The sequence below is a fragment of the Ctenocephalides felis genome, unplaced genomic scaffold, assembly GCF_003426905.1.
Source record: "Ctenocephalides felis isolate EL2017-DRISC unplaced genomic scaffold, ASM342690v1 CF-g0.4_SCAFFOLD_03572, whole genome shotgun sequence".
Lineage (NCBI taxonomy): Eukaryota > Metazoa > Arthropoda > Insecta > Siphonaptera > Pulicidae > Ctenocephalides > Ctenocephalides felis.
In genome coordinates, this window is record NW_020539726.1 from 23,376,934 (window position 1) to 23,449,022 (window position 72,089).

Sequence of the window (72,089 nt, forward strand, 5' to 3'; positions counted from 1 at the left end):
ATTATCATCTGCATTATTTTACGACTGTAAAAAGGATCATATTGTTGGTTTTCAAGAACTGGCAAATGGCATTCATTGTTTCATGAATGTGTTTTTTTTATAAATCTATGGTAATAAATAATGAAGTTGTTAAATGTTTTAGCAAATGTAGAAATTGTAAATAAGTGGCTACTTCATGGAGTATATTTTGCTATACAGCTTATTTCTATTTATTATTGGTGATAATACGTTTAACAGATATCGAGAAGTATATAGATCATGAATTGTACAATAATTTACCGGATAACAGCAAAATAGTTTTCAAATGACATACCCATACAGTAATTCATTTTAGTAAGCTGTTGATATGCTTTTCAGATGAAAGTAATTTTGGTTTTATCTTTTAATTAAATTGGCAAATGTGTTTGCATATAACTTTCTTGAACTTTTGCCAGTTACTGTTATGAGAACATAATGATTTCTTTTTCTTTGTGATAATGATGATAATGATATTTTGTTCAACATTTTAAAGCAGATTAACACAATGTGCAGAAAAGGTTTTCAGATAGAGACTATACATAGATTTAATGTAACTTAATCATTATTTGATTGAGCACCAAGATGAATATAAACAGAGTTATTTTACAAGAATATCTTAGGCATAAATTTTATTCCTTATTTTTGAATATGTTCCTCTTTTTTGATTGCAATACAAATTTATGACCTTTTTGAATTGTTGTTGCTGGGATTTTAAGTTACCTTTTGAGCGCATTAAGAGAGTTCTAGTAACTTCTATCTCTTGTTTGGTATTTATTATTCAGATCAATTCTCAATACGTTAGTTATATGGTATAGATAATGTCTAAATTATATTTAAATTTTCTAGAAATCTAGAAAAAGATATATATAATTTAGATAGTTTTTTGACATGAAAGCACACACACACACATAATAGGAGTCTGTGCCCTTGGGCAGGTCTGTGAGCTAGAACTCGATCTTAATCAGGGAAGAATAGTGTGTGATATGAAATTGTCATTTCATTTTGCAGTGCTGCAATTGGGCTATTTTTGAATACAAGAAAGCGAGGCTTGGACACACCACCGTGTCCACACAAGACATTGAACAACCATATGTACATATATATATATATATATTTTGTAGAGTTTCGAACAAGAATCCAAAAATAATACAAAATAAAAAACAAGAAAAGTTTTTAAAAAAAAACAATTTCTTTATTTAATTATTTGTTTATTGTCGACGTTTCGGAACTAGGTACGTTCCATCTTCAGGACATCTGTCAAGAAACATGATCTTGATGAGATTTTAGCAAACAATATGTTTAGGAAAAGAAAATAGATTTTTCTTAAATAATGAATTAAATTGTAAAAAATATAATAATGTACAGAAATATGATAATATGTTCAAAATAAAAATGATAAAAATAAATGAGTGGATTATCAGAACAGGATATTAAAACATAATAGAAAATTTTTTTGAAAGTTATGGAAATTTTTTAAGAAAAGGTTAATGACAAAGTTGAATTAATTACCTGTATGTTTGAATATTTGTTAGCACTTTTTCACTAAACAAGCTTTTTTAACAAAAATGATTTTGTGAGTTAATTTTCCGCCGAATAATTAGATTTTGTAAATCAAAATTACTAAAAAATTTGTCTTTTTTTTTTTTTTTTAAAATTATTATTTGAAAACACAAATAATATTGTTCTCTAGGATGTTGTTCGATTGGCTTTCAAAAATTAACTAAATGAAACTGGTGTGCCCTTTGTAACACGTGTAAACACTTGAACGAGAGATGTGAGATTGTATGTGTGTGTTTTTATATGTCAGGGTGTGAATACTTAAATTGTTGATCTTAAAAGGAAGTCGATATTAATTGTTTGTCAAAAAGTGTAAAAAATTTAAATATGAATCATGTAATAGGTTGTGATCTGATCTAATGTTGACACTGTTAGAAACATTTATGAGGATGAGACAACTCTCCGCGAATAACCTTCTAAAGATGCAACTTTCGTGATATAAAATCTTTGGAGTGAAATTAAATGAATGGGCGTTTTCTATAGAGTGTTGTACTAGGGTACTTTTGAAATTTTTTTTGTTTATGGTGGACCACACTTAGTTCATGTTGTCTCATTCTCTTGTGTACATATTGGGAGGTTTGTCCAATATATTGAAAAGCACAGTCATTACAAGAAACAGAATATACTACATTAGTATTGAGATTGGATGGGGTGGGGGATTTAATGTTCGTAAAGAATTGGTTGAAGGAGTGTAAGGATGAGCCTGATACTAAAATGTTTTCTTCTAACAAAATTTTGGCAAAATAATAATATAAATCTTCAACGTATGGTATGCTGCAGTAAATAAGATTGGTGTTTTTGATGTTAGTACTGGTATTGGGAGAATTAATTTGTGTTTTTAAGAAAGTTCGTCTTTTTTGAATAACTGAATGAATGAGATTTTTTGGGTAACCATTTTCAATTAGAGTTATTTTTACTAGGGATAAATTTTGTGGATGGAAAGTTTGGTGAGACAACAAAATAGCATGGTCTGTAAGGGAAATAATAGTGTTTATCTTATAGTTTCTGGGACAGTATGAGGAATAGTGTAAGTACCTACCCGACCATGTCGTTTTTCTATACCAATTTGTTCGAATAAAGTTATTAGTGTTGTAAACGGATACATCCAAGAAATTAAGTCTGTTGTTATTTTGTAGTTCATGTGTGAAAATTATATTATTGTTAAAATTATTGAAGAGATCTAGTACTGTGTTTATATGATTTTTGTTAATGATAAAAAAAGTGTCATCTACATATCTAATATAAAAGTTAATTTGAAATTTTAAAGTTGAGAAAACGGAAATTTCTAGTGTTTGTAAAACTAAGTCGATGATTCCGGGAGATAAGGGACATCCCATAGCTGCGCCTTTAATTTGAGAATAAAAGTTGTCTTGGCAATGGAAATAGGAGTAATTTAAAATAGTGTTGATAATATGAGTGAAGACTGTTTTCGGAAAGTCAGTAAAGTTACAAATTGTGTGCCAACGTTTATCGATTGAGTTTAGGATTAATTCATGTGGGACACATGTAAAAAGGTTGACCACATCTAAGCTTAGAAATAAGTGATTTTCAGGGATGTTGCGGTTATTAATTAAATTCACAAATTGGTACGAATTCTTAACATAATAGGGAGAATTGATTGTAACATTTTTTAGGACATCAGAAATGAGTTTCGAAATATTGTAAAAAGGAGAGCCAATGTAGGAGACAATCGGTCTGAAAGAGCATTCAGGTTTGTGTATTTTTGGAAGACAGTACATCTTAGGGGAGATAGGGTGTTGTATTTTTAGGTTAAAAGCAAAATTCTCAGAAATTAGTTTTTTGTTTTTCAGATCATTGATTAATTTGAAAGCTATTCTAGAAAAACGTTGTGTGGGATCTTCTGTTAAAATATTATATGTTGTATCATCTTTAAGTAGGTTAAGGACGGAATTGTTGTAAAATTCTTTGTCAAGAATGACTGTGATATTACCCTTATCGGCTGGGCAAACTATAATATTATTAGATTTAATGAAAGCTTTAGTTTCTAAAATGTCTTTGTGGAGTTTCTTTAAATGAAAGTTTTGGAATTTATTATTTACTTTCTTTATATGTTTTACCAGTCTGTCACATAGTTTTGATCTAATGTTATTCTGTTTGTTTGTTTCAATGTTTCTAATGTTGTATTCAATATTACTTAGAATTTTTATGAAATCTGTTTTACTGTATTTCTGAGGAGAGTATGCAAATTTTGGACCTAATGCTAGAATATATTTAACATTTTCTGGAATGTAAATATCAGTTTTATTAACTAACCACTTATCTGTACAAGATTTAGAGATTTTGAAGGGATAGTTGTCATCTCTTTTTTGAATTAAAGTTTTAGTTTTTTTTAATATGTTTTTCTTTAGTAGTATTAAAATGTTTGTTAAATTTATAGTTTTCAAAAGCTAAAAATTGATTTAAGAGGTCTTTGTTCAAAGTATTGGAAAGTGTATTGATTATGTTATCCAGTTGTGATTTCAAGTAATTTATGTAGATAAAAGTATTTTTTATTTCTAGATTCAAAACAGACATTTTCAGGTAATTAATTTGTCGTTCAATTTTATAGATGTTGAAAGTGTTGTATAAGAATTGTTTGTTTATAATATTAGAAATAAAATTCGGTATAATCCATTCATTTTTACATCGAATTAGAAATATTTTTTTGTTAATAACATTAGCATATTTAGAGTTAAGTTTTGAATATTTTTTCATTAAACATATTTGTTTGTAATCTACAGTTCTTGATAAGTTTTGAAAGAAATTTCGTTCCATAATGTTCTTGGAATATATTGAATGGTAGAGTCTTGGATTTGTGTATATTTTGTAGAGTTTCGAACAAGAATCCAAAAATAATACAAAATAAAAAACAAGAAAAGTTTTTAAAAAAAACAATTTCTTTATTTAATTATTTGTTTATTGTCGACGTTTCGGAACTAGGTACGTTCCATCTTCAGGACATCTGTCAAGAAACATGATCTTGATGAGATTTTAGCAAACAATATGTTTAGGAAAAGAAAATAGATTTTTCTTAAATAATGAATTAAATTGTAAAAAATATAATAATGTACAGAAATATGATAATATGTTCAAAATAAAAATGATAAAAATAAATGAGTGGATTATCAGAACAGGATATTAAAACATAATAGAAAATTTTTTTGAAAGTTATGGAAATTTTTTAAGAAAAGGTTAATGACAAAGTTGAATTAATTACCTGTATGTTTGAATATTTGTTAGCACTTTTTCACTAAACAAGCTTTTTTAACAAAAATGATTTTGTGAGTTAATTTTCCGCCGAATAATTAGATTTTGTAAATCAAAATTACTAAAAAATTTGTCTTTTTTTTTTTTTTAAAATTATTATTTGAAAACACAAATAATATTGTTCTCTAGGATGTTGTTCGATTGGCTTTCAAAAATTAACTAAATGAAACTGGTGTGCCCTTTGTAACACGTGTAAACACTTGAACGAGAGATGTGAGATTGTATGTGTGTGTTTTTATATGTCAGGGTGTGAATACTTAAATTGTTGATCTTAAAAGGAAGTCGATATTAATTGTTTGTCAAAAAGTGTAAAAAATTTAAATATGAATCATGTAATAGGTTGTGATCTGATCTAATGTTGACACTGTTAGAAACATTTATGAGGATGAGACAACTCTCCGCGAATAACCTTCTAAAGATGCAACTTTCGTGATATAAAATCTTTGGAGTGAAATTGTTTTTTTTTAAAAACTTTTCTTGTTTTTTATTTTGTATTATTTTTGGATTCTTGTTCGAAACTCTACAAAATATACACAAATCCAAGACTCTACCATTCAATATATATATATATATATATATATATATATATATATATATATATATTAAATGGTGGATAATGTGTACATATATGTACACTATGCTATTCGTACAAAGTTTATGAATCTTAGTAGCATCTATTGTAATCATATATAATGTTATATATATATTTATTGTAATGTAATGTAATGTTATATTATATGTATTGTAATAGTATAATGTAACATGTCATTGTTAAAATTATACGCTTTTTTATATTCAATTTTGGTTTTTTAATTTAAAAAAAAAATTTGAATTCAAACGGTCTATATAATATTGGTGCATTTCTTCAGCATTTTATATTCGCACCCATGGTCGACGCTGGCGCCATCTACATCGGGAGACGGAAACTAACCCGGGAAAATTGACAGTTTTGACCGAAAAACGTGGCAACGAGATATGGCCCGAGAGAGCGATCTATATACTCTTCTTTTATCTATGGTAAATTATTATATACATAACTAATTAAAATTACAAATTATAAATCAAATACTAAAAATCAAGTTAAAAATCGATGTCTTACTATATCAGATTATCTTTATCTATCAACTCAGATTCAAATTTAGTTGTTTCAAAAAAGGTATACTCTTTTTATATCTATGGTAGCCGTTTGAACGTTGGTACACACAACCAATTTTTAAATTTCTTTGCATTCACTAAGGAGAATTCTGACTTTTGGAGAACATAATTTGTAAATTTGACAGTTAAATAAATGTTCGAAAAACGTATTTAATAACAATTTAGACGGAGCCTATAATTTAAATTAAATAATTATTTTATCTTTGAAGTTCCAAACGTGCCAAAGCGTGTTTTATTATTAATTGTTGCTGATATAATAACTTTATTATTTCACTAATTAATATGAGATCCACTGCAAAAATTCTAAAACTGCTATCTTCTTCGGAAGACTGTAAATCACAAGAAAAAGAGCCGTCTACTAGTGTCTCAGTAAGAGATCCGAGTTCATTTGATGAGGAAAAAAAGTTTAAAGTGGTTTGGGGCAAAAATTCCTCAAAGAAGCATAAAAGCTATGAAGACGATGGTGTTTTAGTAGTAACTAAGAATTCTATTGTACTCAAAAATTCATCAGGTTCTATTATAGCACAAACAAGAAGTATCGATGACGGTTTGTTGGAACCAGAATCTACATTTAGGTGAGAAAAGTATATTATTATAATTTGATATTATTTGTGATAATTTACTTATATTTTGAAGACTTAATTTATTCTAATTATTTAAGTGTTGGTTCTAAGATAGTTCAGATTGTAGAAGTTATAAGTAAACCAATTTTGAAAAGCATATCATTAAACACAGAAGAGAAATTACCACATACCGAAATTAACAAAAAGTTATCAGGAATTACCCAACCAACAAGTAATCTTTATTATTTGATAACGTTATTAATTAGAATTTATGCATGATTTTTAAAAATAAATTTCAGAACATAAAGGAAGATCAACATCAGAAATATTGAAAGCTTGTAGTCAAACATTTACACAACTTGGCCAAAAAGAAAATTGTAATATTGATAATAGCTTCAACGTCTTGCATCAAAATACAATTGAAACAGATAACTCAAATCGTATTGCCAATGATATCAAATACAATGTTATTTGGGGTAATAGGACAAGTAAGAAAAATAAAACATTTGAAGAGGATGGCATATTAAAATTTGTCGAAGGTGGTGCGATTTTATATGATACTGCAGGAACTGTTGTGGATAAATCTAAAAACTTTAAATGTAGTGTTATAGAATATGGTGAAATAATCAGGTATTAATTTAAATTAAATATACTATATAATTAAATGTTTAAATTTTAATATATATTTAGTTGATAAATAATATAAATATAAATTCTTATATTTATACCATATGTTCATATATACCATGTTATATTAATTTAATTACATTTTCAGCATAGGAAGCAAGGATATACAAGTTTTAGATAGTATTTCAAGTGATCCAATACCATCAACTACAAGACATATTTTGAACAATGAAAACAGTAATATACTTTATGCTTTGTCATATTTATACAGTAAATATTTTTTCTATTTTTATATTGATGTTATAGATGAAATAAAATCTATGAAGATTATGAAAACTAAAAGAATTGATGAATGTACTAATTCTCCAAGAAAAGAAACAGAATTTAGTAATGAACAATCCAAGAAAATATTCAAGGTAGTTTGGGGTAAAATAACAAATAAAAAAAAAAAAACATATTCTAATGATGGTTACTTGGAAATGTATGGTGCATCAGTAATATTGAAAAATGAAGGTGGAACCATATTAGAGAAATCAAATAAAATTGATCCTTTGTGTATTTTCGAAGGTGGAACAATGAAGTAAGCATACATAATAAAGCACCTATAATATATAGATTAGATTTGATCTTTTTCAATAGAGATATAAAAAAGAAAAATCTACCTGCTTGGTAAAGTTTCATTCCCAACTCAACTACTTTAATTTTTTTAAATATGTAGGATTATTTCAACATTTATTAATTTTTTTTTAAATATAAACTTATAAATTGTTAATTTATTTTTATAATTGGAATGAAAACTGTTTTGTTACTATTAAATATTTGAAATAACTATTGCTATTATTTTATTATGTAATTATTAGTAATACTGTATCATCAGGATTTAGTTTTTATATGCTTATTTTTATTTTATTATGCTTTTTTATATGCTACTGTATTTATTATAATGTTATATACATCGAATATATATCTACCAACAATAATAAATTAATTGATAATAATATTCAGTATTGGATCAAAAGCGATAGAAATAATAGAACAGATAGATGATATTAGGACAATTCAACATGAAATAAAAGCTTCTATAGATGAAGATGAGCCAGTAGCAAAAAAAATTAAAAAACTTACTGGAAAATCTATTTCGGTTTCAAAATCATATTCGAGACTAAAAAAAAATTGTGTGAGTTATGAGCCTATAACTTTTCCAGAACCAGATGCAGAACATCAGGTAAATTAGCTGAATTTAATACTTACCAGATTTTAAAGCAAAAATAATGATTAACAAAAATGTTTGAATAATTATTTCAATATTTGTGTTCCAGTGGCTTAATAATAAAGAAAAACGGCCGCTTTGCCAGGTTTTTGTGGACCCTTGTTTGGCAAGGGTGCTTAGACCACATCAAAAAGATGGTGTAATATTTTTATATCGTTGTTTAATGGGATTTTTTGGCGAACATATTGGTGCAGTACTAGCAGATGAAATGGGACTAGGAAAGACTTTGCAATGTATAACTATTATTTGGTTAGTATCATACATTTGAACAGTAATACCTCTATCAACTCTGATTTATTTTAACTCTAAAAAATTTGTTCCTGTTGATCATTGTTTAATATATTATATTATATTTCAACTGCATATATTTCATTATATCTACTACAAAGTAAAAATTATACTACCTATAGGTTTTTATAAATGAATGAAAAGAGAAATTAGCAAAAACATAAATAATATTGAATTTCTTCATGGTATAAAACTTTCAATTTTAAAATTTATATTTCTAGGACACTGTTAAAACAAGGTCCATACGGGTCACCTTGTATTCAGAAAGTATTAATTGTAGCACCCTCCAGCCTTTGCGCTAACTGGGAAAATGAATTCATGAGGTGGCTTGGGGCAGAAAGAATCGTCGTTTTTGTAGTAAATTCTAAAAATAGACCAAAAGATTATAAAAAATTGCAAAAGATACCAGTTTTGATTATTTCATATGAAATGGTATCAAGGTAATTGCTTTCTTCAATGAATATTTGTTTTCTATAATATAATTATGACATATGTTTTGAAGATACCAAAATTTTCAGATGTTTTGAAGATATCAAAACCATATGTTTTGATTTAATTATATGTGATGAGGGTCACCGATTGAAGAATATGTCAGTAAAAATTAGTTCTCTGCTCATGCAATTTGATTGTAAGCGTCGTGTAATAGTAACAGGGACGCCTATACAGAATGATTTGCAGGAATTTTACTCAATAGTAAATTTTGTAAATCCAGGAATCTTAGGTATGTACTACAATGAATAGTAATAAATGAAATAATAAACTTGTGTAATACACCTTCAATACAGACATTGATTCATTAAGTGTTTTGCTTTGAGCATCATGAATTAGAAAACTTTTTTTGATATCTGTATAACTTATTGTTATATGGCTCCAGCGAATATATTTTTTATATTATTTATGATTTTAGCAAATAAGTGAATATTGTAAGGCATTGTTGTTTAATAAAATGAAACTTTCATCAATAGGTACATTAGCTGAATTCAAATCATACTACTTGCAACCAATTGTTGCATCCCAACAATTAAACTGTAGTGAAATTTATAAAGTATGCGGTGAACTTAAAGTTAAAGAATTGCAACAAAAAACTGCTCACTTTATACTAAGGAGAACGCAAGAAATAATAAATAAATATTTACCCAAAAAAAAAGAATTAATCATATTCTGTAAAATTACTGATATACAGAAGCAAGTATATCAAACTGCATTGGATTATTATGAATCTCGAAAACTTTCTATAAATACTGATGTTATGCACTTGCAATTAATAAACTTTTTAAAAAAAATATGCAATCATCCATGGCTTATCAAATATGATTCAATTAAAGATATGGAGAATGCTGGAGATTTAAAGAGTCATTTGTGTGACATAATAAATAACAAGGATATGGATATAAATGATTCTGTAAAAGTTAAAATAGTACTTAACTTATTGAAGGAAGTCTATAATAACAAAGAGAAAATTGTACTGGTATCCTATTTCACACAAACATTGGATATGTTGGCCGACTTATGTAAATCTCATGAATTTATTTATACAAGGTATAATAGTAATAGCATAAATATTTTAAGGTATTGCTGATTCATAAAATAACTTGACAATATGTTGCAATGTAAAGATTTCTACATATTTAGATTTTGGTGCTAAAATAAAGTATCAGAATTGATTATACAAGCATTCAGTGCTAATTTGGAACTATGATATAAATGATTTTTAATTTAATAGCATTGTTTTAATTCAGATATAATAGCATAGCATTAAAAATAATTTATGTAATGATCTTCCACAAATAATAGACTTTAAAATATTAATAGATTAGATGGCTCCACACCTACTGCAGATCGTCAAAATATAATAGATGAATTTAATAATCCTCATTGCAAAACCTTCATCTTTCTATTAAGTGCAAAAGCTGGTGGGATTGGACTAAATATAACAGGAGCTTCAAGGTAACATTTATTCATTCATTATATTTTAATATCTCTGTAAAAATTAACTAATAGCATTAACATGTTTAATTATGCTATTTCAAAATATATTAAATTATTATTGAAGGATGAAAGTTATTATTCTTTTTCATTAACTAATTTTAATTAGTGCTCATGAACATTTGGTATTTTTTATAATTTTTATGTTTTTAAAGATTAGTATTATTTGATACTGATTGGAATCCTGCAACCGATTTACAAGCCATGTCCAGAATTTGGCGTGATGGTCAGAAGAAATCTGTTTATATTTACAGGCTTATCACTACAGGTAACTTTTCAAAAACTAATAAACAAAATTAATGCTTTTGCAAACTAAAAATAATATAATTACCTTTAACCTTAATATTACAAGGTACGATAGAAGAAAAAATGCTCCAAAGACAAATATCTAAAACAATTTTATCAGGAGCAGTTGTTGACACACAAAATAATTCTCTAAAATTATCACAAGAAGACTTGAAGCTGATCTTTTCCTTAAATGATCAGAAATGCACCACCCATGATATACTGCAATGCAATTGCAAATGTGATGGATCCGTAAGAATAACATTTCATATTATTACTGCTATAAATTTTTGTATTCAATATTCAATGATTCAAGTAACAGATTTTTCAAAATATGATGGAAGATTTATTTTTCAATTTCACTTTAGTTTTGTGAAATAATTTAGGTAAAATGAACCTTGGAAAATACTTAATCCATAATCAATGTAAAATGTATCATATTAACCATAGATAACGAAACCATTTGATACATTCATTACAAAGTTTTATTTATGAACGTCTAGATAAATTTGTATTTTGTTCCATCATAACATTTTTTATAGATTCCAATATCACTTACTGAAAAGACTGAAGCTAGCATTCCAACTCAAAATAGATCATGTCAACTAAGTCTGACAAGTTCTACTGACAGTATTAAAAAATGCTTAAAAATGAACGAACTATTCCAATGGGAGCACCATGGATTTCCAATAGCGCAAGATATACTCAAAGTGAGTATAATTATTTATAAGAACATAAGTTATGCAAACATGTTGATAATCTTATTTTTTTTGTAGGATTTGGGATTGTTTGAATCAGCAGAAGATATTTTGTTCATGTTTAAAAATGAAAATACTACTTAAATTTTACTCAATAGTTTAAAAATATAATTAATGTTGTGATATACCTTTTTATTTTTGGATTAAATTATTATAAACAGAAAAACTGCATACAAGTTTTTGTAATATTTGTTGATATAATTATTCTTCATTCTCCAGATTTATGTGGCTACCGAATCTGCTATACAGATGACCTTTTAATTCGTTCATTTCGCTTTTGAAATGATCACATTTTTTAGTTAGATCTGCTATTTCTTTTTCTTTTTTAGCCTTGGCTTCTTCTAATTGTTTCTAAATTAATAAAAGAAATTTTGTTATTTGTGAACCCATAAATGAGGAAGACACATATTGTTACAAAAATGAAGTATGATTTCCATGGTGATCAGTAATATCTCCCGAATAATTAATAAACACAAATAAAACAGAAAATGTTTCATATTTCAGTTTGTTTAAAATTTTCATTAGTTTTAAAAAATGTATTGAAAATAATTTATAACGTCTTCTATATATCTTTCTATGAGAGATCAAGAAATTAAAACTTAGTTGATGATTTATATCAGATGTGCAGACAAAATGAGTAAATGTAATTTATAATGTATTAGAAAGGTATATACTTGTGTTTCTTCTAAATTCCTGCAGATAAATACTTCTCCAACCAAAAATGGTACATTTGCATCATCAGACATTAAAATTAGTTCTTCACAAGCTTCATCTAAATTTTTTAACTCATTGATTTTAATATTCAATTCATCTTTGAAATCTTCTAATCTTGCATTATGTCTGGCAAATTTATTAATTTTCTGTTGATCTTCATAGGAAATATGAACATCTGAATCCTGACAAGATATTAATAATACTATATTAATACAAAGCACTATAACTAATAGTTATTGAAATATTTACTGGTTGAAATGTTCCTTTTCCAGAAGCGCCTGACATTGTTATTTGAAATAAATTAAGTTATTTAAAAATTAGAAATAAAACTAGTGAATGTGAATCATTAACCTTATTATAATTTTAGTATTCAATTTATAACCCATAGCCATCTCGAATTTGCTAAATAGATGTATAACCAATCAACAATATGTCTACTAGGCCATACAGCCTAGACTGATTGTGAGGGATTGTGAGAATGAGAATGTTTTCAAATTTATATTCTATTTCTTTACATTGTGTTTTTGTAAAATTTAGAATATAATTGTCTATTATCATTATTTTCACTTTCTTTGTTATAAATCTTTCATATTAACAATTATTATAAAATAATAAGTCTGTAAGTGACATTTAAATATCATAATCAATTTTAATGCATTTAGCTTTAAAGCAACTAATCGAGTGTTATCAAATGGTTTCTAAATTTTTAAAATTGGTGCAGCTATTTATAAAAATTTGGTATCAAACGAAACAAACGACAAACAAACAAACTCTTTTAATTAAAAAAATATTTTAATTTAATATTTAATTGAGGTTTTTAAGTAATGTTTTGATATAAATTAAACAATGACCACCAAGATACCTATTATCATCATTTTCATTTTCTTTGTTATACATCTTTCATATTAACAATTGTTATTAAATAGACTAGTTTGTAAGTGCAATTCAGCCATAGATAAATAAACATAAATTATTTTAATGCATTTAACATTAAAACAACTAATCGAGTGTTATAAAATGGTTTCCAATTTTTAAATTTGGTGCAGCCGTTTATAAAAAAACATCATATATAAAAGAGTATAAACATACACGAAAACTTAAATTTTGACCCACATACACATACAACGCACATAAATACTTTTTAACTTCCCCAAGGAGAGGCTTATGTTTTCATAAAAAAATCCGATTTTATGTTGACGTTTCAATTCATTCTGAATCGAATGAGACCAAATTGGGAAAGTGTGTGTGTATGCGTGAACAGATTTTTTGCCATAAATCGACGTTTTCTCAAAAACGGCTGGACCGATTTCAAAAATTTAAAAGCCATTTGATGTATCTCGATGTAGACTAGCGTTTCTCTGTTTTGTACGAAGATCGGCCAAGCCGTTTCTTTGTATTTTGGAAAATAGGGTTGAACTTTTCGTCCACATTAAAGCGCATACTACCGAATCTTTTTTAAAAAATCAAAAACTGTTCGAAAGATATTAGTTGAGAATGACACTGATTAGTTTTAGGTAAAAATCTACCGAGCCGTTTTTTTGTAATTAACTGTTGAAACAAAAATTCAAGCCGCGAATTTACTGAAATATTACGGCCTTACGACAAGTAGTTTAATTTTAAAAATTCATCAAAGTTTGAGAAAATGAGTAGTTTTTTTGACGTTTGTTAAAATTAAAATTAGACAATTTACTTGGCGATAGAGTACTTGTTTTTAATGAACATACTGAATCATTAAAGTCCTGCGGAAACTGGTTCAATTATAAAAATATATTGTATTTTACAATTTTAAATATTAAAAATACTTCTACCGATTTAACGTGTTTGATTTTTAATAATGTGTAATAAATCCACTTCAAATACTTTTAACCACTCATAAATTAATTTATTTATCAGATATTAAGTCGATTATTAACACATATCGAGAAGTTCGTGTAACTTGTTAAATTTTGGTATCAAATTAAACAAGCAAAAACAAACTTTTTTCGAAAAATTAATAAATATTTAATTGAGGCATTTAAGTACTATTTCGAAATAAATACAACATCATGATCAAAACTACAGACAATTCATATACATTTTTATAAACAATTTTGAATCAAAATATATTTTGAATCATAATAGTTTATTTCAGTTAAAAAAGTAAATGTCATTTAATAGCAACATGTTTTTCTTATCTAGAGTAAATTGAATTACGTGATTACTTTTCAAGTGTTTTGTTTCGGACATTTTTTCACTCATACTTTGATATTACTTATTGCCACTAGAGGCGTTAGTATTTTAATCTTAAACGTCTAGAGAAAAAAACGTTGTTATCTATTTTTAGAGTATTCACTTATCTATGGACTATTTTATGACGTTAATTTTAAACAGGGATGGTAATACTGTTAACTAATTGAGAATAATATTTTTTTGAAAAAATGCCGCATAATGAATAACAAATCATATATTATGAATTATTTCACAATTTGATAATTTTTATAATTTTGATAAAAATATTTTGGTTAGATTATAAAAGTAAATTTTGTGAAAATCGTTCGCACCGAAATGATTACCAACACTGATATCCACTTGTATTGTATTAAGAGTTGTTGAAAAATAAATGTATAAGCAATTAAGTATTTATATTACGTTGAGCGTGACACAAAAATAATTCAATCTTTCTATTGAAGTTGATTCCTGCATAGAAATATTATTTATATTTAAAATCATGAAGAAAATATCTATTTTTGGAGCTACTGGAAAAACTGGAGTTTGTGCTTTGGAATCTGCTATTAATAAGGGTAAATAAGAAAATTCATTTATGTGTTTAAATATAAATATAATATCAAATGTAATATATTATAAACTTTGGTAACTTCATGAATGATTAATCTATATATAACAATAATTTATAAATATTACATACATAATATATATTAAACTTAATAGGATACAAGGTTAAAGCATTAGTACGATCCTTGGACAGGGTTCCCGATGAACTGAAGAGTAAGGCTGATTATGTTGTTGGTGATGTATTGTCACCTAGCGATGTGTCGCAGACTATTGAAGGTACAGAAGCAGTTTGCGTTGTTCTTGGAACAAGAGATGATTTGAAACCAACAACAATGCTTTCAGAAGGCTTGAAAAATATTATTAATGCAATGAAAGAACACAAAGTGACTAAGGTAATAAATTAATGAGTTATTTGAAATCTTACAAATATTAATGACAAGGAATTTGAAAAAATGTTCAGTGATCAAATGGGAAGACTAAAATTTGTTGATTACTAAAACTTATAAACATTGTAAAGATGACTATCATTATTTTTACTTATTTGTTTTCTAGTTAAAGAACTCGCTTGTTATCCATTGTTCATAATGTTCATAAATTTTCATATTATCGCATACTAGTATCTAATTTCTAATAATTAACTGTGTTGATAAATGAAAGTTTCAGGACAATTCATAATATTTTACAATTTTAGGTATCCGTTTGCTTATCTGCTTTCTTATTTTATGAAGTTGATAAAGTTCCAAAAATGTTTGTTGATTTGAATGCAGATCATCAGCGAATGTTAGATACATTAAAAAGTAGTGATTTACAATATATTGCAGTTTTGCCTCCTCATATTGCAGGTAAATGATATGATCTATTTATATTGTATTTGAGTTTTATGATATGTTTTTTTTTATAGATGAGCCAAGAGCTCCTTATAAAGTAGAGTATAATAAATCTCCTGGCAGAAGTATTTCTAAATATGACTTAGCAGATTTTCTACTAGATTCTTTATACAAAGAAGAACACTACAACAAAATATGTGGATTGGCAACTATTAAATAAAGCGTTATATCATGGATTTGTAAATGGCCTTTGTCATAAATAATATATATCAATAAATATTATATGTCCTTTTTCATATAAGTTTTTTTTAGAGGTCTTATAAAATTAGGTATTGCAAAGGAACCACTTCCATATAATGATATTGGTGGGCATTCTTTATATCCTAACTTACTGTAAAACTGTTCTTGTCCTTGAGTAGATAATATTACTTGTTTGAGGTTCAATTTGCTTTTACAGTATTTTTCTACTTGATACATTAGTTCTCTTCCTAAGCCTTTTCCTCTGAGATTCTTTGCAATGACAACTGATTCCACAAAACAAGCTTGTGGCATGCTTGGTATCGGTGTTAGTTTGGCGTGGCCAATAATACCAGTTTTATCTTGTAGCATAATTAAACTGGTTGGTAATTTTTCCGAAGACATCATCAAACTTCTCATTCTTGCACCGAGGCTTCTCGGCCATTCAGCATTGATTAGTTCACAACATTGCTCTAACAAATCTGGATGGTCATGTGCTGGTTCTACTTTAAATTCATTTTTCTAAAATTTGTATTATTAAATATTATTATCAAATGAATGAATTTAATGAATAATTTTAGTAACCAACACAATACAAAAGTAATTAAAAGAATAGAAAATGATGTGAAAATAATAAATGTACCATTTTTAGATTTCAGTAAGAACCAGCTGAATTTCTAAAACAGTATGAACGATTATGAATAATTTTTAGGTTATACAGTTATATAAAAAGTTCGCACTCCATGATTCTTGCCAATAAATTCAATAATTTTGATTACAATTTAATGAGATGAATATACATGCATTTATTCAATTTGCACATATTACGGAATAGTTGATAAAATTAGTTTTGTTGAATATTTAGCAATGCGTTTGACATGTTTATGACCTAATGACAGCACTTTCGTTAAAATTTGACTGTCATAGAATTGGTCTAAATATATTTTTCGAATCCGCCATTCTGCAGCTGATAACACATTTTTTTTATTGATTATGTAACCAACAATTTTATATAAAAAAAATTCTCCACGTTTTAAAGACAAGTTCCCAAACGTTTACAAAGAAAGAGTAGCTCTCAAACTATTCCATGTCAGCAATGGAAGACAATTTTTTTTTGCAAAATTCTTAAAAATTTTTGAAAAATATTTTAGATAAGTAGATTTTCAAATTTCATTAGTTTGATAAATGAATAGCAAGTGTCCTCTTCATTAAAAGTTATTTATCATAGATAAAAGAAGAGTATGTTATAAAGTAATGTTATTTATAAATAACATTATTAGGCGCGGTGTAAAAAAGGTTGGAAACCACTGGATTAAAGAGTTAAAAATGTACAATATATGAACTTACTATATATATTAAGTTAATACATTGTACATTTTTAACTCTTTAATCCAGTGGTTTCCAACCTTTTATACATCGCGCCTCCCTGCTCTAATAAAAAAAATTGCGCCCCATAACTTAATTTTTTCAACCGTTTAATTTTATAAACACTTAACTGACATTAACAAAACTACAAAAATTAAAAAGCAATATAATATTGCTTATTTGTAAAAATATGCATAAAAACTAATTGTTTTTTTTTTGTCAATTTTTTAATCTTGTTAACTTCCCGTAGGGTAAGTTATAGTAATCGCAAAAAAATCGAAAATGAAAATTTTTATATATCTTTACGTTTCAGAGGTTTCTGAACATTTTGGCATACCTTAGAAAAAATGGATGATGCATTCGGGAACACGAATGAAGCAATTTGAATAATTTAAAAAACATTCGATCCGTATTGATAAGGAGACGTGCTGATTAGTTTTTGGCGGAGGTAGGTCCAGCCGTTCCGAAGATATGGGGCAAAAAGTGCCAAAAACGGAACCTCAGTTTTTAATAGAACGGAGCGTCCGATTTTAATAATTCAAAAAATATTTTACTTGTATCAACAAGATGAAGATTTGATCAAATTTTTATAAAAATTCAAAAACTGTTTACTTATGTAATATTTTATGTTGTATAGTTTTTAATTTTTCAGTATGAACCTTAATTTCTTTGATTTCCTACATGTGATAAAATTTGTGAGTAAAATAAGTCGAATTTCAATTTAAAAAATCAATTGATTATTTTCATTTTGTAATATGTATTTTTCCAGAGAATCTCAGTAACAAAAGAGACTCTTGATTTTTAATAACTTTAATAATAAATAGATAGATGAGAACTCAAACTCTTCTTCATTGCAATTTATATTTGGAACCAGAGCCGGTCATACCTTGAATGCCATGCTTGCAAAAAATGCGGGCGCACGCCTTAGGGGGCGCCAAAACGAGTTTGAATATGATATTTATAATAAATTTTTTTCAAAATCATTAGCAAGTAACAATAAACATTGCTTTGACAGGTTGCCAAAAGGTACCAAATTAAATTGTATTTTTTTGTTATCATGAAAAGGTTTATACAACTGTTCAAAAATGTTTGTACCTAGAGAAGACTTGCAGTCAGCCTTTACCAGTATTTCAATTTGATATATTTTTCCACATAACATTTGATATAATAAATAATCCCTGCACAACAAAATACACGTTGCATTCAGGAAAACATATTAACAATAAGTATGTAATGAACTTGAAACCGTGAATACATACATACACACATGTTTGGGTCATATGTACTAAAAATGTACTATGCATGCTCGACCCGAATAATTCTGGCGGGCTCAGGTGCTGCGATGTGTAAAAAAAAATAGGTTCTGACAGTAGGTGAAAATATTTCACGAAAAAGGATCAAATGATCTTCGAATTTTCGGAGTTAAAATGAGGTCCAGAAAATTCCGGAGTTAAAAACCTCTCGTGAGAATCTCCAACCATTAAAAATAACAATGAACTGTGGCCATTTATTCATTTAGAAGAGTTAACTTGATGGCCAAGTTTAGTTGTTTAGTACCGATAATATAGAAAAATCAACGCGGTAATCATGGAAGATTTTCGATGAGATGAAGACAAAAATTTTCTGGAGAAATAAAAGCTATAGAAGGATGATGGACTTCTTAGACGTAACGATTTTCACTCTAATCGTCGATGTGGTAAAGTGAAGATAACGGAGATAAACATCGACAAATCAAAATTGAAGAGAGATGGATGAGAGTGTCAAAACGATGGTGAAATAGATGGTGTAGATTACTTCAAGTATTCGAAAAACATATTAACTAAAGTCTGTATGAAAATTGAGAATCGATTTGCTGAAGGAAATAAAACCGGAGTTAAAAAAAAGTTAAAAAAAGGTATTCCGGAGTTAAAATGAGGTCCAGAATATTCCGGAGTTAAAAACCTCTCGTGAGAATCTCCAACCATTAAAAATAACAATGAACTGTGGCCATTTATTCATTTAAAAGAGTTAACTTGATGGCCAAGTTTAGTTGTTTAGTACCGATAATATAGAAATATCAACGCGGTAATCATGGAAGATTTTCGATGAGATGAAGACAAAAATTTTCTGGAGAAATAAAAGCTATAGAAGGATGATGGACTTCTTAGACGTAACGATTTTCACTCTAATCGTCGATGTGGTAAAGCGAAGATAACGGAGATAAACATCGACAAATCAAAATTGAAGAGAGATGGATGAGAGTGTCAAAACGATGGTGAAATAGATGGTGTAGATTACTTCAAGTATTCGAAAAACATATTAACTAAAGTCAGTATGAAACCTATGATGAGCAAAACTTAATTGAGAATCGATTTGCTGAAGGAAATAAAACCGTCGGATCCGAATCATATTGGGAAAAGAGTGTCATCTGCCCGAGGTCTTCGAAAGACAACTGGAAGAGCTGAAAGAACTGCAGCAAAAAAAAAAAAAACAGATGATGGACTAATGCGAAAAGACAACACAACAAAGAATTGAAAACCGACTATGGAAGCAAAAGTTTGAAATGTAAAAATTGAATTATAGACAAAAAACGAAGTAATGAAAAAGAAACAAAGTAAACGAAGTGGCGCTCTCATATAATAGACCTGCCTATAAACAGAACACAAATAATAATCATCCACTATCGTAAAGCACATGAGATCACAATCGAAATCCAACACCAGATCTGTGATGGATCATAATCATAATTACTTGATATACTTCAATTAATTGGCCAAAAAAACGTGAATCATAAGAAAACATTCCACGTTCAAGAAGTAAATATATACACGTATACTTCTTGAACGTGAATGTTTTCTTCTGACTCGTATTTTTGGCATTTTGTCATTTTTTATATTTATAAATATAAAAACAATTTTGTCTCAGTAAATAGATTGTAGTGTACTCTACAAAATTTCATGATGTTAATCTCAGCCCTTTCTGCTTGGTACTATTTTCTAAGTGAAAATACATTAGACTCATATTTATATAATAGAAATGTGTATTACTGAAATATTTCGCAATTATTAATTTAATTAGTGAACACCCAATATGAGGTATTTTTGTCGTAATGCAAATTTAGATTCCATTTGAAATTTGATTCGAGAATATAAACTGAGTATAGTCATTTATTTTCGAAACAAATTAAATTAACTTGCTGTAGGGTAAGTTATTAGAATTGTCCAAGAATTGAAATTGAAATTTTTGCATATCTTCACGTTTTGAAAGTTCCTGAACATTTTGGCATACCTCAGAAAAATTGATGTGTGCCTCCGCAATATTGTGTCCACGTTTTCGGGCGCACGTATCAACCGATTTAAATTGTTCAAAAAATATTTGATTCTAATTGATAAGGAGATGTGCCGATTAGTTTTTGGCAGAGGCAGGTTCAGCCGTTTTCGAGATACGGAGCAAAAAGTGCAAAAAATAGAAATCGAGTTTTTGAGAGAACGGAGCATCCGATATGAATGATCCAAAAAGCATTAAATTCGTAATGACGGGGAGAAGTAGTGATTAGTTTTTGGCAAACACAGGTCCAGTTATTTCAAAGATACGAAGCTAAATGTGAAAAAATGGTTTTTGAGAGGACTAAGCATTCGATATGTATGATTAAAAAAACTTTCAATTCGTAATGATGGGGAGATGTGGCGATTAGGTTTTCGCAAAGGCAAGACCAGATATTTCAAAGATGCGGAAAAATGTGCAAAAAATGGCAGTTTGTCAGCAAACTAAGCATTCGATTTGAATGATATGACTTGATATGATTCAAAAGACTTTTAGTCCGGTCATTTAAGCTTAAATTAGGTAAGAATCTTGGAATTTGAGATACCCAGCTGTAAGTCTGCAAATATCTTAAATAGCACCCTAAAAGTTGCCTCAAAATCTACATATGGTACGTAGACCTCACCATATGTAGGTTTTGAGACAACTTTTAAGGCGCTGTTTTAGGGTATTTACAGACTTACAGCGGGGTATCTCGAATTCCGAAACTTTCTATAATGATTGGACTATGAGTGTGCTGGCGAAACAATTGCTTTTGATTTTTTTTTATTTTTTTATTTCAAGATTATTTTTTTGTATATCGAAAATAATTAGGATTTTAATTATGATTCTGGGTAAAGTTGTAAAGCTCACTTATATACTTTAAATAAACTAGTTGGTTTGGTATTTAGCCTTGAGGCAAGTTACATGAACTTTCCGATATGTGTAAATAATCGACTTAATCAAAAAAAAAAATGTGTAAATAATATACTTCATCAATCCTACTTTAAAAAAAACGATAATAATTTTAGCAAAGTTTGACGAATTTTTAAAATTAAACTACTTGTCGTAAGGCCGCAATATTACAGTAAGTTCTATAAGACCATGATGTATATCGCCAAAAAAAGTTCCATGAAAATCGACTTAATTTTTTTTTAACAGTTCATTACAAGAAAACGGCTCGGTAGATTTTCACCTAAAATTAATCAGCACCATTCCCAACTAAAATCTTTCGAACAGTTTTTGATTTTTTAAAATCGGTTCGATAGGATGAGCGTAAATGTGGACGAAAATTTAACACTTTTTTTCAACAGTTAATTGCAAGAAAACGGCTCGATAGATTTTCACCTAAAACTAATCAGCACCATTCCCAACTAAAATCTTTCGAACAGTTTTTGATTTTTTAAAATCGGTTCGGTAGGTTGAGCGTAAATGTGGACGAAAAGTTTAACACTTTTTTCCAAATTACAAAGAAACGTCGCACAAAACTGAGAAACGATAATCCTTATCGAGATACATCAAATGCTTTCTAAATATCTGAAATCGGTTCAGGCGTTTTTGAGAAAACGTCGATGAAAATTCTAATTTTGACAAATGCCAAAAAGACCATACTAATTTTTGCAAACTTTGACGAATTTTTAAAGATAAACGAGTCGTCGTAGGGCTGTAATATTTTAGTATGATCTAGAAGACTAAGGTATCTACCGTCAAAAAAATAATCATAAAAATCGTCGAAATTTTTTTTTTAAAAACTTTATTACAAGAAAACGGCCCGGCCGATCTCTACCAAAAACTAATCAGCACGATTCCCAACCAATATCTATCGAATGGTTTTTGAATTTTCGAAATCGATTCAGAATTGCGGGCTAAAACGTGGACAAAATTTTTTTCACTTTTCTGCAATTTACAAAGAAACGGCCCGGCCGATCGCCGCACAAAACCCATAAACGATAGTCCTCATCGAGATACATCGAATGGCTTTTAAATTTTTGAAATCGGTCCATCCGTTTTGGAGAAAACGTCGATTTACGGCAAAAAATCTGTTCACACACACATACACATACACACACACACATACTTTATTCAAATTTGGTCTCATTCGATTCAGAATGGCTTGAAACGTCGAGAAAACATAAAATTAGCGAATCGGATTTTTTGATGAAAACATAAACTTCTCCTTCGGGAAGTTAATAATTTTAACTTTGCAATTCAGTTTATATAATTCCTATAAATATTAGACAATTTTACAGTATTTATAATAATCTCTTTGAAAACATTTAATATCCCTCGAATATTTCATTACGGTATTCCTGTTTAAAATTTGCCTTGAGGCACGATGTCATACACCACTAGTTTAATATTGATGTCGTAGATTGATTATTAAATTTATCGTCATTTTGAAAATTGACTTTAAGATGATAACTGATCTTTTAAAAAAGTTGGTATATACATATACATATACATATACATATATATATATATATATATATATATATATATATATATATATATATATATATATGTATATATATAGCTCGCCGAATGCGCGAGCGCTATCCGCCCGCGCCCCTTTCTGTATTGATCCCTGGAGCTTGCCATGCTCGCGGATGCTGCTCCTCTCCCGAATCAGTTTTATCAAGTCCGAGGCTCGGAGCACATTGTGACACCAGTATTCGAAGGTGCCACATCGAAACACGACACGTTTTTGGTTGACACCAAAACTAACTAAATACATCAACCAGATTTGTCGACAGTTGATTCTTCAAGTTGCAGTGTTCGTTATCAGTTGTTGCATGGGTCATTATTGTGATTAGTAGTAATTTCCAGTTTATGTTGGTAAAGATTGTGCAATCCAAGAACTGTCTTGATTTAAATCAGTGCCAATATTTATAATACATTTGCTTATATGATATGACTATTTAGGACTCCAAGTTTGTGTGAAATATTTGGTATGCCAATTTGGTACGATATAATGTTTATATTTTAAAACAAACAAAATCTAATGAACAGTGTGTCTACAATGATTCATTAGAACAAATCATACATTACTATACCGAATTAAACAACTATTACTTAAAATGTCTGGTGAAACGATAGTCGAGTTGAACGTCGGTGGTGTGCACTATAGTGCTTCCTTATCCACTTTGACCAGTTGTGAAGGATCCAGATTGTACGAAGACTTCTCCTCTGGGGGTAGCAACCTTCCAAGTGATGCGAAAGGCAGAAAGTTTTTAGACCGCGACGGTGTGCTTTTTCGGTACGTGCTCGACTTTTTAAGAGATGGCACATTAAACCTGCCCGAAGGATTTAGAGAAAAAGCTCGTTTGCGGAAGGAGGCCACACATTTTCGGCTGGATGGCCTGGTGAGGCTCTTGACGCCTGGCGGATGTGATCCACAAGGAGGTAAGGACAATTCGTAAAGAGAAATTATTTATTTTAAGTAAATTAGTGAAATATAATTACTGAAATAATATATACTATTATTCTCCTGATCGTTCGAATAGTTGTTAAAGTCAGTAAATTTGTAAATGCTTTTGAATATACTTGAGACGAAGTATAATAAGAATAATCGTATTAGAATCTTGAGCAAGATATACTGACCAGCTGATGCACAATAAATTTATTTAGTTATATTTTACAAGATGTACCATTAATGATGTGGAATCATAAATAATAAATACATAAGCATTTTATCGTCCTAAAACATTTATCACAATGTACACGATTTCATAATTTTGCAGCCAATTTAATATTTATATTTATATGTATGAAATATTATGATCTTTTTCTTAATTTTTTGGAGCACGTAATCGCATTTCAGAATAAGTACCACTTGTTGCAACTCCGGTTCAAACATTATGGTAGCCGCAACATGGGTATTTAGAAATTAAAATCAATGATTTGTTTGTTTGAATTTATATGCACATCACAATTTAATATATATTTTGTGATTTTTATTTTATCATTGTTTATTACATTTATGCATTTTGTTACATTATTTTTCTTGTGCAGTTTATAAATTATCATTAATTATATAAGTTTTGCAGCGTTATGATGATTTTTATTGGTTTATGGGAATATGAACGATCTATTTTTAGTCATCAATATCAACAAACACTTACAGATCATATTCTAAAAATATATACACTTATGCATTAAGCAAGTAATATAGTAAAGTACTTAGAAGTTAAATAATTTTTAGCGAATATGATAAATTGTGGAGAATAGGAACGGTAATCGGCAATATATAGTGCATTTTAGAGGTTTGTAATATCTGATTATTTTAAATTTATTGAATTATTTATTTTATTGCGCCATAGCTTCCAGTTAATTTAATAAATTTTACAAAAAATATTATTTTTTAGTGATAAATATTTAAAATTGATCATTTTCCATATAGATTTGTTCAAAATAAAAGATTTCATAGTTAATATGTTTGAATAATTATTATAACAATATATATTTAGTAGCTACTTATTTTAATTTATTGAGTGAACTGCCTAAATATACTTTTATCATTCTGATGTTAATAAATTATTTCAAATAGTTTTCCAACTAAACTAAATCACAATAACGATCGTTGTTCAGAAGGAGCAGATGATATCTTATAATAAAGATAATATTTTTTATCTGAAAACGTTTCAACAAAATGGATGTTATTGTATATTGTATGAACATGGATATAATGTAATTTATAATCTGAATAATGCTTAATATAAATAGTAGTTATTCCTAAACTCATTAAAAAATATTTCGAAATCACAATTATCCTGCAATGATTAGACAATGATGAATGACATAGATTGTGATCAGGATAATATTTTTTTTATAGATTTCTAGTATAATTTACACAACAACAGTTTATGTCAGAATTACCCATCATAAGTACATATGTATGAAAATAATTTTTTAGTATTTGCGTATTTGTATTTAAATTTCCTAGTTTATATGGATACTATATACTTTCGCATATAGTTTTTTACATATTTAACATGATATAATTAAACAAATAAAAGAAATACTAATTGCTATGTACATAGTCAAAATAATTAATAACTTTCAAATTCTGCGAAAGCTAATAATATTTTATTTTTAATATATTAGTTATAGTAGATAATCTTGAATTAAAATTCATTATACAATATTTAAGATAATAAGTTAATATCTTATCAAAAAATCAAAAATGATATATATTTTTTCGAATCGGTATAAATGTGCTGGATAAATTGGTTCTTGATAAATGCAGCGGCCTCGGAGTTTTCTCAATAATTATTCGTAATAACATTTTCTTTTTTATTTGTTCCAGGGTGTATAACAGTTGGTTACCGTGGAAGCTTTGCATTTGGCAGGGATGGTTTGGCAGATGTTAAATTCCGTAAATTGTCTCGAATTCTTGTTTGTGGACGAGTTACCCTCTGCCGCGATGTATTTGGTGACACACTAAATGAATCTAGAGATCCAGATCATGGACTTACGGACAGGTAATATTATAAAAGATTATTACAAGCATATAGAAATCTATTGCTTCAAGTTAAATGCTTGGATTGTGATCTAATAAGCAAAACTTTGACGTTGACATTTCTATGAATTCGGTGAATAATTCCTAACTGTAATAAAGGAACATTACAATCCGAATCTATTTTTTATATTAATATTTTTAAGTAAGTATTTCAACTATTCTCTAATATCTTGCAAATTGTTTTAATTTCTCAAATTGATTCATTTTTTTCGAAAACGTCCATTTTTCAATTTTATCTAACAGTTAATTATTAAGAAACCACCTAAACGATAGTTATGAAACGCTAATTAATACAAGCCATTTTTGATTTATCAATTACCTTCAAATTTTTTAAATAGTTAATTTGGATGATATGATTTCAAAATAAAATAAATTACTGGTTTCATGACTAAAATATAGTATTACTTATATATTTACAACCAAACATTTACTTGATGAACATTTTGCGACTGATTTAAATTATTATTTTATATAATAACATAAAGAATGTATAATTTTATTTTAAACATTGAGTAATGCGTAACAATTCATATTTCATACAAATCATATTTTTATTGTACTAGTAGTTTGATGTACAGAGCTATCTAATTAAAGTTACGCCTTTTCAATAAGTTTTCTGAGAAACTCCTTTGTTGAAATGAAGAGAACCATTGAGAGATCGAGTATCGGACTAAAAATTCTCAAACGATCTTTTATTTCTTGACCATATACGAGTATATTAACCTTTTATCGTTTATTACTCTTCAGTTTGTATTGGAAATGGTCCTTTTCTTTATGCGTTCCATTAACGTTCGTTTGAATGAAGTCGGAATATTTTTTGAAATATTTTAGGTACTTAGGGGGACGTCCATTAATCACGTGATCGATTTTTAAAGAATTTTGGAACCCCCCCTAGCCTCTTAGTGATACAACCATCAACATGTAATTTTAGTACCTACCGAGAATAGGAATCTAGTAAAATCTTAAAATTTTGGATATTTTTTTAATTCAAGTAAAAAACTAGGTGCATGGCATCGTGCCTTAAGGCAAACTGCTGTAACTTCCCGTAACGTAAGGAGTCAATAGTCAATAGTCAAAAAAAATTTAAATGTTTTCAAATAGGTCGTTATAAATACTATAACTTTCATTACTCGTATTTTATAGATATAAGAGCTTATATATTGTACGACGACGTTTTGATATGTTTACATGAGAAGTAAACAAATAAAACAAGGTAGTTAGAATTAAAGGACCTTATTTTATTATTATTAATTATTTTTTCCAGGAATTATAATTTATTTCAGTATACATATATTATATACTGAATTGCAAAGTTAACATTATTTATATTGAGTATATAAGTGAGTTTTAGAATTTCAGCTGGAATTATAATTAAAACCCGATACTTAATTTTTTTTTTTTTTTTTGAAATTTTGAAAATAGATTTTTTTTTGTTTTTCTAAAAAAACGAATAGCTTCTTTATACTCACAATACAAGCAAAATGTTTTTTGTATCATTCAGGATGCTGCCTTTTCACAAAATCTGATATTTTAGCACTTTTTGCTCTGTATCTCCGAAACGGGTGGACTTGCGTTTGCCAAAAACTAATTAGCACATCTTCTCATCAATGTGAATCGATTGTTTTTTCAATAATTTAAGTCGGTTAATCCGTTCTTTTAAAAACACACATTTGAGCACTTTTTGCTTTATGTTTCCAAAGCCGCTAGACCTGTCTTTGTCAAAAACTAATCAGCACGTCTCCTCATCAATAGGAATCGAATGTGTTTTGAGCCGTTCAAATCGGTTAATCGACAAAAACAAAATCGACCGCCCAAAAAACGTCGACAAACAATTGTATCTATGCATTTTTCTTGAGGAATGCTAAAATGTTCAGAAACCTCTGAAACGTAAAGATATGCAAAAAGTTTTAATTTCGATTTTTAAACGATTACTATAACTTACCCCACGAGAAGTTAATAAAAACATATGATACCTTACTAGACCCTCCTTCCACCACGTGATATTTCGAGATTTTTTATTAAACCCATCCCTCTCCTTTTAGGCCTCACTTGATGAATTGACCCGTTAAACCTTATGTTGTAATCGTCGAGGTCGTGCAATCATAAATATCTAAAGCATTGAGCCATAGAGTACTTGTTAGATATCTAATGTACATCCAGCATTTTGCATCAATCATTTTATTGATTAACGAACTAACAATTCCTTTTACTATTTTTTTTGTTAACAGGTACACATCACGTTTCTTCCTAAAGCATTCTTTCTTAGAACAAGCCTTCGACATGCTGCTCGAACAAGGCTTTAGAATGGTTGGCAGCTGTGGTTCAGGAACAGCAGGCTCAGCCGCCGAACTTAAACCAGGAATGGACGCAGAAGAAAATCGCTGGAACCATTATAATGAATTCGTATTTATTCGCGAATAAGTTTGGAAGTCAGTGATATCATGGGTTCTTCATTAGTGATATCGTGATTCAAGTGAAAAGTGTAGTGAGTTCGAATATATCTGAAAAATTTGAATTCAAAGATCTGAGTAATAGAAATTTTTAATATAAATAGTGAGAAAAGTGATTTTTCGTAGGATAAAACGAATTCAAAATTTTACCTATTTTTTAACAGTTTCTTCAACTTCAGGTTTATTTGATCCTGAATAATATAATATCAAGTCATATTGATACCTGTAAGGTATATGAAATAACACAAAATGATTGTTCATCATAAAAAAATGAATTATTACGTATAGAATATGTATATATTTGCATGCACATGAATGCAGATCTATCAAAAGTATAATACAAGGAGATTTAACACAATGAGAAACTTTATTCTAAATAAGCATTTTATTTATAATTTTAATAATTTTATTTTGCATAAATTTATTGCCGATCAATATTAATAATTAATATGCTGGGTGTAAATGCATTTAAAGAGATTATCTCCTATGAGATATCTCTTTTTTATTTTTTTGACATTTCATTGAAGATCGTATCTCACTTAGTTCTTTTAAATATTTGTTCGAGTGACCTGGTAATTTTTCGTGGTATTTATTTTGTCTTTTATTATTCCATTAATAGCTTTTATTTTTAAGTCTTTATGTAGATCGTCATTTGTAATATGCAAGAGCGCGTTCACAATGCATCTTGAAGTTTTCGATTGCGCTCTTCGTATTATTTTTATATTTGAATTGCTTGCGCACGCCCATAGCTCAATTCCGTATGTCCAGATTGAGATAATTATATAAAAGGAGTTTGTTTTCATGACACCAATAACATTTGGGATAGTTTTTAATTTAATTTTTGTTTATAGTAAAATTTTACAAAATAATATTTGTTATGAATGATCAGGATTGCAGCTACCCAATTTTTCGCAAACGACATATCTTTTAGAATCTTTAATAAAACTATAGCCAGCCAAAAAAGACAAGGAGAGATTAAATTTAATTTGTTTGAAAAGTTTTTGGAAAATTATAACGAGTAAATATTTCTTCTGACTTTATGCATTTTTTTAATTTGTAAAAACTCCCAAACCAATTATTACATCCCCTGAGCCCCTCCAAGATGCGCTACGTGAATGATTGATGAAATATAAGGTGACCATATTTTTTAAAGTTAAAACCAGGACAGTACTTTTTATTATAAATGCCGGACAAATATTGCTGTTAAAAAAACTCGGGACACGAGGTGGAATTCCGGGATTGTCCCGGCCAAACCGGGACGTATGGCCACCTTATGAAATTCAATGTTGAATAATTACTATTGGCAAACTAATAAATTGAATATACTATATTGTAACTCGTGATACTAACAAAAAACTGCGAATCATACCCTAATTATACCCTTATCAATCAAAAACTAAATCTGCGACTCAGAAGTCGAACAATTTCTTCAGTAGATAGATGCCAAATCGATATGGGTTGGCTGATGGAAAGTCAAATGTTGTTTTAAGGTTGGGTAGATGAACGTACATTATAAGTAAAATAATAGAGCGTGGTTTATATATCCTTAATGACTATTAAATTACACAGAATTAAATATTAATATTCAAAAATATAATGACTCACGTTCAAAATTTAAACAAATCGACTGGTGAATCGAATATGACTGCTTTGATATGGAAAGATTAAAGAGATCTTTGTTTAGCTAGGCAGTTTTGGGTTAAATTTGCTTGTATTTTAACAGTAAAAATTAAAAACTAATTAAAAATTCCTGGACTCAAAAGATGACAGAATAGTCATGTTAAAATTATGAACTTTAGTGGGTAATTAATTATATTCAGATAAAATTTCTACATACTCACATTGACCGATTTTGTTGTCCGATGTTGAAAAATAATATAAAAAAAAAATAAAATGGCGAAGAAAAAACGCAATTTTAATTATGATCGTAAAAGTCATGTACATCATTTTGCCACAAATAATACCATATTTTAAAATTTTCATTGTTATTATTGCAATCGACTTAATATTACAGTCTAACCCTTTCCACTCCCTAATTCCGAGATTTATATGAATTTTGCCGCTGGAGCGGCGGCATCCGAGTAGAATGGGTTAATATACTTATTATTTATTTTATAATGACTAATCTCATACCATTCTCAATTTATCTCAATCCATTTTATATAAAACAATTTGAAAGTTCATCGACTACTAATATAAAAACACGTATGTCTTACCCAAAGTTTTCCAAAATTAAATTATGCTAGTTTTGGAAATATCATTTATAATTATTGAAAGACCAATTACTAAACAAATGAATTAATGTAAATATTTATGAAAGATATATAATTGGATTTCTAGATTATTTAAATTGTATATTTAAAAAAAGAGAGAAAATAATTGAAGTTACTTATAAAGGAAAGTAGAATATATAAATCCATTAAACCTGGACCATTAGTGATATTATTTAAGAAACTTCTAGTGATAAATTATATAATCATATTATATGCAAGTGCTGTATTTAAGTAGTTATCATATCTTCGAAAATCATTAAAACTATTTCAATACATATTGCCAAGTAGAGTCAAAAACCTATATAGATAAATATGAAATATTAAAATAACTGTTTTAACTATATATTTAAATAACTGTTTTAATGTTGCCAAATATAATTTATTGTAAATATTTAAAGTATTGATGATTTCAAAAAGTTGTGAAATGTTTTCATGAAGTACTTCTATTACTGCAATAAGATTGCTTGCATATGTGATCAAATTATGGAAACAAAAAGTGAACCATTTGTGTATAAAAAAATCTCATGCAATTTTTTGTGTTATCAGTCAAAAACGTTTATGGTTAAAAATATTTCATATTACAAAGTTTTCAAAATGATCACCCATGCAAGCAGTCTTAATATCATATTGGTATGACCCTATAATCTAGTATGAAAATAGGTTTAACGATTGAAAATATTCTTCCTAAAATAGTTTAAATGCATAGGCATCTAATCGAAAAAATATTTGTATTAAAATTTTAAAAGGTTGTCTTCGATGAATTGAATCGATGCGTTTATTTTTAACCCATTGTAGAATGATATTATGTTACAGCACACGATAGGTATACTCATAGTAGTTCACTAAATAATTTTTATGTTATTTAAGATTTGTTATGCTATTGAGATAATACTATATGTTAAATTTATGTACAATTTTAAAAGAAATATACTGAAACTCATTATCCAAAAAATATTTAAATCATTTTTATTTAAATTTTATTGATTTTTTTTTAACTATGAATAAAGCACTTATGATAAACCAAAAAATATCACTAAAACAGCAATGAAATTTTTATATTAATCTGCGATGTTAATTAGGTACTAATATTCATACAAGTTGTTTCTAACTTTTGTTTTAAAGACATTAATTATTTTTGCAAAATAGTAGAGAAAGGCGGGGCACAAAGGTCCATTTTGACTTTGACCAATTATATTGTGAAAACCAAACGAACACATATCAAACAACTGACTATGTTCAGTAGAACTCCTAGATAATCAGTGTAGAAATGTGTTTTTTGCTGTTTTAAAAAAATGACAACTGGTCCTTTTTACCCCTTAGGCGGACTAAAATGGGACGGCCAGGAGACGAACCGGTCCAACGTCTTTTTTCTTTAATTTTTAAGAAATTTTGCGCAATAATGGCTACTTTATTCAACGAATGCAAAATATAAATTTCATGGGTACATTTTTACAGAATTAGACTTTGATCTGGTACTTCATCATAAATATTAATCAGCGGAGTTGGAATAACTATTTATTTAATTTATCTCTTGTAAAATTGCTATTTTTAACTTGATTCAATTTTTTTATTACTTACACCTTTGTCAGGGTAATAGTTCAGTTGTCCTTTTTACCCCACTCACTTAAACTTAAAGTTAACAATACATCTTATGAAACAATTAAATATTGTTTACTTGAAAATTATATTAAGGTCTCATGAACTACATAACATAGCTCACAACTAAGAAAATTAATAGTGAATGAAAATACTTTTGTTATGGACTTTCAAACATTGCCATTTATCTCCCCATAGCAACGTCAAGGTGATAACTGGTTATACATCTTTTGACCTCTACTTTTAAATATTGTTTCTTAACTTTACTGGTTTCTGAGATAGCGGTGGTGGTTTAGACAGTTACTAATTATTTTAAATCAAATTGAATTCAATATGAATCAAATTCAATATTTTATGGGCAAGATGTTATTAAAAGCATCCACCTAAGTTTATACATATTACTTTTTTGATAATTATGCCTATAAAACAATATAGATCACAACAAATTTGAAAATTGATTGTTTCAATAAATTTAATTACTTAAAATTTATTTAGACGATCCTTTCGTAACCGTGTTCTACATTAAAACTTGCTATTTACACAAAATTTTAGTACCCAATCAAACTTTTATGTTGGTTTGATATGGCTCGGCTATGTATCAATGGGCATGGTAGTTCTATTTCGGTGTTTCGGTCTTGAGTAACTTATAACTAAAGAAATACCTGTTTTATGAAATTTCACGTTTAAAGATTCTTCAAAACCAAGGAAAAGTTTCTTTAAACTGTTTAACACAACGCATAAACATTTTTAATGAGTTCGGTCTCAGAAATAAATGTCTGAAAAGATAAAACGCCTGTTTGGGTTTAGATTTTTGTTTTATCTAGATCACAAGAAATTAAGTTATAATTCGAGATAATAAAAAGTCATTTAAACACTTAGTGTTTTAATCACAACTTTATAGAAGTAAATAGGAGACTCTATTAAAATTTGTTGTTATCAGAGATGGCGAGACTTTTGATGAAAAATAAATACATATATTTATATTGCTTGGTAATTAAATTTTGACTCATATCATTTTATTTTTTTAAATTATATTTTTTTTTTTAAATGTATACTTCTCATATAAATATCATTATTGAAAAATAATAACCAATATTATTTCTATAAATATTGGTACCGATTATATGCAAACTTTTCATATAGAATAGAGCGTGACTTAAAAGTAGGCGAGTAAAATGTCTAAACCAAATAAACTACATCACAACACATAAAACATATCAAACAACCAACTATCGAACTGTTCTGTAAAATTATCAGTTAAATCCTAATTATAAAAATTTCCGGTTTTCTACAATTTTTCCATAATTAATCATCCGTTCCTTTTTGCCCCGTAGACGGCGTAAAATGGGACAGTCAGGAAGAACACAAATATAATGTCTTATTTTTAATTATAAAAGGATTTTACGAAATAATAATACATTATTCAACCAATGCACAATATAAATTTCATGTGTACATTTTTTACAGAGATAACACTGTATATAACATTGATCTAGCATTTCGGCAGAAATATTCATCAGCAGAGTTGGAAATTTATTCTCTATTTAATTTATCTCTTGTAAAATTGCTTTTCAAAACTAAATTTAATTTTTTATTTACTATTTTTTATTGTTTACATTTTTGTCAGGGTAAAGGCTCAATGGTCTCATTTACTTCATCCATATGCAAGAGGTTATATAAAAAACGGTTGAATCTAACATAAAAATAGCAATTCATCTTATAAAACAATTAAATAACGTATAGTTAAAAATTATATTAAGATCTCGTAAACTAAACAACAGTGCTCAAAACAAAAAAAAATCTGATAACGAAAAAAAATACTTGTAATGGATTTTCAAACATGGCCGTTTAGCTTCTGATAGCGACGTCGTAAGATGGCTGGTTATACACCTTTTGCCCTCTACTTTCAAATATCGTTGTTAAAAAATTCCTAACTTTACTTGTTTTTGAGATATCGGTGGTGGAATTTTTATTTGAGCGATATATTCATATTAAGGAATACGCTATGTAATCAAATATAAATCTTTTAATAATTATCTAAAATGATGCACTAGATTTTCAATCAAATATAAATCCTTTAATACAGACTTTATTTTCACAGATCAAATAAAACGTGTCAGATACAACCATTTTTGTTAGATCAATAGAATCAAAATGCAAAACATACACGTAATGGCTTGCAATAAAATCTTTAGGAGATATCAAGCGGATTGTAGGAAACATAAATGCAAACGTTCGCATAGAAACGATTATATCTGAAACAGTAGAGAGATTCTCTTCTCAAATATAGTTCGAGCTCTATATTTTTCATGGAAAATCCTTTGTATTATGTTTTCATAAGATAGTGCTCGGATTTTTGATAACAGTTATTTTTTCATATAATAATGCCAGGAATAATTTTATATAGTAAAGCCAGCGCGATATGGAAACCGTATCGCCTTTTGAAAAATGTTTGTAAGTTTATAACTTTGATATTTTTTCAAAATATAATCAAAATTATTTTTTAATATAACTGTCGGTATATACCGATAAAATACATCATAACGCTGCAAAACTCATATAATTAGTGATAGCTTATGAATTTTAATTTGATATTAACCTTAAAGGCATAACACATTTGATATAACATTTCCAATTGAAATGAACCAGATACAAAATAAGACTATTATTAATCTTAATTAATCCTTCCATTGGTACGTCATTATAAGAGAGTATCAGCATTGAACTAAATGTAAATGGCATTTTGCATAGATATTCGATTAAGATGTTTATAAATATATACTGAGTTGCTGGAAAATCTTATAATGCTTATCAATATTGGAGTGTATTCAATTTGGAACAATTGTGCAAAACATGCCAGTTATTTTTGACAAAGTATTCAAATATTATATAATATAAAACGAAAAACGAACATGCACTTAATAAGTACAAGATGTATATCCCAAGAGGCTCATTATTCTAAAATTTATTGTACTCTTATATGATTAAACCTTCTTTCGTAGACCTGAAATATTTTATGATGTTCATTTAAGTCCATGAACTATAATAATATGCAAAGTTTTATTGCAACCGTCAATTTTTTTCTAACAATTATTTGCAATATTTTACGTTCAGGATCAGTAACATGAAATTGTAAGCTTTTACATTTGAACAAGAACAGTTGTTTCACTTGTCATTTAATTAAAATTAACATACATTTATTGACTGTTTGTATTTTGACTATTTCGCTAGCGATGCAGTTTCATTCTTCGAGCAGCTGTAGTATGTGTCTTGAAATATTATTTCTAAAAACATATAGTAACCACGAATAATATAAATTATTTCAATATACTTAGGATTCTAACACGGCACAGATTTTTATTTGTTTTATTATTTTTACTATATGTGGGGATATACTACGTATATGTATACAATCAAAGCAATTATACTTATGTGACACGATGACCAATCACAATCGACCCGTATAAAAATGATCTCATCGACGAATCATTGGCACTCGACTCGAGCGTAACACTCTTCCGTTAAATTTTCACAGATTTACACTCTAGCCGCGCCTAAAGAAGTTTTACTTTAAAAACATCAAATTTTAATTTAAACATATAATTTTGAAAAAAAAATGGCAAAAGACAACTATGATACAGAGATATCAGAAAATTTGTTTTTTTTTATCTCAAAATTTGATTGGTTGCATTGATTTGAAACTATTAGATACGATATTATCTAAAATTGAAATAGGCCAGCACATGTTCATTGTTCAGTAATTAGAGTGTCTCTTATTGCTTTTAACATAAAGGATATACCAGAGTAAAGCGAGCGCGAAAATTCAATTATACCTTAATTGGATTTTCGTTATATAGAAAATCGCAAAGTTTACAAAGCGACATGTTCAACCTGATGTGTTAATTCAATAATGTGGTTTGTTAGTTCATATTTTGTCAGAGCTAGCTGACAAAATTCTAAACAACGTGTTAATGTATATGAAAAAATTTAATTTTCATTTCTGGTTGGCAGCGTACATGTGAAATCGTCCTTCCTTATACTATAGTAATATATTTTGCTTGATGTTTATGCAATTTATGTATTTTTTCGTAATTACATTTTTCGGGTTAGATTAAATTTTATTTGATTTTATTTTATCATTGCGATCAATTGCATAATCAATTTCCATACTTATTCATTGCAAATGTATATATAATTTTAAAACTTAATTAGTTCTTCACCTCAAAACGTTTACTAATCTGAAGCCTTCTGCACATTGCAATGTGCATATTTCCAGGTTTTTATTTTTCAAATAAGTAAAGCAATGATGTTAATCTCTATATTTTTAACATCCTAAGAAAATGACGTGTATTCAGATAGCATCTCATTTCGTATAATTAGAAAGAAGGAAAAAATTCCGAACTTCTGAGAGTACTCTGTTATTGCAACGGAAAAGTTTTTTTTTAGGTACTTTTCCAAGCCTTGTATTGTCTTAGTAAAGCTGTTTATTAATTTATCTTTATCACAACACGTATTAGAAGAAATGTTTCCAAAACTGGTCGATAAAATAATCATCAAATTTCGTGATTGCCTTCATGAGTAGATTTCCTAAAGTTAGTATTTCTTCATACTTGTTTATATCTTAATCTATCGATAATTTACATTTAGTTACAAATATTTAATTTTTATAATTAACTTCCTATAGGGTGAGTTATAGTAATCGAAAAAAATCAAAAATGAATTTTTTTATATATCTTTGCGTTTCAAAGGTTTCTGAACATTTTGGTATACCTTAGGAAAAATGGATGTATGTGTGTGTGTGTGTTCGGATACAAATTTTCGTCGACGATTTCGGAAACAAGCTTCCACCGATTTGAAAGATTCAAAAAACATTCGATTCCTATCAATAAGCAGACGCGCTGATTAGTTTTTGGACAAGACAAGTTTAACCGTTTTGAAGATACGGTTAAATTAGGCCAAAAATGGTAATTCACTTTTTAAGAGAAAGAAGTATCTGATTTCAATAATCCAAAAAACATTTTACTAAATTATTAAATTTTTGGGAAGACATGCCTAACAGATTTGGAAATAAATATAAATTTTGTTTACATTTCTATGGCCTTCGTACCAATGATTATCAGCTAGACTACTTTCGTACAGGAAGTTTCAGCAATTTGCCTCAAGGTAAGATGCCATACACCACTAGTTAAGTGATATTATGAGGAATGTCAGTAATAAATAGATAAATAAGTTTTGTTAAATTGTTTCAAGAGCTTTTCTTAAAGTTCAAATATTTAAACTTGCACAGTGTTTGAAAGCTCTTTAACATTTAAGTTTGTTAAGTAAAATGTGATAAATGTATAATGTTGGTTTTGAACCCGAAGACAAATTATTTACGCAATTTTTTTAATTATTTCATTGAATTATTAAATTAATGATGCTAAATTATTTCTTTATTTAAACAACCCAAATCAGCTATAAAAAATTCTCAAAGTGCCTCATAATGAAAAATTAATAATACAAAGCTCTCTAAAGCTTTTTAAACAATATATAAGTAAAGAATATATCTGATTTTTAGTATATTTTAATGTAGTTCGTATAGTTCATATTTATACTGGTATTAATATATTATAGTATTATTTCCATCTGTTAATATGCTTAATATATATTTTCTAATTAAAATAAAATTATAATTTTGAGGTCTATAACGATAAATTTGTTGATGTGTAATTATACAAAAATTAAATTTTATATATTTTACATGTTTAAAAATAAAACAATTAAATTGTTTTTTTTTCTCTTTTTTATTTACAACTGTCCAATTAGTAAATTTGGGGAATTTACAATTGTCAGCCGTAAAGGGATATTGTATACTATATTGACGTGTTGGAAAAACAACTCAATAGTTGTTTATCCATTTGTTATAATATTAACAATATTTTAATGATAAAGATTTAATCTTAACTATTTACTTATAAACAATTTGTTATAAATAATAACTAAGTTATCACAATCTTGATTAGAAAAATTGATGACTTAGATCAAGTATCGACTTGCTCTTTAATGTACGTTAACAATTTAACTATTAAAAAAAGTTATTCATTTTATTTTGCAGGTTTGAGAGTATAGCAAAATATGGTATGAAAGCATTTATGCTATAAAAATATTTCTTTTAGTTTCAATTAACAAATATTTCCAGGAAAATTTGTTCTATATCTAATCTAGTAAATATAGTTTTATCATTTAAAAATATTGTCTTACTCTTAGCCACCACTGCATTTATGCATTCGTACATCATATAAAACATAACTTTTATACAAAAACATATTACTAGATAAATGTAGTTGAATTAAGTTATATCTAAAATTTACAAAACATTTGCTAAATCTGGACAAAAAATCACAAGGGATCTAGTACGATATCACGGGCATTTTTTAAATTAAAAAAACATTTTCAAAAAACGATTACGATTTTTTCGTAAAGTCAAAATTACACGTGATGGTTGGTGGGGGGGAAGGGGGTAAATTTAAATATTACAACGTATCTCCAAGAAAGAGGGGGCTCCAAAAACCGCTGAAAAATCTATGGCGTGATTAATAGACGCCCCTTATACACCCAAAACTTGCGTGTTATGTATTACTGCTGTTCTATCTAAAGAAACTAATTCCGGTTAGTACGATACCCATCTTCAAATTTAATTCGAGGGCAAAGGGTTGATATTTGTTTTTTTTTGACTTCCGATGTTTAGATACCTATTGATTTAAATAATATCTATGTCCCTGTCATCAGTTGTTTTCATTAATAATTTCTGAAACATGATGCTTTCGTAAATCGTACATAAATCGCATTAAAACCAAATTGTAAATTTCCTCCCAGTCGTTCCATTGTCGCAAGACCAGCATTAATATTCCGAATGGTTGATTTGTCATTGCCAATAAATTATGCAATAACCCGCAGGTCGGCATAGAAACGTCGTTTATAGACGATGCAAATGCAGCATCGCAAATACAGAATTCGATTATTTGGAATGACGTTGCGTTATAATGAAATGCGATTACATTAATGGCCTTTGGGAACCTCTTGCGGTTATAAATGCGTGTTATAATCCACGCCTCATGTGCATGTAAATGTGTTTGTTTTCGTTTTACTCGTCTCTGATTATATTTACCTTCATCCCCAATCAGGCTGCGCGTTATGATAGATGAATGAGCTTATGTGGATTTTACTCAAAATCAGAATAAAATATTTTGAAATTATTTTTATTTTTTGGGGCTCGCTCGTAGGTAAGTGGTTAGAATGACTGGACCGGTATCAAGGTCCCGAGTTCGATTCCGCTTCGAATAATTCATGCTTCCCTAGTTAAACTTTTTAAAGAATTAGCTTTTTATGACATTGCTGAATTTTCTCAATTAACTATTTTCTTGCATAATCCTTATCCTTTATCTATGTAGTCTGACCATTTGATCTGTACAACCATATTTTTTTATTTTTTTTATTACTATTTTATTAACTTAAAATTTTTACGGTTTTAAATGAGTATAACTCTCAACCTTGTGCAAGAATTTTGAGCTTGATTGGTGGTCAAATAGACTTTAATATGATGAACTTGATGATGAACATTGTATTTAATGTTCGAATGCTATTTTTCAGCTCTTTTTTTCAGAAGCGAAATTCGTGCAACTACTATGATTATTATAAAATTACTATCCTTTTAATATTAACTATGAATATGCTTGACAAGAGCCTGAAATAATATCTATTATTATTGATTACGGCTTGCTTATGAATAAATAAATAAATAAATAAATAAATAACCTGTTGTCAAGCAGTAGTAACAACGAAACATATGCTTCCAAGTGTAAATAGCCTTCACCCAGCAATGCTGCACTAATAAATATTCGCTCTATTACTAAATTCTATTACTATATTATAAAATTGTAATAATAATTCATCACACAGATATGGAATAACTGTTTGAGTTGAAATCTATCGAAGAAACTAATATTAGATCAAATTAGCACAATATCTTATAAGAACAGTCTGATCGCTGTTCAAAAAAAAAACTAGTTGGGTGCATGGCATCGTGCCTTAAGGCAAATTGCTGGAACTTCCCGTACCGTAACGAAATGTTCGAGGAATACTGAATGTTTTGAAATAGATTATTATTAATATTGTAACATTGTCTAATATTTATAAGAATTATATAAACTGAATTGCAAAGTTGAAATTATTTGTTTAAAGTATATTAGAACTTTAGTCATAAATAAAAATAAAATGTGAATTATTTTCGATATACAAAAAATGTATGATGTATGTGTGTGTGCGTGTGCGTGTGTGTATGTGTGTGCGGTTCCAATATTTCGTCGACGATTTCGGAAACACGGACGAAGCGATTTGAACAAAATAAAATCAATCAAAAATTACTATAAAATCAATCAATACAATTCGATTCCTATTGATAGGGAGATGTGCTGATTAGTTTTTGGTAAAGTCAGGTCCAGCAGTTACGGAGATAAAGAGCAAAAAGTTATGTCATACATACATACACACACACATCAATTTTTTCTGAGGTATGCCAACATGTTCAGCAACCTTCAAAACGTCGAGAAATGTAAAAATTTTCAATTTCGATTTTCGGCCCATTACAATAACTTACCCTACGGGAAATTAAAAAGAAACAAACAAAAAAACAAAATAAAATTCTGTTTTATTAATTTTTTTCAGTGTCCTTTCAATATAACGTTTTATATACTCAAAATTTTTTAATCACATTTCAGTTTCACTGCCTATCGAAACGTTGTTTTGGAATACCCTATTCTTTTCAATCAAGTTTCCTCTATTAAAGATGATATATTTTAGCTAACATATTAAATTATATTTTAGGTAACATATTTTTCACAAATGGATGTTATGTAAGTTAGATATGTGGCTGGCTAAAACGTGGATGTAAACACGTGACTTTATAATTGAAAAGCTTTATTTTCACCACAGCGCTAATGAATACTCTTTTGAGCGAATATATGCTAACAATATCATATAAATATCATATAAATATTTGAAATATATATCATTTTTTTAACTTTTAGTATCTATTTTATATTATACTTATCGTCAATGCATCTGCAGAGTAATTTATCTTGACGTCAAAATTATTTCTACCAATATTACTGTGAAAAAATACCCGAATTATGAATAATCGTCATATTTTCATAATAAAATAAAATCCAATTGACATGCTTCCTTGATGACTTGTTCGGCTCATTCATTTCACACCGCAATAGTTAAATTTTTAACATTACCGCATAGAAAGTCATTTACTAGTCCTCGTATTACTATTATCCTATTTATCCTATTTCTGAGTGAATTCATCGCAAAAGAGTTGCCAGGCCGACCACGAGAGGATACGAAATTTGATTTGGGACCTAATTAATTCGTCAACACATCGAGCACTTCAGAATCGACCGATAATGCTTTGCGGCGAATGATGAGATCGAAAACCACTTAGAATGTTATACACATGAAATAACTGGGAGATGAAAGAAATATGAACAAACATTTATTTACAGACAATATGTTATTACATTATCTATTTATTGCTTTAAGAAAACTGCAAAACTATATAAATAAGAGCAAGTCTGATGGCGTATCATTTTAGATCAACAAGACATTTTTAATATTTCTATGGTCAGACGAAAGCAATTAATGGTAGCATCAAAGACATAGGTATACATTTGAACCGCACACTGGTCAGGAACAATCATATATTCTCACAAATAAAACTTGTAAGAAATCTAATAGACGGATCACTGGTGCTCCTTTGTTCATCAGTAATAATACTGATGGAAGTTAGAAGGAAGTTATAAAATAATAAAGTATTATTTTCAGAAACTACAAAATCATTTGAATACAGATTCAAGATGAACTGAAGTAGAAAATCGCAATAGTTAATATTCAAACGGAGTAAATTGGTAATTGAAAATGATTCTACTTTTCTTCATTAATCACAGGAAACCTAATCTTGGGAAATCACTCAATGGAGATACTGCTTTTTCATTCATTACTATATTCACAACTGTCCATTTAAAGACATTTAGCAAATTTGTTGATTTACAATTGTTAGCCGTAATAGGGACATTGCATATTATAATGACATGTTGGGAAAACAACTGAATATTTGTTTTTTCATTCGTTATAAAGAATATTAATAATATTTTGATGATAATAATATAACATTAACTATTTTCTTATAAATGATAACTAAGTTAATTCAATCTTCATCAGGAAAATTGATGACTTAAATCAAATGGCAATTTTCTCTTCAGTCTACGACGATAGTTTTCTGTTAATAAGAAGTTTGCTAGTGAATTTGTTGAGCTTGTTTTTATATTTATGCGATGTTTTTCTTATTACATCTTTTATGGTAGGTGTACTCGTATTTGAATAAACAACTGGTATTTGATTTACTTAATTATCAGCACAAAAACAAAATTGTAAATGTTTGTGGACTAAAGATGGTCACTGTCGCTACATAATAAATAATGTTTGTGGACGGTAGATATAAAATACCTATTAAAGCAGTTTTTTCAAAAGCTACAAGATTATGAGAAACACTGATGCAAAATTGCTTAAGACACCAAAGGTTGAATGGTTCTAGAAGAATGAAGAAGAAAATATTCTAACGCTGTGATTGATTATTGGAAAATTTTCTTCATAGTAATGTATCCTGTCCCTTGCAGACTCTCAAATATTATTCCTTCCTTCCAAGAAACTATTCTTCCTTGAACTCTATTTAAACAAATCGCAGGTCAACATCTGATACATTACAAAAATGTAATGGGATGTCGCTCAAATCCACAAAATGGACCAATCAAAAAAGTAATATAAAAATTTATAAAGTTCTGTAAATCAGTAATATCTCAAAATTCATCGAAGTAACAAGTCTAAGATTTGAACATTTAAAAAAAACATTAACTCAACTTAATATCAACATATTATTTTATCTGAATATATGCACTACAATTAAAACTATATATTATCTTTCTAATTTAATCAGTCTGATATAGCCAATAAGTATATCTGATCCTTCTCGGTGGATCATGAACTATACATATTTTTAAACTATCTGGTGATTTTACTACACAGTTTGATAAACGAATTACCTGAATAGAATGTGTTAATATACAAATATTGAAACAAAATATGTAATGAGCATCTTTTATCGTTTGAATGGGTGCATTTATCATTTTTTCTAACTTTGTACCTACAATAAATATAGACTCAGTGCATGTTTGCTTATAAAATTTAGTCTATCACTATCCATTGTCTTATCAATCACTAAATGATCTAAGAATGTAAAAGAGCGAGGTAACATTGTTTTTTTAAATCAGACTTTGTTAACACCTAAAAAACTTTCCAAAGTTTCAACTGCTTATTTTTAAAATTATTTTTATAAAATATAAAAATGGAGAATAATGTGATCAAATTTAATTGCGATCTGAATATTGTTCATTGTTAATAGTGAAAAATAGACTTCAAAAAATTTAATTAAAAACAAAATAGAGAATAAACTAATGACTAGAATTTAGGACAACAAATGTAGCGTAACCACAATCTACAATTGCATATAACGCTGGTAATTACCGGCAATAGACATGAACTTAACTCGAGCTTAACGATCCATTTATAATGGGATAAACCATTAGGCGAATGTTTAGTTATTGCCGAAAGTCGACCGCAATAATACGGAATTTTCTCTCAAAATTAGTATTTCGAAAAGTTCTTAATTCCATCAATAAATGAACAGATCAGACATTATAAAGTCATTAAATAATTAAGATTCTAATTAAACAGAAAAGTTTAAAAAATAACAAGAATGTAAAAATATAAGAATACTAGCAAACCCGACGAACTCCGTTTCGCCACCAGATGGTTTCGTGAGAAAGATGAAGAAATTTTTTGTTTGTTTTATATTTGAAAATGAAAAATTTGATTTTATTATACAACAGTAATGAATTTATTTCGATTACAAAAAAGAAGTGTTTTTTAGTTGAACTTCTCTAAGTAAATGAAAGTGAATCCGCAAATTACCCGTTTCATTGAAGTGCTCTTTGGTCAACCACATTTTTTGTTTTTTGGTCTGACGTTAACACAAACAAAGCGGATGGTTTTCCAACTCGTGAACAGGCAACCTATAACTGCCCATGTGAAAAACAATGATTTTCTAAATAATCTATTTGAAAATTATCCCGCAAACACTAAGCGATTGGCCTTGCGACTTGTTATTGCGAACGCAAGGCGAACTGGAAATTGCAATCATTTGAAGTCAAACGGAAGACCAGTCGGAATCATTGGTATGTCACCAAATCGCCAGCAATTTTTGATCGAATGGTGAAATTCAGTGCGTGTACATCAATATTGTTTGCGGCAAGAATTGCTCGTTGACTTAACCAAGCATAATTCTGATAATTCTGACTAATGTCATTACTCAAATTCTTAATTACGATACGTAAAGTTCCAGCAGCTTGCATAAAGGCACGATGCCATGCAAACTAATTTTCTTAGCTATAAACCTTGCGAAGCCCGAGACCTCTCCAACGAATGCAAAATTGTCGAAATCGGTTTGTGCGTTTTGTAGTTATATCGTCAGGAAAACAATTGTTGATTATTTTGATTACTCGAATTTTTAATTACGGTGTGTGAAGTTACAGCAATTTGTATTGGGGCACGATGCCACGCACCACTAATTTCCTTAGCTATAAACCTTGCGGAGCCCGAGACCTTTCCAACGAATGCAAAATTGTCGAAATCGGTTCCTGCGTTCTGGAGTTATTTCGTCAGGAAGGAAAACCCGACTTATTTTTATATATATAGAAGATAGTCTACATGGACATATACATGATGAATAAAATTTTGATTTTTTTTTAATTTGGGAAGTAAATAAAAACACATTCAATAATAAGAAGTCATATTAAGATTCATTCAAGAACAAAATGTCGAGCAGCATAAGATAATTATAACTATTTTGCCAAAAAACATAAATCTTATGTTAAACAAACAATTATTATACAAACAAGAACAAAGGGTTTGAGAAGTATGTTTTACCCTAAACCGCCATTTTGGGTTTGTTGGTTTCTGAAGGAAATTTTTTAACTTTCATTTTAATTTAAATTTTTTTAACTTAATAAATAAAACAGTACAAATCTTACTTGATAAATTTAAAAAATTGTTGTTACCATACCTCTATTAATTTACATTACATATTTAGAAGTGCTACGTAAAGTACAGTATAAGTTGATGGATCAGCAACCATTGGTTTTAGGTTCGATACCTACCATAGTCAGCTTCATACCAAGTAGTAGTAACATCAGATTTTTACTTTAGATTATACATCAAATATGGTATCTTGTAAAATTATCCTTCAGGGGCTTTGCTGCATTATAGAGTCTGATAACTATTAGAAATATATCTAATATAATATAATCCCATCAGAAAAAAATATTGTCAACAACAGGATTGCCAGGAAACATAAGGTTAAGGAATATACATCAGCTTATTGAATATATTCTTCTAATCGCTGTTGAAATATAAAAAAAGTGTAGTAGAAGTATTGATTAAACGTCTATAGCCTGTCTAAAGTTTTCTCAAAGTATTATGCGTTAGAGGAGTTTATATATATATATATATATATATATATATATATATATAAACATACATAAATTACCAATTAGTAACTTTATTCAACTAATGGTAAGCAATTGTTTTCAATTGGGTGTACACAATAGTTCTACAAAGATAGTTCGAGAATGCACCATATAGCAATTATACATGATGCACATAATCTCTTAAAGTGCATTTGACAGTGGTATGCTCTTTGTTAAATCTAAGTGCTTTGAAATATCATACATTTCTCTAGAACATTACAGGCAATTTTTTCTCTAGGAACAGTTCATACTTATCAAAGATGTATTGTTTCTGAAGTATTCTAAAGTAAATTTTCAAAAATCAACAATTTATATAATTGAACCAGTTTCCGCAGGACTTTAATGGTTTAATATGTTCATTAAGACCAAATACTTTATCGTTATACCAAGTAAATGGTTTAATTTTAATTTTAACAAACGTCAGAAAAACTTTTCATTTTCTCAAATTTAAACTACTTGTCGTAAGGCCGTAACAATTCAGTAAGTTCTATAAGACCATGATATATATCGCCAAAAATAGTTCCATAAAAATTGCCTTAATTTTTTTTTAACAGTTAATTACAAGAAACCGGATCGGTAGATTTTCACCTAAAAACAATAACTAATTTTTGCTAACTTAGAAGAATTTTTAAAATTAAACGACTGGTCGTAGGGCAGTAATAATTCAGTATGATCTATAAGACTATGGTATCTACCATGAAAAAATTCATAAAAATCGTCGATTTTTTTTAAACATTATCACAAGAAAACGGCCCGGCCATACTTTACAAAAATCTAATCAGCCCGATTCCCAACCGGTATGTTTCAAATCGTTTTTGAATTTTCAAAATCGATTCAGAATTGAGAAAATGTTGATTAACGGCAAAAATCTGTTCACATACACACACAAATACATTTTCCAAATTTGGTCTCATTCGATTCCGAATGGCTTGAAACATCGAGAAAACATAAAATTAACGAATCTAATTCTTTTATGAAGACAAACTTCTTCGGGAAGTCTGAAGAATCATGCTATAAATGGTATATATTAGTTATTTAAAATATAGAGTTCAACAAAAGATCGAAAACATTTTTGCTAAAAAGTAGTATGATGAGTTTATGCATTTAATCAATATCTGTACATAATTGGTCTAAAACCAATATTGTGGATTTTTTAAGGCAATAAAGCTGTGAAATTAACGGATATTGTACTTTTTATTTTGATGGTAGTTCGTTAATGATGTGTTCGCTATTTTTAAATGAATTAATTAAATGATAATTATGTTGTGTTTTATATTTTATTGTTAATAAATTTAAGTTAATGAGATGAATCCTAGCATTGACACACTTGTATATAAAAACATTATGAGATAAAATTAGTGCAAAAACAGAATGTAATACATTCTTAATTACAAAATTAAAATTTGTTCATAATACGAAATTCTATTGATATATGTGTATAAATACATTATGTATATGCTTGATTTATACATGTATGAATACTTTTCTAATTCATAAGGAAGTGTTTTGTTTCTACCATTGCAAATAACAAGTACAATAATTCTAGCATTTTGATTAATATCTGATGCACGTGCAAGTTGTTCTGTATACAGTAACTGTAAATGAGACTAACTAATTTAACTTGGTACAGCATAAGTATCCTGGACACAAGTACAAATGAACCTTAATGTGTTAATTACCATGCATTTCACGTATGTATGTTTATTTAGTGGCCTTGTAAATTTGACCCAGAAAATATAATCTGTGGAAAACATTCATATTTCTCTACAGGACATATTAAAAATGCTTTTGTCATATTCTATGGCTTCCTTTTCAATTCAGATGTGAGCGCAATTATAAGTAAGAATATAACAATAGATAGGTGTAGATGTTGATATTGAAAATTCTGAAATGGGAGTATATTTGCAAATTTAAATCGGTTAATTAATACTTAATTTACTCTATGAACACTTTTTGACATTTATAAATGTGATATATCATAGAAGAGATAGTTTAATTAGACTTTATTACAAAACAATGAAACATACACCAAGGACATTATATTAGCTAGCACATTATTATATTAGTAATGAATTAGCAGCATAGCACTTTATTTACATCTACTTTTTACAGAATAACTTTTTTTTCAATTATATAATTCAAAAAGTGGTAGGTATATTATCAATTTTATATAATTCAACAATCAGCGCCGATAAGAGTAAAATAAATACAAGTCAGGTTAAATTTTCTCTAAATATTGAAGCGCTGCATCTAAATTCAATCATCCTCTGAATACTTTTACGTCTTAATTTTATACTCTTGCTAAAGTGATTTCGAATTTACGATACTGAAGGAATAAATGAGTTTCAGAGATTGAGTGTGTTATTTATTTATTTTTATTTTGAGTGATGGATCGAAAAAAATGTGTACTTTGCAGTACAGAGATTGCATAAGTTGTGTTTGTCTGAAGAATCAAATTTGAAGTAAAAATGACTTATCAAGAAAAATAACTCATTTTATAGTAATTTGCAACTATATATAATATATAATATTTTATATTTATATATATCTTATACTTTGTTATATAATAAGTATCTATAAACAATATAAAAATGATAATCAAGAAAAAATGCACTTTATTTTATAGTATTTTTTTTTAATATTGTATGATATGCATCTATTTTTTAGTAAAATTTCTCTGTAATAAAATCAGTATACATAAAAAAGTGAAAATTAGTGATCGAATTTGACATTGCATTCAAGAAAAATAAGAGTGAACAAGAAAAATAACATTCATTTTAAAGCATTTTCTGACTGTAAATGATATGTTACTTACGATGAAATAGTTTAAGAGTATGGTAGGATACAAAGATCCAGTTTGACTTTGAGCAATTATATTGTGAAACCAAATAAATTAAATCACAACAGATAACACATATCAAATACATAAACACCTGACTATGTTCAGTAAAACTCCCAGCTATGTAATCATTGCAGTAATGTACTGTTTTGCTGTCTTTCATAAATTTATCACCTGGTCCTTTTTACCCCATGGACGGCGTAAAATGGAAACGCTAGGGGGCAAACTATAATGATATATTGATTTCTCATTGATTGCCTTTATTATATACATCTTGTCTTTACATGAAAATGTACAAGTATAAGGAAGACCCAATCTCTTGTTTTTGACTTCAAAAGGGTTAGGTGAAATAATATCTGCTTTATTCAATCAATGAAAAATGTAAATTTCATGGGCACATTTTTTACAGGGATAACACTGTATATAACCGGGATCGGGTATTTTATAAGAAATATTCATCAGCAGATTTGGAATAACAATTTATTCAATCTATCTCTGGTAAAATAGCCTTTTTTTAACATAATTTACTATTTTTTATTGTTTACACCTTGTCAAGTTTAGGATTCTGTTGCTCTTTTTTACCCCACCTTCATGTAAACTTTTAAAGAGGTTATATAAAAACAGTTCAATCTAACTTAAAATTAACAATACATTTTATAAAACAATTGCATAGCTTGTGCATTTAAAAATTAAATTAAGGTCTCGTAAACTAAACAACAATGCTCACAACCAAGAAAACTAACAATGCAAGACAATACTTTTTTGTGGATTATCAAATATTGCTGTTTATCTTTTAATAGCAACATCGTAGAACTGAAGTTGATGGCTGATTCTACATCTTTACCCTCTACTTTCAAATATTGTTATTAGAAAATTCTTAACATTACTTGTTTTTGAGATGTCGGTGGTGATCATGTTTTCCGCGTACCTTTAAACCCCGCACCACCCTATATAAAAAATGACAAAAAAATGAGAACACAATATTTATTATCATTTATCATATATCATATTCTTGAAAGTGTGCTCATATATTTCGCACGTCTTATACGATTCTTCTTCGTATAGAAATACCGCCCTAGCCGTACCATAAAATTGAGTAATTACAATTGTATCTAATATTACGTCGTGCGCAATAACTGTGAGAAATGAAGCAACTGATCAAATAGATAAACGCGAAGCTGCTGTTCTAGACAATAAAACAGCTTATAAAAACTGCCAACCCCAAAGTCCGGTGGCTCAGCCTTCGTTTCTAACCCAGGATACACAGTTTTATGACTATAACACACTATTCCATATTATACGCACATAAAAGAACGTATTCAGGCAAAATGTATGATATCCACTGATAAAACATGCCGATACTATTGATTTGCATGCTGTGCAAAAATGATAATATAGAAGTATAAATTGGAAAATAATTATTTATTAAATTCCCGAAGGAAAAGTTTAGGTTTTCATAAAAAATCCGATACGATAATTTTATATTTTCTCGACGTTTCAAGCCATTCTGAATCGAATGAGACCAATTTTGAAAAAGCTATGTGTGTGTGGGGGGGTACGTAAACATTTTTTACCTTAAATCGATGTTTTTTCAAAAACGGCTGGACCGATTAAAACTCTATAAGGACTATCGTTTGTCAGTTTTGCGTGACGATTTCTTGTCAGATCGCAGTAAATCGCAGAAAGTAAAAAAAAAAAATCCATCCACCTTTTAACCCGCATTTCTGAACTGATTTTAAATCTTTATTTGACGATAGATATCATTATCTTATAGAACATACTGAAATATTGCGGCCTTACGACAAGTAGTTTAATTTTTAAAAAACATGAAAGTTTGAAAAAATATTATAGTCAAAATTTGTGTCAAAAGTCGCTTTTGTGATGTAAATGTATAAATCAAGTCAATTAGAAATAGCTTTGAAATTAGCAAAAATGTAAATGAACCATCTACAAAACTTCTTTATTTACTATTTAAATGTTACTATTCATTTAAATCATTAAATAATATCTAGAACTATGCATATGATTTATGTAATCATGACAATATTTTTAAAGGAAATGCTTAATATTTCAAATAATTCATTAAGTTTTTTAAAAAAATATTTCGACCTTTTTCATGAAAATTAACATGGCGATAAAGTTATGCTTACGAAAATTGATTGAGTTATATACATCTATTTTGAACAATAAGCTAGAATTTTTGGACATACAAGCACACGTGTCTGTGCACTATAAAATTAATATAGTTGCAGATAATAAATATGTGTTTTGGAAAAATTTAATTGGAACCCACAATGTTTTGATTTAAGTGAAAATCTAAATATTTAAATCTCAATTTCAATAAGTCAATTATTACACTTAACTTGCCTTAAGATAAAATGCCACTTCCAACAGGCGAAAAAAAAACAGATTTTAAAAATTTTGTATTGATTGTGAAATTTATATATAAATATTTCGTAACTTAAAAATTCCAGTTTGTGAAACTATTTTTTAATCAATTGAAGAATATAGAACTTAAAGTAAATTTTGGCAATTACTGTATTGATATACAAAAATAAATAGGATAATTATAAATAGGACAAGTAATTAAGTTAATATAACTACATAATTTCTATTATCAGTTATAGAACTTCTATAATTAGTTAACTGTGATTGACGAATATACTCGTCATCGAAGAGTGACAGAATACAAAATATTGTGTATTGACGAGCATTCTCGATATGAAATTGATACTCGTATAAACTCTTTGGCCATTTTTTTAAAAATAGAGAACAAAAAATATGTTATCAAATTTTAAGATAGTTGAATATTTTGAGACTACGCCGGTATCGTTGTAATAGGCACTTTACCTTAAATTTCTTCGTCTCTGACGAATTGGTTAAAAGATCAAAATTAATTTTATTAAAATAGTTTAAAACTGAGAATACCGTAAAATAAAACGCATTAATGTATGAAAAAATAATTTGTGGGAGTTGTAATGATTATAATAATATATTTAATTAGAAACTCCCAACATAATAAAAAAATATAAATTTATTAACTATAAAAATATTTTCGATATCAAAAATATACATGACATGTCCGATTGTTTTTTACAAATCAAAACCAGCCTGCTTGATATCGCCACATACTCCCTGCCCAGTGTTGATCTCACAGTTTAAAAAAAAAAAAAAAATACAGGGAAACACGTTATAAAAATGTGGTGGGAAAGCAGATTATAGCAGACCAGTGTTGTAATACTGGTCAATTACAAATTTCCATGTTTCGTCAGCAGATCCACCGTATGTGGTGATTTGACCTGCCATCAACTCCATATTCTGCATAATGTTCTCGATCTAATGGGTATTAGTTATATCAGAATAACTTAATGTTTAGAATGCATAATTTATGGGTACAGTTTCCATTTCTGCAAGCGTTGCATTCGTATCTGATGAGTTCCGATCAGAGAAAGAAGTTGGCTCTTTATCCAAATCAGGATCATTGGTTTCTTTGACATAAGAGTCCAGAATTGTGGAATCCAATAAATTATGTCAAATTTTGTTTTGATTCGTCGTTGTCACCGATAATGGGAGGTAGCATTATAAGACGATTTGTTGAGTTAACAGAGAAAGAGAGGTTGAATTGCATTCCAATGAAAAGTTCAGGCTCCAAATTATTTTTTCTGTCAGCAATAAACACTGAGGTCTGGGTATACCAAATGAGTAACCTCGGAAGTCTGATCCAGATAGTAAGTGCGTTAACTATGATGGATTGGACTGGACATACCTTATAGGTCGTCACTGAAGACCAGTGATTATGGTGCTGCGTCAAAATCAATTTTTCTTAAATCTTCGAAAAATAAAACTCCTTTATCTTCATCTCCATCGTCGTGAGTCACCAATGTGGGAGTAGTAATGATTATGATAATATATTTAATTAGAAACTCCCAACATAATAAAAAAATATAAATTTATTAACTATAAAAATATTTTCGATATCAAAAATATACATGACATGTCCGATTGTTTTTTACAAATCAAAACCAGCCTGCTTGATATCGCCACAAATTAATAAAATAAAAAGTTTGTTTAAAAAAAGACAAACTTAAAAAATCTATCTCGAAATTGATAATAGTCTCCCACATCCTTGAACTGCATGGGTTTCTTGTACTCTTTGAATTGAGTTGAGTTGATTTCGTCAAACGCTTAGCACTATAGTAAGTCATAATGAAAGAAACTCATTTGATAGCTATTTACAAGAAATTTAGCCTTAAATCGATGTGAGCAAGGAGAATAAAAATATTTTAGGACATTGTATATATATATATATATATATATATATATGTATATATATATATATATATATATATAATCCTTTATCACAATATGTCCTGTATTGTGAACGTGTATCTGGCGAAAGACTTTGAGGATTTAGCAGAAAGCTTGGTCGGACACTCGACGAGGCAATTCTATTGTCCTTGGCCGTTCATGTTCGTGAGATTTTCCCGTCTGTTTTTTCGCGAACAAAATCAAGTTTGTGCTTTTTATTTTCAGGCAAGCAAAAATACTCGAATTTGCGATCTTCTCGAATATGAAGGTAGCTTACAATAGAGCTTTTTGACAAACTTACTTCAATTTTGTGAAACATAATAAAAAATTTTAGTACAATTTTCACATATTTCTTTTCATGTATAAATAAAGTAATTTATCAGTTTTTATGCAAAGTGTTACCAAGAAAGTGAAATTTAATAGTAGGGTATAATTCAATTTATATTGCATGTAAAATTTTATAAAAATCGTGATAAATAGTAGACTAGTATTATTAATAAACATTATTCAAAATAATACCTTGATTATATATTACTAAGAACAACTGTTAATATAATTAAGTGAGTTTAACTGTTTAGGAAATTTTGTTATAATGTTAACAATGTTTGTGTTATAATTAATAATAGGTAGTACTGCTCTAGGGCAAGTCTGTGAATTAAACTCCAACTCGATTCAAGAAAGAATAGTATGAGAGATTTCATTTCACACCACAGTTCAAAAAATGGACTATTTTCACTTGGAAACATATATTTGATCTATATTTTCAAGTAAACATGATCATTGCTGCTGCATGATATCAAGTTGTTCAGAGCTGTATGAAAGATTTTCTATTATCATTTGACACCACAGTTCCCGAAATAGATTATTTTCAATTGAAAACATATTCTTTATCTATATTTTCAAGTAAAAATGGACATTGCTGCTACATGATATCATGTTGTCAAGAGCTGTATAAGAGATTTCCTATTGCCATTTCACATCAGAGTTTCCGAAATGGACTATTTTCAATTAGAATATTTTCAATTAGAATTTAAGTGGTTTAGTGGTGAAAATAGACATTGCTGTTGCATGATATCAAGTTGTCCAGAGCTGTATGAGAGATTTTCCATTGCCATTTTACACCGCAGTTCCCGAAATAGACTATTTTTAAGATCGGAGCCTTATACAAAAATACAATTTTTCGTGAAACGTTTTTCGAGATATGATATTTGAATTTACTATTTTTAGTTTATTTCTTTTTCGAAGTATAGTTCATTTTTTTCACTAACATGCTTTGTTTCGAAATAACAATTCCTGTGATATGTTATTGTTTGTGTTTAGTGTATTAATTTTTTGTGTATTTTGTTGCCACTGAAGAAAAGTCAAATTGAGACTCAAACCGTATGGATTTTGTTCGCGCCATATCAAAGGGTGCGATATATTGAGATAGAAAACAAAAAATCATCAATCGAAAATCATACAATCAATCAATCAATCAATACGTAATCAAAAACATATTAAAATTATTGTAAATACTATTATAACTTATAAAACAAATATATACAGTTATCAATAAAGTGTTTCCTTCTTGTCCTTCAAAAGGCAAGCAATCACAACATCCTAAAAACAGATTTAATAAATTTATTTTAAAAAACATATCTTAGTTTTTTTTTATTTATTATCTGGATAGATGCCTGTTAATAAGTTTTTTGTTTTATCAACATACGAGGTGTGTTCAAAAAGTACCCGGAATTACTAATAATTAAATTTCGCGGGTCTGGAGTGTCTGATTGTCAAAATTTTTTTTTATTGTGTTGGTATACATGCCCCTAAAGTATGATGAAATTTTCAGCTATATTCACTGTTTACTTTGTCTGTGGTAGTCGCTAAGGTTCGACGTGTTTTTCTGAGCTCGGCGATTTTTACAATGGAAGAATTGAAAAGTCAAAGAATTTGTATTAAATTTTGCGTAAAAAATGAAATAAAGTGTTGCAAAGTGCAAAAATTCACCAGATATGGCTCCGTGTGACTTTTTCCTATTCCCAAAGTTGAAGAGACCCATGAAAGGACGGCGGTTTTCCTCGATTGAAGAAAATCGCTGAGAGTGCTCAAGGACATATCAAAAAGTGAATATCAAGGGTGCTTCGAAAATTGGAAAAAACGCTGGCATAAGTGTATTATATCTGGGGGGGACTACTTTGAAGGGGACCACATTAATGTAGACGAATAAATAAATATTTTTTTGAAAAAACGAAAATTCCGGGTACTTTTTGAACAGACCTCGTATTTATCACGATACGAAAATTTTTTTACATATATAAATTATTTATATATAATTGTAAGAATTCGTGAAATATCTCCAAACATATCTAATTGTAAGAATTTTGTTACAGAAGAATTTAGATGATTTTCGGACAGATATGTGTTTCAAACACACGTAGCACACTGTGATCGGAATTTAATTAAATTTATAATACCAATTGACAAAGTATTACAATTATGTTGCTTTAGGGTATTCATTGAAAATTTTAAATGTATATCCTAACTTTTTATATAAATTTCAGTTGGCATTATTTATCAAAAAATATTACCGAGCATGTCTGATTATATATATATATATATATATATATATATATATATATATATATATATATATATATTATACACCTATGTAATAATTATGCTTGCCACGGGTCACCTCATTAAAATTTATAAAGCAAGCTAGCACGATAAAAGCATTTTGATGGCTTTGTGTTCATCATTATCATTGTAGATATAGATATATACATGTAGATATATAGATAGAGTTTGAGATTATTCTAATATCATTTTGCACGAGGTGTGTGAAATCCTCTGAGATCGGAAGATTTTATATTGTATAAGCAGCTAGAGATATGCCAGGAATAGTAAAATAAACATAAACAAAATCTACTTATACACGTTTGTTGTGAAATGCTCTTAGAGCGGCGCAACGCTCCACGGAAACGCGCAGGAAATTGAATTCCAAGTGTCGCCTTTGAGTTATACTTGATTATGTACCTGCACGAGCAAACCTACGCAAACATAGAATATACACGAGATATATCCAAAAATGGAAATTTATCTCGACAAATATATATTCGCATAACAAAAGTAATGCGTGCGTTAAATAAATAAACATACGCGCGCATAAAGGAGTTACATACATACTGGCTGGAAGCAACTTCATGGTGTGAGAGCTTCACGATTTTTTATCCTTTTTTCTTGTCTTGACAATAGTTCACACACGCACATATATATATATATATATATATATATATATATATATGTATGTATGAAAGCTTGGCTTTCATGCTTCGGTGTCCAGCGGCTCGGCTTTCAATTCCGCGTAATTACTTTTACGGTGCAAATGGTCGTTTAATCGACGTTCGACGTCACCTTTGATAAAAATGACACCTTTTTCTATTATTTGTTCGATTCATTTTTTTTTAAATCATTTACAGTGGAGTTTTTTCTGCTCAAAACTCGTTGCAGTACTTCTTGATTTGCTACCTTGTCGTTGCATTTTATTTATTTGCTTCTTCTCCTACAGCACCACATCTCTCCAAAATCTTCATATTTTATAGACCTTTAGAGTTAAATGAATTACAATATCAGTGTTTTCTGCGAGAGTTGCTCTTCAGTAAAAAAGTCAGTTAAAAAAGTCCACCAGAACGTTTTGAAAAACCGAAAAGTAAAATTGCCTGAGATGGCTGACACCCTAAAGATATCAATAAAATGTGTTGGACATATTGTTCACAAATATTTGAATAGGAAAAACAGCTGTGCTAAATGGGTGCCACGCAAACTCATATTTGATCAAAAACATAAATCATCAAATTTGCAAGAGTATTTGGAGCTGTTTAATCAAAATAAAACTCAATTTTTGCATCAATATGTCTGGCTTCACCAATACACTCCGGAGTTGAATAGACAGTCAACCGAGTGGACTAAACACGATAACGAGAAAAAAATTCAAAAAATCAGCTGGCAAGTTTATGGTGTCAGTTTTTTGGGATTTGCAAGTAATGATCTTCAACAACTATCTTCTATCTATCTATCTTATCAACACTAGAAGATCAAAATCGAAAAAACGGCCCCATTTGAAAAAGAAAACCGTGCTGCTCCAGCAGGGCAACGCACCAAGTCACAAATCCTTGTAAATAGTGGCAAAAAACATGAAATGGGCTCCAAATTGCTTCCCCACGCACTATATTCTTTAGATCTCTTTCCCAACGACCATATCCTGTTCTCAGATCTCAAAAGAATGCTCGCTCTGAAATTTTTTTTGGCAAATGATGTGATGATAGCCAAATTTTGTGGCTAAGTACAAATCGCACTACAAAAATGGTTTCGAAAACTTCCAAGTTCGCTAAAATCGGTATAACGTCTTCGAAGAAAACTATATTGATAAAAAGAAAATGCCAAAAAAGGGCTTTTCTTAGTCATCCTACGGACTTATTGAGTGAAGTAATATAAAATAAATCTCTTGCTTTGGACTCTTTACAAGGTATGGAATCAACAGATCGTGTTAATGCAGAGCGCTGACTTAAAGCAATAATGGAAACTTGTTCGAACAAACATACTTCATCTTTCTCTCTTTGTACCATATCTCAAGGTCAAAGAATTTGTATTAAATTTTGCGTAAAAAATGAAATAAAGTGTTGCAAAGTGCAAAAATTCACCAGATATGGCTCCGTGTGACTTTTTCCTATTCCCAAAGTTGAAGAGACCCATGAAAGGACGGCGGTTTTCCTCGATTGAAGAAAATCGCTGAGAGTGCTCAAGGACATATCAAAAAGTGAATATCAAGGGTGCTTCGAAAATTGGAAAAAACGCTGGCATAAGTGTATTATATCTGGGGGGGACTACTTTGAAGGGGACCACATTAATGTAGACGAATAAATAAATATTTTTTTGAAAAAACGAAAATTCCGGGTACTTTTTGAACAGACCTCGTATTTATCACGATACGAAAATTTTTTTACATATATAAATTATTTATATATAATTGTAAGAATTCGTGAAATATCTCCAAACATATCTAATTGTAAGAATTGTAAGGTATGGAATCAACAGATCGTGTTAATGCAGAGCGCTGACTTAAAGCAATAATGGAAACTTGTTCGAACAAACATACTTCATCTTTCTCTCTTTGTACCATATCTCAAGGTCAGTATAGTTTAGCTGTTATGACGACTGGACTGTCACTACCGTACTTTGGCACAACCGTACCCATTAGTAACTAACTGAAATGTCCAGCTTTCATTTATCAAATTTCCACCGATATTTTCAGCATTTTTTGATGGCTCATCACATCGATTCGTTAGTATTGTCTTCCTATTTCGACAATCCTGTTCATCGATTTCTACCAACATTTTAAATTTTTGCAATTTTTCTCCACGACTTTATATTAGCTTTCTACTTTGCATAATTTAGTCTTCATCTCTCTCCTTACTACAAGTCTATTATTTCCATGTTCTCTAGATTATACCTCCGCTTACTTTGTCCCAAATTGCGAATATTCTTTAGTTTCGTCTTTGTATTGGCTTCGGAAAACTTTTAACGTTCTTTACGCTATTTCTAAATCTGTTTTTCGTGATTATGTAGTCAAATTGGTATCGTGCTTTGCCACATGTACAGCATTATCATCTGCTTTTTGAGGCACGTGTTTTTGATCACGAGATTGTTTCTTCAGTTGTAACCTAACATATATACCCAGCCCTTCGATGGGCCGAAACGACATTAAATTATTCTCAAACTTTGAATGGGTTAGATCTCTTGCTTTGCTTGAATAGTGAAACCAGAGATTTGGATCTGAGTCCCTAGTGTGCCACTTTTGGTAAAGTTCCCTTTGTCCCAGTCCCAGTGTTGACTACCCGAAGCCGATTCAGTTTTGTTATACAGCTTGTATGTCCTTAAACCTCCAAGTAGTAGATGAATAAATTATTTTAAAAAAAATCAAGTATTTTTAACCTCCTGAAGAAAAAGTTAACGTTGTTTCGAGAAAATACGATTTGCTAATTTTATGTCTTCTCGACGTTTCAAGTCATTCTGAATCAAATGAGACCAAATCTGGAGAAGTATGTGTGTTCATGTGTGTATGTGAGCCGATTTTTGATAGCTGTCGAACATTATACATAAATAGCTAAATATCAATTCTTAAAGGTGATTATGTATACATACCGGAAAGTTCAGGCAACTTTCCTTTAGGCAAAACGCTTCTCACAACTAGTTTTGATTTAAGAAATATGATAAATCATATACAAGAATGCATTATTTTTTTAATAATTTTGATTTCATTAGATTAAGATCTGTATCTTGCATTTAGTGCTAATTTTACAATGCAATTACAAATCCACTTAAATATTAACCATTTTAAAAATTATTCTATTTTCTTAACAGCCAAAATTTTAACACAAAAACAAGTATATCTTATATATAAAATTTTACTGCACAGATATATGAATGAAAACTCACCCTATACAGTTATTCGTTTTTTGATAATTTTTTATGTAATTTATTAATGGAAATTTTTAAGTTGTAAATGACTATAAAAATTAAGTAATATGAAAATGCAAAAACCGATATGTCATTGTTTACCATTAAAAACAAATGAGAACTGTCATCTGCCAGAAATTTCAATTCACTTATGAGTCTAGACAATATTAAAATATAATATAATAATGATTATGAATAAGAAAAATGTAATGTTTACATTATTATTGCCAAAAAAACAGCTAAGATGTGCCAGAAATTAAAATAATTAGTACAGTACATTTTTGGCAGATAAAATTATATAATTATGCTTGATAATTTTTTTTTTTAACTAATGCACGTCGTGTTTTGCCTTACTTTACTAAATTATTTCACAATACAAAAATAAATTACTTACTAAAAAATTATTAAGAAATTTCGTGGTGTCAAAAATTTGTTTGGCATTGGATACCGAATGAATATTTTGTTAGTTGATCGTAGATTGAATATTGCACATAAGAACAGTATTTGAGAAATCACTTCACTTAAAATATGAACTTAAGTAATAATGTATATTAAAGTATTAGTTAAAAAAATGTAATTTAGATATTATAATTACTAAAGATACAATACAAAAGATATAGTACAAGATTATAAAATAATAGGCAACATTATTGAAGCAATTATATTGGGTGGAAAAATCTAAGGTGATATTGAACTTTTACCGGATACTATATAATAATTCTTTTTGAATTTATTATACCGTTTAAAAGACTGCAATTTCCAATACATGTATCTTATGCTATGACCATAAATAAATCACAAAAGCAGGACATTAAATAAGGTAATAGAATATATAGGATAGGATATTAAAAATTTTTGAGCTTTTGAGTCGTAGACGTTGGTACATATATATATATATATATATATATGTATATATATATATTATCTGATTTTATAGAACATGTACCTCAAACTTGGATACGGTTGTAATGTAACAAAGTACCTGTATATATAAAACCACCCTCTCCGAGTACAACTTCGTGATGTATTTTGTGTACTTGTTAGCAGGCAATTTATGTTCGTAACAACTTGAAATATGAAGTTAAAAAAGTCCGTATTAAATTTATAATGAGAAGTCGTGGAAAGCAAGCTCGCTATGTATTACTCAGGTTCAGAATGACTTTTTCTAAACAAAATAATAATACTAATGAAATCAGAAATAAATCATTTTCTCAGTACAAATCCGTAATCCTCTCAGATGGAAGTCAGGATCAAATGTTACAAAAATACAAGACATTTTATATTGTGCTAATAGAATTTTGAAAAGTTTTGTGATTTAATTCAATATTATAGAAAAACATGTAATTATCAAATGTAACAAAACTAGGGTAAAAATTATATGTAATTATAAATTATACTATTATACTATGTAAAAGTATAATAGCAAAACTAGCGTAAGAATTTCGTGTGGTGTCAATAGAAATTTTATTTTATTTTGAATTTAATTATTTGTTATTATAGGGCTTACAGATTGAATTATATATATTAAATTATTAGAGTTATAAAATTAATTTTAATACTTCTACCCTTTTGTTCAATATTGAATTTTTTTATTATTTAAAAATTATTCATATTATAAATATGATATTTGGATATCTTAATTTATAATATCAATATAATTTTCAATGAAACAATTTTAATATTTGTTAAATATTGATAGTTATTATTTGTGAAATATTGATAATTATTGAAAGCATTAAAAATGTACATTATAAAATATAAGCCTATGCCGATATAAATTTGAATATTAAAGTTCGGATATTGCAAATTCTAATAATCATCATAATTTTCATAAAAACAGTATTGATATTTGTTTTATATGGATAGTGTATAGTAATATACGAAATGTACTTTGCATACTTAAAATCTATACCGATATGACTAGCAATTATAAAGTTTAGAATTTTGCAAAAAACTGATCAGCGCTACTTCTTCTGAACATGAATCGTATGTTTTTTGAATTATTCTAATCGGTTAATACGTGCTCTAGAAATCCTGTATAGAAAATTTGTATCCGAACATACGTACATACATACATACTACACACTACACACACAAATTTTTTCTAGCAATAAGGTATGCCAAAAAGTTCAGAAACTTTACCAACCAGAAACAGAAATTTTCTTTCATTAATAGGAATCGAATGTTTTTTGAATAATTCAAATCGGTTGATCCGTGCTCTCGAAATCATGTACAGAAAATTTGTATCCGAACATACGTACATACATACATACTATACACTACACACACATACATCAGTTATCTAACAATAAGTTATGGAAGAAAGTTCAGAAACTTTGAGAAACAGAAACAGAAATTTTTACATAACTAATCAGCGCGTCTTCCTAATGATAGGAATCGAATGTTTTTTGAATCATTGAAATCGGTTGATCCGTGCTCTCGCAATTCTGTATAGCAAATTTGTATCCGAACAAACGTACATACATACTTACATACTTACTACTCACTACGCACACAATAAACATTCATTTTTTCTAACAATAAGGCATGGCAAAAAGTTCAGAAACTTTGCCAAACAAAAACAAAAATTTGTTAAAAACTAAGCAGCGTGTTTTCTCATTTATAGAAATCGAATATTTTTTGAATAATTCAAATCGGTTGATCCGTTCTCTCAAAATCCTGTATAGAAAAATTGTATCCGAACATATGTACATACATACATACTACACACTACACACACACATACATTAATATTTTCTAAAAATAAGGTATGTCAAAAAAATCTGAAACGTTGCCAAACAAAAACACAAATTTTGTTAAAAACTAAGCAGCGCGTCTTCCCATTAATAGGAAACGAATGTTTTTTGAATCATTCTAATCGGTTGATCCGTGCTCTCAAAATCCCGTATATAAAATTTGTATCCAAACATACGTACATACATACATACTATACACACATGCATAATTTTTTTCTAACAATAAGGTATGCCAAAAAGTTCAGAAGGCCTTGAAATTTAATATACAAAAAATGAAATTAATGCTACTTATTTAGAACATAGGTACCCCTTACGAATGCCTTTCAAAATTAGTGTCATTTTATATAAATTGTGGTGTATTCATATAAATTTCGTTATATATTATTCTATATGCCATACTGAATAGAGTTGAGTAGTGAATGAATTATTTATGTAAACGAGATTAGTCCTCTCGCACACGCCGAGTCACACGTGCAAGATAGTGTGATTTGCAAAAATTCGCATCGGCAAAATGTCAATTTTTGCCGTGACAGAGGTAAAAATAAATTCTCCCTTTTATGAATTAGCAATGACGCGCATGTCTGACACCGAGATAGTGAATATTTCACTTAAATTCGTCCATTTTTAATATTAACCAACGAAATTTTAAGTGAAAGCTCATATCAACATGGTACTAAATTAGAACACTCTATACTAATTATAAAACCTTAACAATTTACTTTTTTTGAAAAATGGTATTATTTTGTACTAATCCTACAATAACTAAATGTAATATTTAAAAAAAACATTGTTAATAAATTTTTGGAAGAATTTTGTTGCGCCAGAAAATCTTTTTTGAATTTTTTTGTTTTCTCGATGTTTCAAGTTATTCGGAGTTGTTACCTGGGGTATAGCAATGGGCCAAAAATCGAAAATGAAAATTTTTGCATATCTTCACGTTTCAGAGGTTTCTGAACATTTTGGCACACTTCAGAAAAAAATGATGGATGTGTGTGTGTATGTGTGAATTTTTCGACGTTTATGAAAGTAACGCTCAACCGATTGGAATGATTAAACTTGCCCTACGGGAAGTTAAAAAGCAATCAATTCGTAGGGAAAGTCCCCTAGTGGCGGACACATAAGGTTATTTATAAATAAATAAAAAAATATTATACTAAATGTTTATTAAATTATGATTTATATTAGATAACAAAGGTAGAAACAAATTAATACTATCATTCAAACTTTGGTATCAAAAAATATGATTTTAAACAGTGGCACCTAGTACCGGACATTTCAAAATACACTTTGGAATGTCTGCACATGCGTCTTTGACGAATATTTTTAGATATTGCAAAAAAAAGTCACTATTCATCCACCCTTTTGGCTGGGCCACACCGATGCTCTCAGCTGGTGCATTCACCATAAGCTTTTCATTCTTTGACTAGGAAATACGAAAAATGGGGGTATGTAGTGACAGTTAGCAATCATACAGAACAAAAATAATTAGAATAAATTACGTAAATTCCCACAAAAAATATCAATATGTTTCGGCCCAGCCATCTTCGAGATATAAAGCAAAGTGTGAAGAAAATGGAAACTAGGTATTTGCGAGAATGGAATTACTCAAGAAAATTCATGTCGTAATGATAGGGAGAATGGTGATAAGCTTTTTGTAAAGGTAGATCCAGCCTTTTTGAAGATACGGAGCTAAATGTGCAAAAAATAATAGTTTTTGAATTTTGAAAGTTTTGATCTGATTTGAATTATTCAAAAAACTTTCTGTTTGTGTTGACAAAACAGTTGCTTTTAGGATTTTTTTTGTAAATCGAAAACAATTCGAATTTTGATGGCTAAAGTTAAAAAGCTCACTTAAATAATTTAAATATGTAATTTTAATTTTGTAATTTAGTTTATATAACTCTTATAAATATTAGACAATGTTACAGTATTTATAATAATCTATTTAAAAACATTTAATATTTCTCGGATATTTCGTTAATAGCCGGAAAGTTCCAATAACGCACACCTCTAGTTTAGTTCAAAAATCGGTTTGATTATAAAGATAATCAAAGTTTAAAGAAATGGGCCGTCTCAAATTTCAATTTATGTTGATTATGTCGATTATTTACACATATCAAAAAGTTTAAGCAACTTGGATAAAGGGTAAAATGATACTTACATGTAGTTTTACAGGTTTATTGATCATACTGAATAATTGTAATATGTACATCTGAATTATAATTTCCGAAGCCATTTTAAGCCCAGCACTTTTTAATTTAGAATAAATAAGTAAATATTAAACACATGAAATATGTCATATATATTTTTTTTGATGATTTTACATCAATTGGCCATTAAACCAATAATATGTTATGTATCAAACACATGAAATTCATATGTATAACAATAATAATTCTGGAATTTTAAATTTGGTTAAATTATATGGTTGCTCTAAAGAACGACAAAATTATTCCATAGATAAACAAGTACAAGTTCCACTTTGAAAATATTCTAAATATTTGTTTTCTCCATCTTTTCTATTCTATCTATTTAGGGGACGGTAATTATTTACTTTCAAGTACAATGAATGCGAATTTATAGAAGAATGGAATATATAATCCATTTTTCTTTGTGATTGCACTCGTATACAATATATAATAATTTTATTTTTTGCATTTGAAATTATTATAAGCTATGGAGTATATTTATTTCAGGCGACACTCTTAGGCGGTTTTATATAAGTTGCGATGTAGAACAACAGAATTTTTCCGAAATCATTAATAATGACAAAATGTGAGGAGATAGCGAACCAACACCCCAGAGGCCCATATTTAATCAAAATAAAAGATTTTTAAAATTCTTTGCGTCTCCATCGCCAACAAAAGTTAATGGCTCGTATTTAAGGCGTCCAGGGGAAAATTACTGTCGTTTATCATCCTACCTCCGCAAAATATGTTAGCAGGAATGTTATGCGGAACATGCTATAAGACGTAAGATGAAAAAGTTAAACCATAAAAAATACACGGGCAAAAACTTTTTTTAAAACATTCATAGTGTATTCCATGTTTTTGATATAGCTAGCATAAATAATATCATAAATATTAATAATTAATTAAATTGAAGTATAAGAGTAAAACAATGAAATCAAAAGATCATCATTGATTGTTCTTGTTTTTATTAGTAGAGGAAAGATGCCAAATATGGAATACGAATTTGTTTTTCGGATATAAAAAAACTTCAGATTAATTATATCAGTTTAATGTTTTTACTAATCAGTCATACATTTATATGTAATAATTAACAGTCTTTAATCAAATATATCAGTTACAAAATTAAAATCTAAAAAAAGACAAAATCACAAATGAGTAACCAAATATGAAGGTGCCCATATATGGAATATAAGCATAAACCAACTAAACAATGCACATTAATATCTTTGAGATCAATTAAATGAATATAACATATATTGTGATAAATAAAAGGAGTTAGATAATTATTTGGAAAAGCCACAGATTCAAGTATCAAACCCTGTGTCAGCATAATCATAATCATTTAAGTTATTTACAAGTGTGTTATTTAATATAAGTAAGGTAAAATTGTGTAAAGGTTCGCATGTAAAAAAATTCACCACCAATATCTCAAAAATCAGTACAATCAAGAATTTTTAATAACAATATTTGAAAGTAGAGGGAAAAAGATGTACAACCAGTCTTAATCTTGATTTTTACGACGATGCTTTTGGGATAAAAGGGCAATGTTTTATAATCCATAACAAATTTCTTACAATTACATGATTTTTCTTAAGTCACAAGATCTGAATATTTTAAGTATATTAAAATAATTTTATAATATATATTGTTAATTTTAAGTTAGATTTAACAGATGTTTTTTAAATGAGTGAAATTAAATAAATAATTATTACAACTCTGCTTAACAATGTTTATGACAAAATACTAGATCAAGGTTATTTACAGAGTCAATGCTGTAAAAAATGCATAAATGAAATATATATTTTGCATTGGTTAAATATTGTAGCAATTATTATGTAAAATCGTTTTAAAAGCAAAATAATATATAGGACCTGTTTGCAGCAAAAAAATAAACAATTATATATTGATGAATTAGCTGGAAGTTTTTCTGAACATAGCCAGACCGTTGTTTGTTAACTTCCCGTAGGGTAAGTTATAGTAATCGCAAAAAAATCGAAACTGAAATTTTTTATATATCTACGTTTCAGAGGTTTCTGAACATTTTGGCATACCTTGGAAAAAATGAATGTATGTGTGTGTGTGCGGATACACTTTTCGTCGACGATTTCGGGAACACGATTCCACTGATTTCAATTATTTCGATTGCTGTTGATAAGGAGACATGCTGATTAGTTTTTGGCATAGGCAGGTCTAGCCGTTTCGAAGATACGAGACAAAAAGTACTATAAACGGTAACTCAGTTTTTCCGATTTTAATAATTCAAAAAACGTTTTACTTGTATTGACAAGATGAAGAACTGATTAAATTTTCATGAAGGCAGGTCTAGCGGTTATGGAGATCTAGTGAAAAACGTAAAAAAAATGCCATTTGGCGGTCAAAAATGATCATTAGACATATGCACATCAGATTAACAGATATTTTATAGAGATTTCAACAATAAGTATAAAATTTGTTTACATTCCCGTACCAATGCTTATCCGTTGGACGGCGACGAGGTGCTTACGCGCTTTGATATTTCGTCTCTATGCAGTTAAAGTAGTACAATCGCTTTGAAAAAAAGTTCAGAATTTCGAAAATATTTAAAAATAAAACATTTTTTTCAAAAAAAAAGAAAATTTTGCCAAAAATTTACAGTTTCTCAAAAATCTAATTTTTTTTAAAGTATTTCATTTTTTTCAAAATTGTTATTCTTTAAAAAAAATGGTTCGAGAAGTTCCAACAATTTGCCTTAAGGCACGATGCCATGCGCCCACTAGTTTGATATGTTTTATTTGTTTGTGATATAATATTCGTTTGGTTTGGTTTTCACAATATAATGGTTTAAGGTCAAAATGGACCTTTGTACCCCGCTTTACCCTATATGATTGAGAAATTGAGATTATTCAATATTCAAAAAATTACGACTAAGGTTTAAGTTAAGTTTCTTCATTATGAGTATACAAAAAGCATCTTACTATGTCGTAACAAAATGCATAACATGCAAGATCAGTTAATATTATTTCATGTTGCATGCTAGTATACATAAGCGAGTTTATTACGCATTTATATATATATAATTTATGGTTGATATACAAGAGGAATTAATAATGTAAAGTGTGGTCATTTAACGAAACGGTCGTAAATAATATTTAAGCCTGTGAACAATTGTTTGTTTCGAAGATAAGTCGATCTGTCTTGTTAATTCTCCAGTTGCCTTGACGGAGGATTTTCTCATTTGTTACGCCCGTCTATTTTCCTTAAGAGCAGATAATAGATTACATTTTAAATTGTATTATGTAAGAGATTTATAAAATGTCTCATGAAAAGTTTATTTAACGTATTTTATATAGAACGAAATACTAATATTAATTTATCATACAAATGATAAAATTCAAAAATAATAAAAATTTAAAATTATTGACTTTAAACTTTAACCCATAGAAACCATTTAGTATATTTTGTTCCACAAATTCTTCTGGTATATTTTAGAAAATATATGATTGTATTCATGTGTGTATGGAGTATATATTTTTTATAGATTTTTCATGAACCCGCCGCGTAAAAGCTCCAAAACAACTGTTCTGTGAAACCAAGTTCATCATTTAGGCTCAATAATAAATATTAATATACGTATAATGAGCTAACATACTTTTATGATTTTATTACTATACATAACATAACCACATTTTGTGTTTCGTAGCAATTGATGAGAATTTTCAGAAAAAATAAAGTTTGCATTGAAATATAAAATTACCTCTAAGAGCATGCTCTTAAAGGTAAGATTCGAATGAATCTTGTAGTTGAAGTATTTAAATCGTCAATAATAATTTTTTAGTTAACTACATTCGTAATTATGTACATGTATATTCAATTTGATGAAGAAAACTATGGCATCGTGCCTTAAGGCAAATTGCTGAAACTTCCCGTACTGTAACAAAATATTCGAAAAATATTAAATGTTTTCAAATAGATTATCATAAATAGATTATCATGAATAGATTATCATAAATAGATTATCATAAATTCTGTAACTTTCATTATTTCTATTTTATAGACAAAATATAAGAGCTTATAAATTGGACGATGATGTTCATTTAAATTTACATGAAAAGTAAATAAACTAAGCTTAATGATTTCCTTCGAATGGTAGTTGGAATGAAGAATCTTGACTCATAATGCTAAGAATTATTAATATAACTGAATTGCAGAGTTAACATTATTTATTTCGAGTATTTTAGCTAGAATTAAAATTAAAATCCGAATTATTTTCGATATTTAAAAAAATATATTTTTGAATAAATTTTTTTTTTGAAATTTTGAAATAAAAAAATTTTTTGTTTGCTTTTCCCAAAAACAATCGTCAACACAAGTAGAAAGTTTTTTGAATCATTCAAATCGGATGCTTCATTCCCAAAAATTGCCATTTTTTACACATTCAGATCAGTATCTTCGAAACGGCTGGACCTGCCATTGCAAAAAACAAATCACCACTTCTCCCCAACATTAAAGATTGAATGTATTTTGAATCATTCGAATTGGATGCCTGGTACTCGCAAAAACCGAGTTTCCATTTTTGCACTTTTTGCTTCGTATCACAGAAGCGGCTGCACCGACCTTTCCTAAAAACTAATCCTCATCAGTAGGAATCGATTGCTTATTCAATCATTCAAATCGGTTGAGCGGTTCTCCCGAAAATGTTGACGAAAAATTGTTTGCATACATACATACATACACACATACATATACACAGTACACACACACCCATTTTTTCTGATGTATGCCAAAATGTTCAGAAACCTCTAAAACGTAAAAAAAAATTCGATTTTTGGCTCATTACTATACCTACGGGAAGTTATTAACAAAAACCAATTTCGAAAATTTTTGCCAACTCAAGAACTTTTACCAGATCACTTTAAACTCAAGAATCTTTACCTATTATTTTATTATTTTATATTTTTAATAATTCTTATTAATTTGAATTAAAGTTCAACGACATATACTTTTTTTTGACATTTGTAAATCTAACTCTCAGTAACTAAAGGTGATGTTATATACGTTTAGAAAATAGTTTCGTTTTGAGAAAGAGTATTTTAAAATGCAACGTTAAAAACTATTAATAAAGACAATATTTCTCATATGAAGAAGCACGAAAATTTATAGAATGAACACAAGATGCGATTTTAAATAAAAAAGTGACTGAAAAAAGTGAAATGAGCAAGTTATGAAATAAGTGAGTACGTATAATATATATGAGAATCCTACAGAATATATTTCATTTCTCGTCACGTGAGATATTAATACAATTGTGCCATGTCATTCATAATTTAAAAGTGACGCAGAATTCTGCGTCGGTATATAGTGAGGCAGCTGTTGAATATTAGGAGCAAGTGTACCTTCTAAGCGCATTAAAAATAATTTTGAAAAGTTATTATAAACTAGTAATGCATGGCATTGTACCTTAAGGTGGAACTAAATTGCTGGAACTTCCCGTACCAAAAATTATTTTTATCAAAAAATCCGGGTCTTGGAAACGGCTAAACCTGCTATGTCCAAAAACTAATTAGCACGTCTCCTTATTAATAGTAATCGAAAGTTTTTTGAATCATTCGTATCAGTAGATCCGTATTACCGAAATTGCCGACAAAAATTTGTATTCGCACACGCACACGCACACACACACACACGTACACGCACACACACATACACATTCCAACATATTACAAAATATCAGTCCTGCAAAACCCATTTAGAATATAAACACTTCGAAATAAAAGTATACAACGGGAAAAATCTCACAAAATTCTTTATTACTATTATAAAATAGGTAACAAACAATAAAAACCACTATATTAAAAAATGTTTAAGTTTTTCAAAAAACTAAAGAACATGACGATAATATGCGCTATATATACCTACTTTATAATGCTCTATATTAAATCAATGTTCGTCTGTATTAATGTCATTTTTTTTTCTAAAAGTATCCAGGAATAACATTTTTAAATGAATAAGCAAATAAATTTCTGTAACTTTTTGAATAAAAGCTATAGCAAAACCAATGATGACCATTTGTAAAAATTATAACAATGCTGTATAGTAGTATTAGATCGTTAAAAATTTTGCGAAAAAAAACAACTAGTTCCTTATCTCTAAAACGGCTATGCCTGTCTTTGCCAAAAACTAAACACCACGTCTTCTCATTACTACGAATTGGATGTTTTTTGAATCTTTCAATTCGGATGCTCTATTCTCTCAAAAACTTCTGCACCTTCGCTTTATATCGCACGTCTCCTTGTCAATAGGAATAGAATGCTTTTTGAATATTTCAAATTGGTTGAATCGTGCTCCCAAAAACAAGAACAAAAATTTGTATCCGTACATACAGATACACATCCATTTTTTCTATTGTATGCCAAAATGTTACGAAACCTTTAAAACCTGAACACATTTAAAAAAAAATCATTCTAGATTCTAAATATCTGGATTGATGATGGAAATTCCTCATCAACTAATCATGCATGAATCGTAAACTTTGAATGTAAATAATTTATTTAAAAAAAAAAAAACTTTGTAACATAATATAATTTAATTTTGTTCAATAAAATAATTCCATTTCAATTACAATTTACTAATTGTGATTACAGCTCTACTACTACCATAAAATGTCAACAATTCTGTATCTATCAACCGCGTTAGATGGTTTCAATATCAATCAAATGACAGTGAGTAATCAAAACATAATCCAAAATTTGCATATCAATAAAGCCTGTATTCAATCTTATTTTGATTGATCGTTTCGTGTTTATTCACTGAAATATACGATAATATCGATATATGATAATAATATCATAATCTATTATCTTGGTACAATTATACATAAAAACTGCATACAATTCCAAAATTGCAAACAATAAATCTGCGTTTTCCATTAATTTTTTATATGCATGAGCGTCACATTGCTGAATAGTTGATGCTTTCATAAAAATTTTAATATCAATGTTGAATAGTTGATTCCATTGCTTTTATTATTAAAATT

At 28.5% G+C, this 72,089-nt stretch overlaps 5 protein-coding genes across 5 annotated transcripts; 3 read left to right on the forward strand and 2 right to left on the reverse strand.

Moving 5' to 3' along the window:
• The first annotated feature begins 6,169 nt into the window (after positions 1-6,169).
• On the forward strand, positions 6,170-11,938 carry LOC113388241 (DNA repair and recombination protein RAD54B-like). The gene is made up of 15 exons (XM_026625640.1): positions 6,170-6,572; positions 6,659-6,792; positions 6,860-7,190; positions 7,336-7,424; positions 7,494-7,767; positions 8,193-8,412; positions 8,507-8,706; positions 8,967-9,185; positions 9,264-9,466; positions 9,711-10,284; positions 10,558-10,692; positions 10,887-10,999; positions 11,084-11,268; positions 11,559-11,726; positions 11,793-11,938. Exons 1-15 carry the CDS (start codon positions 6,280-6,282, stop codon positions 11,856-11,858), a joined length of 3,204 nt encoding a protein of 1,067 aa, XP_026481425.1. The 5' UTR covers positions 6,170-6,279; the 3' UTR covers positions 11,859-11,938.
• On the reverse strand, positions 11,892-12,833 carry LOC113387780 (probable prefoldin subunit 4). Its single transcript, XM_026625156.1, has 3 exons — positions 12,738-12,833; positions 12,449-12,670; positions 11,892-12,125 (listed from the first exon to the last, which is right to left on the reverse strand). Exons 1-3 carry the CDS (start codon positions 12,771-12,773, stop codon positions 11,976-11,978), a joined length of 408 nt encoding a protein of 135 aa, XP_026480941.1. The 5' UTR covers positions 12,774-12,833; the 3' UTR covers positions 11,892-11,975.
• Positions 12,834-15,078: 2,245 nt separating this feature from the next.
• Positions 15,079-16,322, forward strand: LOC113387966 (flavin reductase (NADPH)-like). The gene is made up of 4 exons (XM_026625375.1): positions 15,079-15,268; positions 15,417-15,652; positions 15,952-16,102; positions 16,162-16,322. Exons 1-4 carry the CDS (start codon positions 15,196-15,198, stop codon positions 16,305-16,307), a joined length of 606 nt encoding a protein of 201 aa, XP_026481160.1. The 5' UTR covers positions 15,079-15,195; the 3' UTR covers positions 16,308-16,322.
• A 3-nt stretch (positions 16,323-16,325) lies between these two features.
• LOC113387967 (N-acetyltransferase 6-like) lies at positions 16,326-17,078 on the reverse strand. The gene is made up of 2 exons (XM_026625376.1): positions 16,968-17,078; positions 16,326-16,846 (listed from the first exon to the last, which is right to left on the reverse strand). The coding sequence occupies exons 1-2, from the start codon at positions 16,968-16,970 to the stop codon at positions 16,367-16,369; spliced, it is 483 nt and encodes a 160-aa protein (XP_026481161.1). The 5' UTR covers positions 16,971-17,078; the 3' UTR covers positions 16,326-16,366.
• A 6,967-nt stretch (positions 17,079-24,045) lies between these two features.
• LOC113388242 (BTB/POZ domain-containing protein KCTD16-like) lies at positions 24,046-28,907 on the forward strand. Its single transcript, XM_026625641.1, has 3 exons — positions 24,046-24,370; positions 26,274-26,448; positions 28,715-28,907. The coding sequence occupies exons 1-3, from the start codon at positions 24,046-24,048 to the stop codon at positions 28,905-28,907; spliced, it is 693 nt and encodes a 230-aa protein (XP_026481426.1).
• Positions 28,908-72,089: the final 43,182 nt, after the last annotated feature.

Coding starts and splice junctions, on each gene's coding strand:
- LOC113388242 (XM_026625641.1), top strand. CDS start 24,046: ATGTCTGGTGAAACGATAGTCGAGTTGAACGTCGGTGGTGTGCACTAT. Junction 24,371..26,273: donor CGGATGTGATCCACAAGGAG/GTAAGGACAATT, acceptor TATTTGTTCCAG/GGTGTATAACAGTTGGTTAC. Junction 26,449..28,714: donor GATCATGGACTTACGGACAG/GTAATATTATAA, acceptor TTTTGTTAACAG/GTACACATCACGTTTCTTCC.
- LOC113387966 (XM_026625375.1), top strand. CDS start 15,196: ATGAAGAAAATATCTATTTTTGGAGCTACTGGAAAAACTGGAGTTTGT. Junction 15,653..15,951: donor AAGAACACAAAGTGACTAAG/GTAATAAATTAA, acceptor TTACAATTTTAG/GTATCCGTTTGCTTATCTGC. Junction 16,103..16,161: donor TTTGCCTCCTCATATTGCAG/GTAAATGATATG, acceptor TTTTTTTTATAG/ATGAGCCAAGAGCTCCTTAT.
- LOC113388241 (XM_026625640.1), top strand. CDS start 6,280: ATGAGATCCACTGCAAAAATTCTAAAACTGCTATCTTCTTCGGAAGAC. Junction 8,707..8,966: donor CAATGTATAACTATTATTTG/GTTAGTATCATA, acceptor TTATATTTCTAG/GACACTGTTAAAACAAGGTC. Junction 11,000..11,083: donor TTACAGGCTTATCACTACAG/GTAACTTTTCAA, acceptor TAATATTACAAG/GTACGATAGAAGAAAAAATG.
- LOC113387780 (XM_026625156.1), bottom strand. CDS start 12,773: ATGTCAGGCGCTTCTGGAAAAGGAACATTTCAACCA. Junction 12,671..12,737: donor GAAAAGGAACATTTCAACCA/GTAAATATTTCA, acceptor ATATCTTGTCAG/GATTCAGATGTTCATATTTC. Junction 12,126..12,448: donor GGAATTTAGAAGAAACACAA/GTATATACCTTT, acceptor TTATTAATTTAG/AAACAATTAGAAGAAGCCAA.